A 72,089-nucleotide genomic window follows, 5' to 3' on the forward strand; every position below is an offset into this window, starting at 1 on the left:
TTGTAATGTACATCTTGTTAGGAGACTCTCCTTTGCTGGCTTTGAAGAAACCTGCTGCCATGTTCTTTATTTATTCAGTTTTTAATTTTATTGAAGTATAGTTGATTTACAATGTTGTGTTAATTTCTGCTGTACAGCAAAGCGATTCAGTTATACATATATATATTCTTTTTCATATTATTTTCCATTATGGTTTCTCACAGGATATTGAGTATAGTTCCCTGTGCTATACAGTAGGACCTTGTTGTTTATCCATCCTATATACTATACTAGTTTGCATCTGCATCCTATATACTATACTACTTTGCATCTACTAATCCTAAACTCTCAATCCTGCTGCCATGTTCTGAGCAGCCATAGGGAAGGAGCAATATAGTACAGAACTTATGGCAGCTCTGGCCAACAGCTATCAAGAAACTGAAACCCTTATGTTGAATTCTGCCCACAATCACATGAGCTGGGAATCAGACCCCTCGCCAGGGGAGCTTCTGATGAGAACTCAGCCCTTACTGACGCCTTGATGACAGACTTGCCGAGGATCCAGCTAAGCTATGCGTGGACACTTACTTCACAGAAAGTTTGAGGTGATAAATGTGTGTCATTTTAAGCAGCTGAATTTATGATAGTAATGCTACACAGTAATAGATAACTAATCCAGTTTTAATAACTGGAACATGGTGTTTTAGCTGGGTCTGTAGAAACAAGGTACAACAAATTGAATGGCTTAAACAATAGAAATTTTTCCTCTCACAGTTCTGAAAGTTAGAAGTTCAAGATCTTAACTTGCTTATTTGCAAAAACTTTATTGCCAGATAAAGTCACATTCACAAGTACTGGGGGGAGGGTAAAACTATAGTGTCTTTTGAAGAGACATGATTCAACCCGTAACAGTGAATACTGCTGTAACAATGTCTAAAAATATGGTAATGACTTTGGATTCAGTCAGTGGGAAGACTGAAAGGATTTTGAGGACTATGATAAAAAAGCCTAAATTGCCTTGAGCACTTAGTAGAAATCTGGAATTTGAGGGCACTTCCAGTGAGGGCTTCAAAGAAAGTAAGGAACATGTTATTAGAAACTTGTGATGGGGGAATCCACATTATGTAAAAGCTTAATGAAATTCACTTGTAATTATGTGGAAAAACATATATAAGTAATGAACTTGGTTATCTAAATAAGGAGATATCCAAGCAAAGTGTTGAAAGTACTGACTGTTCTTGCTGCTTATAGTAAAATGTGAGAAGAGAGATCCTTTGAAGGAAGACTTGCTAAGCAAAAAGGAACCAGGACTAGATGATTTAAAAATGTTTTAGCCTCTCAAGATGGCAAGAGATTTTACAGTTAATTAATAACTTCTGAGCAGTCAGCAACCATCAGGAAAGAGATACTCTTGCCTTAACTGCAAGGAATGTATAAGCTTGAAATGACTGGGACCTGCCACGTGGAGAGAGCCTATCCAAAAAGCATGACAACACAGTCAAAGCAGAATTGCGGGATAAAGAGGTGATCAATGGTAAAACAGTTAAATCCCTGAATTTGGCCACAATTGTTTTATCTTTGCATTTGCGAATCAACGAATAGTGTGAGCTGGGCTTTTGTCATGTAAATATTGAGTAGAATGACTAAAATCAAACAGAAGTAAATAAAAGGCCAGTGAAAATCATAAGAATAAAGCTGTGTGTGTGTGTGTGTGTGTGTGTGTGTGTGTAGGTTGATAAAAATAAAAATATAAAGTACAGAATACTAATTGCACTTCATAATCTGAAATTTCTGCCCAGCAAAATACAGTTGGGAATAGAGTAATTATAACTAGAGCTAACATACAACTCCTTTTTCTGAGAGTAAAGAGAAGACTTAAGTAATTGGAGAAAGTTATGGCAATATTCTCAATATCCTCAAATTTTGTACAACGAAAGCCCAAGACATGTGTGGACCAGGTACACAATTGGGACTGCAACACCTAGTAGGTAAGTAAGTCTTTCCCTACCAATATTCTAATACTATTGTAGCACTGCTGAAAGACACAAGTCATTTCTCATCTTCTCTTAACACAATTTTTGTCGTTCTTAGTGTTGAATATTGGCATTAATCATGTTCTAATATAAATGAATGACTCCAGACTTGGGAGTCAGGGGGAAGATTAAGAGTAGACCCTAGGAGAGACAATGACTTTTCCATAATATGACTAAGAAAGAGAGACAACATAGAACTGGATGTGCCAAAGAAGAGACAGTAACTTGGGGCTTACAAAGGACAATGAATGTTTTAGAATTCTCTAGTCAATCTGAATTAAGTTCCTTGTTAATTTCTCTTTCTTAAAGCCAAAATTAACTTTCAAGAATAACTTTTTCCCCCCAGAAATTATTCACATGACAGCTGGTAATACCCCCAGTGATAGAACAATTGTACATGGTCATCAGAAACTGACCCAACCATGAGGTGGGTTGGCCGTTCCCAAGTGCAGCAAATAATGCAAACACCTGGCCCAGCCTTTGCATGCAAAGTTTTAGTTCTGAGCTCTTAGTTCTGTATTTGGGTTATTAGTTCTATGTGTGCATACAGGTAGGTATCACCAGTTACTTGATTTCATATGGGAAAGTTTTAATGAAAAGCATTCCTTTCTAAAACCATAACAGAAAGTCTTAAGGTATTCAGTATACGGTACTTCCTTCTCCCCTCCATTCCCAACCCCTAGGAATAGTCTATTAGATTGTCCCTCTTCAGAGAAATAGGAATTGGCTATGAAAATAGACGTGTTACACAAACTAACAAATTATCATATAAGATTCAACAAATGTTTATAATTTTAATGTTAGTTTTATTTAAAATGTTAGACTTGCTGTTCAGTAAGAAATTAAAAAAAAATCTATTCTAACCTATTTTAGTCTAGTGTCTTTAACAAAACCCTGATTTTCTGTCATGTTATTTCCAAGAAATACTGTTCAGCTTGTTATTCTGTGAAAGATTTGCAATATCTTTTGTATTTAATATCTTGCTGCTTTTTTATTCTAAAGTGGTGGCTTCTTTTTTAACTTAATAAAGAAAATTGAAGAAAAAAACCACAAGGAAAGTCATTATCCTAGGTTGGAGTCAATACTATCATTGCTATTCAAAGGCAAGAATTAATCAGATATTAGCTTGCAGCCAAGGAAACCATTTTATTTATAATGGAAGGAAACAAAAGCCAAAGGCAGGTAATGCATTAGGACCTGAAAGAAGCACAAGGGGAAAAGAATAGGATCACTCTTACTAGTTACTTTTTACTTTCACTTGACACATTTGAACTATTGTACTTCCAAATTATAGCAGATAGATATATTGCAGGCCATCAATCAATCAATATATTGTTAAAGCATGTGAATCTTGATAAAGTGTCATCTTATTTATTCCATACTAAATATTGGATTTTATTTTATCCATATTGGAGTATGAATATTTCCAGCTTCTAAAAATAACTTGGTCTTGTTACCTTTTTCATTAATTTGTGTTCATTCAATAAATATTCGTTGAGTGCATAGTATATGCAATCATTTGGGTCGTCTTCTACATGCTGAATATACAGTAGTGAATAAAATAGAAAACCCTGCAGTGCTAATGGAGCCTGGATTCTAATGTTCCCAGATATAACCAATTTTCTAGATAGCTTAAATTCAATGAAAAATGTTTACATCACTTTGTCTCTCTGTCTCTGACTCAAAATCAATTATTCTTGCAGGTGCTCCAAATTGTTAAACAGATTGGGGTCCAGATTTTGACCACTTATTGTCCCTGAACCTTTGAACTGTGGATTTCTTTTACTTAAATCTTTTGCTATGTTTTTATATTACTGTTTCTTCTACTCTCTACTCCTTTCCTCCTGGACTCAACCACTTCACCATTTGAATATATATATATATAGAGCACATCTTTTTAAAAAAACATTCCATTTGTTTGCTTATTTATTTATTTATGGCTGCACTGCACAGCTTGAGGGATTATAGTTCCCCAAACAGGGATCAAACCTGGGCCCTCAGCAGCGAAAGCCTGGAGTTCTAACCACTGGACCACCAGGGAATTCCCATATAGCACATCTTTATCTGTTCATCTGTGGACAGACACTTGGGTTGTTTTCATATCTTGGCTATTGTGACTAATGATACAATAAACATGGGAATATAGGTACTTAGTCTGTATCCGGTTTTCATTTCCTTTAGATATATATCCAGAAGTGGGATTACTGGATCGTATTGTAGTTCTATTTTTAATTTTTCGAAGAAACTTCATACTGTTTTCCATAGTGGCTGTACAATTTACATTCCCACCAACAGAAGTGAAACATTTCTTGTCAAGTGAGATAAAATTTTTGTGAAAGTTGGAGGCAGTTAACTAGTGACAAAAATTGTGACCTTCAATGGAAATGTGCCTCAGAGAGCCAATAGCCTTTCAAACAATTTCTGAGAACGAATCGATAGTGAAGACGCTAGTATAATTATACTTTACTACATTTTGTGGTCTGAATGATTTATTAGTGTATATATTAGTGTAAATACAGTGCAGTTGAAAAGACAAGGTCCCTCCAGAGAGCTTTGCTGAATGCCAAAGATCCAATGAACTTGACCTCATTAGTCCTCAAAATCACCATGTATCACAAGGATTGTTCTTTTCCCTTCAGAGATAAGAAAACCCCGACACAGAGAGTTTGAATGAATTGCTCAAGGTCACACAATAAGCAAGCAGTGGAATCAGAGTTTGAGCCCAGTTCCATACGATTCCAGTTATCCCAAGTTTACTAAGTTATAGAAGATCCACAAATTGAAGAATATTAGCATCGAAGGGGCAGTCATAATACAAATATAATGCGATGCTTTTCACAAGTTACACAAGAAATATCTAAGGGAGTGATTATCACACTGCTCTATAGATCCTATGGTTTCAGTGATAAATCTTCCAAAAAACAAAGAATTCAATTTCTTGAGGAAACAGTTCACCTTTTCCTATACGATGTGCTGTGTGCTTTTGAACAATTGTGTTTGAAAAAAGAATGAATTCCACTCCACATAATTTGAAAACCACTGGTCTAGCCTGGGGGAGAAAAATTGACATTCCAAAGTAGGAAACACTGGATTAAGCAGGGGAAGAAGTTTTCCTGAAAGAAGTTATGTAATTTTCAAAGTTCACTTTGAACACAATGTCAAATGAAATCCTTGAGATAGAGCAGAACTGAGAACAAGGAAGGAACACTGTTAAGTTACATGGAGGCTCTAACTCTGGGCATTATTGCTTGTGCTGCAGACCATGTTTTCCATTATTGTAAGATAATAGCTGCTAGAGATAGAGGTAGTGATGTATTTGGAAAACGTTATAAGAGTGAGTACGTCAAAGTGATTTAAGAGGGAATATTATGTCCAGGTGAAGTGCCGCGTACCAAGAGAAGTGGAATCAAAGAGAAGCATATGATTAAACCTGGCTGAAGTACTTTGACAGAGCTAATCAAAAAAGACAATCTAACAGAGCCAGCTAAGTACTTCTTGCTCATCCTTTCTCTGGGATTTTGGGATGTTTTGAATTTTCATCTATGTGACATGTGAGCTCATGTTGGTCATAAGCATTCCAGATAAAATATCACTTACAGATTTTAGCTTATAGATGAATTAACTGCTGATCGAATAGTTTCTGGGAAAGTATTGATGAAGGTAACATGGCCACACTCTGCAGTATGTGTATTTGTTGAAGCCATCGTCTTTTAGAGGTGACAGAATAATTGCGTTCATGTTGTATACCTATCAAAGAATGAGAAAAATTGTCAGGCTGATGATTTTTCAAATCACATTTCATTGTGTATTTTGTGACAAATTATTATAATCATTATTTACATTTCCAAATAGACTTTTTGAAAAATAACAACAGGGTGTTCCAGCAAATGACAAAATATGATTCAACTTATTTCTGCTAAATTATGAGCCTCTCAGGTCTTTGATCATGTTTTATTTATCTTTGCCTTGACCCCAGCACACAGAAGTCATTCAATAATTTTTGCTGAAATGTATCAGCAATAGGTAGACATATATATCAACCTTTCATAAATTTAGTGATAGTGGAAATGAAGCCCATCAAAATGGTGTCAGTTAATTAGGATGATGACCTTGTAAGAGTGGAGGATGTGGGAGGAGAAAATTAAAGGAAGAACAGGCCTTGGAGTTAGTTCTTTGGTTAAAATTCTTGCTCTGCTATTTATTGGCTATGAAATATTGGGCTAATTACCTCATCTTGAAGCTTTAGTTTTCTCATCCATAAAGCAGGATAAAATAAGACCAGCTTCATAGGGTTGTGGAAAATATATTACAATAATGTACATAAATCAGAATAGTACCTTTCCTTTGGTTAATTCTAGTTTAAGAATAGTTAAGAATAGTTTAAGAAAAAATGCATCAAAACCCTCAAAGGGCTGGTATAGGAGATTCTTTGACTTAAATATTTGCATATGTATCTTATATAACTGGTGTGACTTAATTCCTTTGCTCCACGCCCACCTTTGCTGCACCTGGAATGCTGCACTCAGTGCAACACAAACCCTGCCTCACTGTAATGGTATGCAAATGAAAAAACATATATGCAAATAAAAGTCCCAGTAATTAGAAGTTGGGCCTCAATGGCTCTAGTATTTCTGCCTTTGAGGAAAGTCTGGGGAAAAGTTTGAGAGGGTTTTGTGCCACAAACGAAGCCCTGAGGTCAAGGAAGGGAAGCATTTGATTTATGTATGTAAGATTCTAATCTCAAGCTTACTTCTGGATCCTGCAGACTGGCCAAGTCAGGGAAGGTAAAAACCAATGTAGCAATCCCCTCTTCTCTTGTGTTTCCCACTTAGAGAAGTTCCTTTAACATTTTTAAGTCTTTTGTCATTTACAGACAGTTCTGGGTGTACTCTGATGCTTTTGCAAATATGTTCCTATAAAAGGGTTTCATCTTCAAGAAATTCATGGAAAAGACTCTGACAAGTACAGGTTTCTGGTAACTGACTGTACTGCTGAACTGAATGAATAAGCATTTTCAGAACTCTAATGAAAAACTGATGAACTCATAAAAGTGCTAACAAAAGATCAAGATGAAAAAAAAAATTAATTACATGGGACTGAGTGAAATGATGATGATGAGTATAATTTTTGTGACTTTCTGTCTGAATTAAAAAAAAAAAATCCCACAAGGACTCAGAGGCAAAGAACATACAAATCAATTTTCACTGCAAAGTAAAGGAGCTGTTACAGTGGAGGATTACTGGACTGAATGTCAATATTATGACATAGTATGAGTGTGTTTCATGTTTGGTAATTGCAATCATTGTTGCTTTTGTTGTGGTCATCCATGTACAATGCTTGGTGTCAGTCTATTTATCTCTTGTAAAAATAAAATACAGTGTGTGTGTGTTTAAAAAAAAAAAAAGAACAAATTACTAGTTTCGATAATAAATAAAAATGCCTTTGAGTGCTTTACTAAAAGAAAAAAAAAAACAAAAAACCAATGTAGCTTTACTAGTTTGACTTTTCAGTATTGCTGCTTAGAAGAAAAACCTAGGAACCAGAAAGCGAGGGCTGAGCAAAAGCAGAGGTTTCTCACGTCCTGTGAAGCTTGGCCTGTGTTCAAGGCAAAGTAGGCTCACCCTCTGTGATCACACTCCCTGGGTTCCTACCGCCTCTAAAGGGTGGGTTGATGAGGGTAGAGGTGGGTGGGCAGGGGGAGGACCATAGCGAGTCGACAAATGGAGCGTCGCACGGGGTTACCCCCTGTGTATGAGCAAGTCACAACACAACCACAGAAGTACATGTCCCGAAGGCTCCTGACTTCCCTCTGATGAGTCAGGGTAACACCGCATGCTGAAACAGACACACTCCAGTATGTCAGTAGATTATCACAAGAGAAGTTGACTTTGCATTCGTGTGAAGTCCAATTGGAGGTAGGGGGGATGAAGCAGGGTGGTTATGGGCTTGGCAATCAGATTGCCTGGGTTCAACTCCTGCCTCACCATAGACTAAATCTGTGACCTTGATTAATCTCTCTAGGCTTTGATTTTCTAACCTATAAAAGTAATAATTTTATATTATGATGCCAGGATAATGTAGCTTAAATAGGAGTGAAATAATGGTAGGACCTAGTTTATAGAAATGTGAATACTAAACAAGATAATTCACGAAAAGGACTTAAACTGTAATTAACACATAATAAACATTCAGCGCATGTTAGCTATTATAGTTTTTATTAGAATAGACAATTGCATTTTTAACCTTTTTCTATGATGCCAATATTTCTGTACGTTTGTTATTACTTAGCTCCGTTTGTAGGTAGGAATTGCTCTATCTTAAACTAAAATAATGTCCAGGAATAGATTTTTAGCAGCTTGTACATTGTCTACCGCAATGACTGTCTTTTATTGCCCTTCCTACTTCCCTCATCAGTGACACACAGTGTAAAGACTCTCTTAGGGAAGATGGAGCAGGGAACACTAATTAGCAACACAATTATTTAACACCTCACCTCCTCTTTCTAAAGGGCAGGCATCCGCCTCCTCATTCCTCACGCTGGAAGCTCTAACTTCCTTTTCCTTTTTTTTTTTCCTAATAAATTTATTTATTTATTTATTTATTTTTAGCTGTGTTGGGTCTTCGTTTCTGTGCAAGGGCTTTCTCTAGTTGCGGCGAGCGGGGGCCACTCTTCGTTGCGGTGAGCGGGCCTCTCACTATCGCGGCCTCTCTTGTTGCGGAGCACAGGCTCCGGACGCGCAGGCTCAGTAGTTGTGGTTCACGGGCCCAGTTGCTCCGCGGCATGTGGGATCTTCCCAGACCAGGGCTCGAACCCGTGTCTCCTGTACTGGCAGGCAGATTCTCAACCACTGCGCCACCAGGGAAACCCCTCCTTTTCTTTTGATGTTGATCTTAATCATAGTTCACTAGTGGGTGTATGTTCAAGGGTAAGGATTAACTTTTATTCAATTTAATGTGACAAATATTTATTGAGACCTACTATGTGTCAGCTAATATTCTAGGAACACATCAGTAAACAAAACAAAGATTCCTGTCATCGTGGAGTTTATATTCTAGGAGGAGGAGGTGCCCGATAATAAGCAAGATAATGTAAAAAATAAACAATGTAATATGCTAGGAGATGATATATGCAAAGGAATGAAGCAAATGTAGAATAAGGGAAAGAGGATGTGGAGCAAAGGATGTGATTTGGTTGTGATTTCACATACATTGTTCCGGTTGAGAAGGTGATGGTTGAGCTAAGACTTGAAGAAGGTAAAAGAGTTACTCAGGTCACTGAGGGAAGAGGGTTCCTGATAGAGGTAATAGCTTGTGCAAAGGCCTTGAGAACACATGCATGACTACCCTATAAGTTCATTGTGAGGGTTAAAAAAAAACCCCAAGGTCATGGAGGTTCCTTAGAAAACTAAAAATAGAACTACCATACGACCCAGCAATCCCACTACTGGGCATATACCCTGAGAAAACCATAATTCAAAAAGAGTCATGTACCAAAATGTTCATTGCAGCTCTATTTACAATAGCCAGGACATGGAAGCAACCTAAATGTCCATCGACAGATGAATGGATAAAGAAGATGTGGCACATATATACAATGGAATATTTCTCAGCCATAAAAAGAAATGAAATGGAGTTATTTGTAGTGAGGTGGATGGAGTTAGAGTCTGTCATACAGAGTGAAGTAAGTCAGAAAGAGAAAAACAAATACAGTATGCTAACACATATATATGGAATCTAAGGGAAAAAAAAAAAAGGTCATGAAGAACCTAGTGGTAAGATGGGAATAAAGACACAGACCTACTAGAGAATGGACTTGAGGATATGGGGAGGGGGAAGGGTAAGATGTGACAAAGTGAGAGAATGGCATGGACATATATACACTACCAAACGTAAAATAGATAGCTAGTGGGAAGCAACCGCATAGCACAGGGAGATCAGCTCTGTGCTTTGTGACCACCTAGAGGGGTGGGATAGGGAGGGTGGGAGAGAGGGAGATGCAAGAGGGAAGAGATATGGGAACATATGTTAAAAAAAAAAAAAAAGAATAAAATCCAGATTCCCCCCCCCCAAAAAAAAAAAAAAAAAGCCCAAGGTCATCGAACTCCTTGTGGTAGAACTAGAGATGCGCTGCCCAGTTCCTTTTTCAAGGAAGGACTTGCTGCCCATGGTGGAGAGTGGTTGGCAGGCAGACTCCAGCTGTGCACTCTTTTCAGCTACAGAGAGTCACCTACTCAACATCCCATCCTTCAAGACAGCCTGCATCTGGAGCTGAGTGGTATAAAGGCTCACCCACTTTGGCTCAGTGAGGGACCCAGTGATGGGCTCCCTGCCAGGCTGGCTGAGGTCTTATTGGGAGAAGGACCTCTCTTCCCCCAGTCCCATCCTGCTTCCTTCCTTTCCTTTCACAGGGTTTGATCTTCCAGGGAACCCAATCTGCGACAGCATCAAATTAAACTTATTATGAATTATTACAACATGGATTAGCTCTAAAAATCCATAACTTTTAGGAGGAAGAATTACATGGTAGGAAGATCATAGACTGAATTACAGCTCTCGTCATTAACTAACTGTGCTCTTTGACAAGTTTCTTAAACTCTTTAATCCTTAATTGCCTCACTGGGAAAATTGGACTAATAATTCCAACTCCCTTGATTTTTGTGTGAATTAAATTATATGATAAATATATAAAGTTCTATGAGTGTCTTGCACACAATTATTTGCCACAGTATAATCATTCGTGTACTCTTCCCATGATACTAGCCTATGTATATGCTGTGCTTAATTTTTTGAACTTTTTATTATGTATAACATACATGACGAAAAAACACAAATCCATAAAGGAATTTTACAAGGTGAACAGATCCATTTCATCAGAATCCAGACCAGTATCCAGACCAAGAGAACATTACTCAGGCTTCGGAAGCCAACCTCAGGGCTCCTCCTAGTCACCGGCTCAGCAAAGGTAATACCAGGGCTTAATGCCCCCATTTTTGACTTATATAAAAATGGAATCAAACAATATGCGTTCTTTTGTGTCTGCCTTCTTTTGCTTAGGCTACGTTTGTTAGATTCACCCACATTATTATATATAGTTGTAGTACACTTATTTTGTGGTTCAAAACCTGAGAAGCTTCCTGGGTGAAATCTGAAATTGACCCCCATACACAGAGGGCAAGGAGAACTAAAAAAGAAGCAGGTCACCCCATATTGGTAGGTGTCAGCTTTAATAAGCAAGGGAACTTATATACGAGGCTTGTCGTGGTGGCTACAAAGTAAGTATATATCTGCATCCACCTGCCAGAGTCTTAACTGGGTTCAGATACATATTCAATTCAGATGGTCTCAACAACACCTTACTTTCTCAAGACTATGTCCTAGAAATAGCTCCTAGTGTGGGAATGGTGGGTAGAAAGTACATTCCAAGGATGGGGAGTGGGTGAGGAGTCTCTGATTGCCTGGATCCAGCTCACAGGTCAACCAGTCATGTCCTCTTGATGACATCCTCCAACCTTTTCATTACTGTGTAATATTCCACCTTGGGAATGTCCTACCGTTTATTTGTGCCTGTTTTGCTGATAAGCATTTGGGGCTATTGCAAGCATTGCTGTAATGAATATTCTTATGCTCATCCTTTTTGGAGAGTGAATGTATGCATTTCTCCAGGGTATTTTCTAGAAGTGAAATTGCTGAATTCTAAAGTAGCTATATGCTTAGTAGATATGACCAAACAGTTTTCTAAACTCAGTATGTCAATTTGCCCTCCTGTGTGAGTGTATGCAATTTCTGGTTTCTCTGAATTCTTGCCAACCCTGGACAGTATTAAAAAATTTTTAGTTATTCTGATGGGGTGTACTGGTGTCATATTGTGGTTTTAATTTGCATTTCCTGAAGACTAATGAAGTTAACCAACTATCTATCTATGTATTTATATTTTTAAAATTTTATTTATTGTTTTCATTGAAATATATTTGACATACATTATGTTATTTTTCAAATGTGCTACATAGTGATTTGACATTTGTGTTTATTATGAAATGATCACCACGATAAGGCTAGTAACCACCTGTCCCTATACAAAGTTATTACAATATTATTGACCATATTCCTTGTGCTGTATATTACCTCTCTGTGGCTTATTTTATAACTGGAGGTTTGCATTTCTTAATCTCCTTTGCCTATTTTGCCCACCCCTCCCCACCCCATGGCAAACCCCTGTTTATCCTCTGTATCTATGAGTCTGTTTTTGTTTTGTTTTGTTCATTCTGTTTTCTTAGGTTCTACATATAAGTGAGATCATATGGTATTTGTCTTTCTCCGTCTGATTTATTTCACTTAGCATAATACCTTCTACATCTATCCATGTTGTCACAAATGACAAGATTTCATTTTTTAATGGCTGAATAATACTCCATTTTATTTACATACCACATCTTCTTTATCTGTTCATATATTGATGAACACATAGGTTGCTTCCATTATCTTGGCTACTGTAAATAATACTGCAATAAACATTGGAGTGAATATATATTTTAAAAATAATTAATTAATTAATTAATTAATTTTTGGCTGCGTTGGGTCTTTGTTGCTGTGCTTGGGCTTTCTCTAGTTGCGGAGAGCAGGGGCTACTCTCCGTTGCGGTGTGCAGGCTTCTCATTGTGGTGGCTTCTCTTGTTGTGGAGCACAGGCTCTAGGTATGCAGGCTTCAGTAGTTGTGGCATGCAGGCTCAGTAGTTGTGACTCGCGAGCTCTAGCGCTCAGGATCAGTAGCTGTGGCACATGGGCTTAGTTGCTCCAGGGCATGTGGGATCTTCCCAGACCAGGGCTCAAACCCATGTCCCCTGCATTGGCAGGCAGATTCTTAACCCCTGTGCCACCAGGGAAGTCCCATGAATATATCTTTTTGAATTAGTATTTTTGTTTTCTTCAGGTATACCTAAAAGTGAAATTTCTGGATCATATATGAATATGGATCTCCACATCCTTGCCAACACGTGCTATTTGTTGTCCTTTTTTAAAAAATTTATTTTATTTGTTTATTTTTGGCTGCATTGGGTCTTCGTTGCTGCATGCGGGCTTTCTCTATTGCGGTGAGTGGGGGCTACTCTTCGTTGCAGTGCACGGGCTTCTCATTGTGGTGGCTTCTCTTGTTGCGGAGCATGGGCTCTAGGCACGTGGGCTTCAGTAGTTGTGGCTCGCGGGCTCTAGAGTGCAGGCTCAGTAGTTGTGGTGCACAGGCTTAGTTGCTCCGCGGCATGTGGGATCTTCCTGGACCAGGGCTCAAACCTGTGTCGCCTACATTGGCAGGCGGATTCTTAACCACCACACCACCAGGGAAGCCCTATTTGTTGTCTTTTGATTATATTACAAAGCTACAGTAATCAAAACAGTATGATACTGGCACAAAAACAGACATATAGAGAGCCCAGAAATAAATTCAGACTTATATGGTCAATTAAACTATGTCAAAGGAAGCAAGAATATTCAATGGGGAAAAGATTGCCTCTTTAATAAATGGTGTTGGAAAAACTGGACAGCTACATAAAATAGAATCAAACTGGACTACTTTCTCTCACCAAATACAAAAACAAATTCAAAATGTAAGACTTGAATGTAAGACCTGAAACCATAACACTTTTAGAAGATACATAGGCAGTATGCTCTTTGAAATCAGTCTTTTTATTTTGTTTCCCTTGCCTGAGGAGACAGGCAATATGTATTGCCTATTATTGGTGAGACAATATATATTGCCTGTCTTCTCAGGCAAAGGAAACAAAATAAAAAAATAAACAAATTGGACTACATCGAACTTAAAAGATTTTAATCTGATAGGAAACTATCAATGAAATGAAAGGACAGGCTTCTGAATGAGAGAAGATATTTGCAAAGGATATATCTGATAAAGGGTTAATATCCAAAATATACAAAGAACTCATAAAACACAATATCAAAAAAACAACCCAATTAAAAAATGGGCAGAGGTCCTGAATAGATATTTTTTCAAAGAAACCATACAGATAGCCGATAGGCACATGAAAAGATGCTCAACATCACAAATTTACAGGGAAATGCAAATCAAAACCACAATTAGATACCACCTCACACCTGTCAGAATGGCTATCATGAAGTTAGACAACTTTAATATACATACTGACCATTTATATCCTCTTTTATAAAGTTTTCATTTAATTCCTTTGTCCATTTCTTACCCCTGTCATATATGTTGTCTTTTTCTTAATGTTTTTAGGAGTTCATATTCTGGATATAAGTCCTCTATTTAATATATGGGTTAGAATCATCTTCTTCTCCTTTACGGTTTGCCTCCTTTTTTCCTTAAATGTGTCTTTTGTTAAATACAAGTTCTGAATCTTAATTTAATACATTTTAGCATCTTTGTTAAGTGACTTTTATGTCTTTATGTCTTATTTAAGAATTCTTTCCTTATGCTAATGTCATGAACTGTTTTTCTATATTTCCTTCTTAAAACATTTTACTTTTCACATTAAGATCTTTAATCCATCTGAAATTGCTGTAATGTTAATTAGGGGTCAAAGCACTTAAAATATGCATATCCAACTGACCCACTTAATGAAAAACCTTTCCTTCTCCCACTGCACTGCAATACCACCTTTGTCATACATAAATCAATCATTCATATACATGTAGGCTATGTTTTTTGATTGATCTCTTCCAATTTTCCATTTGTCTATCTTTGTACCAATAACACGTTATATTGTGTAATATATTTGGCATTGTAAATCTTTCAGTTTTTATTTTGTTTCGTTTTGAAAATTTGCCTTGGCTATTCCTGGCCTGCTGCATTTCCATACAAATTAAATGACAACAATAAGAACCAAAACAAAAGCTGCTGGGATTTTGATTGAGATTGCATGAAATCTATAGAGTATTTGGAGAATACTTACATTTCTGAAATATTGAGTATTTTATTACATAAATATGCTCTATCTCTCTAGATATTTAGGCCTTTAGTCTCATTAATAATGTTTTCTAGTTTTCTGTGTAGCAGTCTTGCACATTTTAAAAATTTGATTTATACTTGAGTATTTGATATTTTTGGTGCAATGATAAACAATATCAGTTTTTAAAATGCAATTTCCTATTTCTTCATTGTTGGTTCATAGAAACACAACTAATGTATATATTGATTTTATGTTCAGTGAATTGGAATAATCAGTTATTAATTCTAATAGACTGCCTGTGTATTTTTTTAGATTTCTAGCTACATAATCATATCTTCCGCAAACAATAAAAGTTCTCTTTCTTCTTTTCCAGTTCAAATCCCTTTTAATGAGTTTTTTCTTATTTCATTTCACTGGCAAGTACTTTCAGCACGTTGTTGAATTTAAATAGTATCCTTAAATTAAGTGAACATCCTTCATTCACTCCCAGTCTCATGGAGGAAGAATTATTTCACTGCTAAATGTGATGTTTCTATAGGAGTTTTGGTAGCTACTTACCAGATTAAGGAAGGTCTCCTCTATTTCTATTTTGCTCAGTTTTGATCATGAAGGGGGTGTTGAATTCAATTAAATGCATAATATATTTTGTTCTTTAATCTGTTGATGTTCAAAAAATTATTCATTTCATCCAAATTACAATCTTTATTGGTATAAAATTACTTACAATATAACTTGTAGACTCCAGAATTTATAATGATTTCTCTTTTTTAATTCCTGATATTGGTAATTTGTGTTTTCTCTACCCTTAATTTGACATGACTTGCTATGACTCCATCAATTTTATTAGTATTTTCAAAAAACCAACTTTTGGCTTTGTTGATTTTTTATATTGCATGCTTTTAAAAATTTTCATTAATTCGTGTTTGCATTTTTGATATTTCTAAAATTTACTTTCTTAATTTACTTTTTTTGTTTTATTTTCTTAAAATAAAAGCTTCAATCATTTATTTTTAGACTCTTTTCTTTTCTAATGCATAAATTTCTCTTTGGACATGGCTTTAGCTGCATCTCACAAGTTTTGATATGATGTGTCTTCATTATCATTCTGTTCAAAATATTTTCTAATTTCTTTTCTGATTTCTGCTTTGACTTGTGGATTAATTAGAGGTGTGCACTTTAATTTTTAGAAATTAGAGATTTTATAATTGTTTTTGTTATTGAATTCCTAGCTCACTTCTACTGTGGTCAGAAAGTATACTCAGGATGATTTGACTCCTTTGATATTTGTTGATGCTTTTTTTATGTCAGCATGTGGTTAGTTTTCATAAATATTCCACATACCCGTGAAGAGATAGGAGTGCTACTGTTGAGTGCACTATTTTATATGTGCTAGTTAGATCAACTTTGTTAAATTTGTTGTTTAGATTGGTTATATTCTTCTAATCTTTTAAATTTTTTCCTACTAGTTATGGAGAAAATTATGTTAATGTCTTTTGCGGATTAACCCATTTCTCCTTTTAATTCTATGATGCCTGCTTTGCTTATTTTGAAGATACTTTATTGGGAACATATAATTTAATATTCTGATATCTTCTTGTTGGACTGACTTTTAATCATTTTGAAATATCCTTTTAACCTTAATCTCTAACAATGTTTCTTACCTTCAGGCCTACCTACTTTGTCTGATATTAGTTTATCTAAACCAGCTAAAACAATTTTTTTGTTCACTTTTGTGAGGTGTTGTATATTTTCTTCAATTCTTTTACTTTAGTCTTTCTACGTTGTTATATTTAAAGTGCACCTTGCAAACTACCATATAGTTCATTTCTATTCAGCCTAACACTTAATCTCTGATTATTAAGCTTAACATTATTTAGCTCATATGCATTTAATGTAATAAAGACCGTCTATCATCTTATTATTTCTTTACTCTTTAGCTCATCTCTTTTATGATCCTGTTCCTCTTCTTTCTTGACCTCATTTTGTGTGATCAAAACATTCAAAATGTTTTTATTATTTTACTTTTTTTCCTTCTAATAACTTGTTAAATGGATATTTAAAAACTTTTATTTGTACTTTTTTTCTGGCTACTCTGGAGATTTCAATACGCATCCTTGTAATATTATAAACTAATTCCAATTTTTATTTTGAACATTCCCCACTAGTTCTAAAACATTGGTGCTCTTTAATTCTATTTAAACTCCTCACAGCATTTGCATTACTTTGACACATAATGTCCCATAAAAATATAATTAATTCTGTAAGTCATTACAGATATTGTTTTTTATAGTCCATATTTCTTTTAATTTAGTCACATACTTACCCTTTCTGGTCTGCTTCATTCTTTCCTGGTTTTGTTTTGTTTGGTCTAGGGAACTCTTTCTTTTGAAGAACCCCCTGCCACCACGTTTAGCTGTCTGTTGGCAATAAATACTCTCATTAAACAGAAAGATGTAAACCATATTTCTTAAATGTTTAAAGAATATTTTGGTGTGTTCAGAGTTATAGGTTAGCATTTATTTTCATTCAACACTTAGATGTCATTCCATTGTCTTCTCTTTGGAGACATTTTTATTGTTGAGAAGTTGATTACTGTTGAAAGTAATCTGTCAGTCTTATTGCTGTTCTTTGAAGATTATTGTCTGCTTTAAAGATTTTACTCTTTTAATTAAGTGCTTAGCAGTTTTACCAAGATGAGCCTACATGTGTTTTCTTTGTATTTATCCTACTAGGAGCTTGCTGAGCTTTGTGATTTTGTATGTTTCTTTTATATGATTTTTAAAAATGCTTGGTTATTATTTCTACAGTAATTGTTTTACCCTTTTCCTTTCTCAATTCTTTCTTATACTCTAATTTTATAAATATTATATTTTCTACCCTGCCCACATGTCCTGTAGGCTCTCTTCCATTATCATTAATTTCTCTCTGTGCTTCAGTTTTGATTTTTTTAATTTGTTTTGAGTTTACTCAAAATGTATCCTGCTGTGTTCAAAGTGCTATTGAACCTATATTTTGAGTTCTTAATTTTAGATATTTTTTAAGTTATGGAATTCCCATTGTTACTTTTTTTTATAACTTCTGATTCTTCCTCATAATCCTTCATCTTTCATCATTTTTTCCATCATTTCCTCTACGTTCTTGAACTCTGAAGTTATTCTTTTCAGCTTGTTCCAACACTGGCCAATGTGTGGGTCTGCTTCTACAGTATGACTTTCCTCAAAATTGTCCCTTAGCATATCAGTGCTCTGGGTCACTTATAAATAAGACTAAATGATCTCTGTGAAGCTATAATGGCTCTTAAATGTTTTATTCTTCACAACTCAGTAAGTGCTGTCTGGTTCAAGTTATTGCACACCTATCCTTCAAGTCATTGCCAGGGACTGAGGCACCTACAGAAACACATCTTGGCTTTTGTAGAGATTATAATCAAATTAACAAGAGAAAACAACATACATAAAATATTTTCGAATGATTAAGTGTTAAATTGTGTGATAGTAACCATAAGAGTAATAGTTCAGCAAAAAGAGGCATTTGTTTGGACTGCAGTAACAGCAGCGATTGCAGTAGTAGTCTGGAGAGAGAACTCAATTCTTACATAATATCTGGCAATATAACTTACACAGAACTGTACTGAGAGTAAATTGTCCCTTTTCAAAATCCAGAATAGATCTCTTATTACCACAAGAGAACAGTTGCTGATGACATTAGGTTCTTAAACATTCTAATAAATATTTCTGACTTTTAGACTTCTAATCTAAAATTTGATGTTAATATTGATGTTAAGTTTGAATCCATATTGGGGTTCCAGCCGCCTCTGGTTCTATCTCTTTTTCCATGCCTGTCACTAGCTCTTTGTCTTCATGTGTCTGCTTTTTTAGAACTAGAATGTGATTAAATTAATTGGTTTAAAAATACACTGTGTGTCATGCTGTGAATATTGGGTTTAAATACAATTGCAGTAGGTTGCACTAATTAATTGGTTTTTATTTTACAAGATTAGAGTTAAGGATGCTTGAACATAATATGTAAATCTATGCAGAATGTGTAAATCAGTATTTTGATTCAAGCATCCTGTCACAAAGGAAACAAAATGAATGTAAAAAATATGATGTAAGCTGCATTTATTTATCCTATGGGTTGAGTGATTACCTAAGCAGCACTAAATGGGTGGGGCTGATGTGTAGGGAAGATGAACTTAGAAACCTAGAACTGAGAAAATTCAAAGTTAACTTATTTCAGTATTCATATAGTTCAAATGATTAAAGGTAGGGGAAAAGTTATTCATCAATGAAAGCTTTTCTGAGTTGGCTTTGAAGAACCTGTATTTATACCTAAACTGATAGTTCCTCTTTCTATTGCTTTGTATCCCTTTGCTCAGCCAGCATTTAGTATAGTATACCTTGTACTTGTGATAAGAGATAGGTAAACTAACAGAACACAATCTTTCTTCTTGAGGTTCTCCCAACTTGAGAGGTATACATGTGCACATAATTATTTTGTATTGTGATAATAAAGCTAATTAATCCCAGGGTTGCTGACAGTTCTGGTTTGAAGTGGTACTTTATCTGTTCCTAGAAATAATGCTAATAATCAAGAGGGATCTCTACTTGATTAGCTAAGAATACATTCAGTGGTAAGTAACAGAAAACCCACTACAGTGGTTTAAACAAATAGGAGTTTTCTCACACTGCAGAAACATTCTAAAGCAGTGGTCAATGGCATTAGGTCAGTGGCTCAATAACTAGTATCAATGGTTAATAATAAGTCAGTGCTTAAGTCCCTAAGGTTTTTGATTTTCTTGGTTTTTATCTTCATGGTCCAAGATGGCTGCTCCAGCCTCAGCCACCAATTCTGCTTCAAGGCAGAAGGAATGAAAGAAGGAGAAAAGGGAAAAAAGATTTATCTTTAATAATTTTGCTTTTGTATTCAGGAGTAGAGGCCCTTCTCTCTTGGTCAGACTTCCCATTACATCTATTTGTCAGGCCCAGGACACATTATCAAGTTTAAAGCAATCACAGGCCAAGAACAATGCTCGTGCAGAGCCTGGTGATCAGGTCATGATTTGTGCCTTGGGGACTGGTGTAGATACTCTTTCAGATAAAGATCACCCTTAACCTGCTATCTAAACTTTTTTTTTTTAAATCAGGAAAAAGAGGGATAGTAATGACTTTTATATAAGAAAATGTTATGGTTACCAGGAGATAAGGGTGGGGAGGGATAAACTGGGAGATTGGGATTGACATATACACACTACTATGTATAAAATAGATAACTAATTGGAACCTGCTATATAACACAGGGAACTCTACTCAATACTCTGTAATGGCCTGTATGGGAAAAGAACCTAAAAAAGAGTGGATATATGTATATGTATAACTGATTCACTTTGCTGTACACCAGAAACTAAAACAACATTGTAAATCAACTCTAGTCCAATAAAAAATTTTAAAAATAATAATAATAAAAAAGAAAATGATTGTGTTTTCCACAACTTTCACGCTTTAAAGAATATTAATAGAAGTAGCTTTATAACCCACAGCAACATTTCTTAAGACTCCCTTTCATCATTTTTCCTGTTCTTCGGCCTCCTCAGAATCCAAAGCCTTTCTCTTTGTCCCTCGCTCTCAGAATCCCATCAAAACCCAACTCTCTCTTTGCTGACACCCAGCGCTGCTCTCCTTGGCAAGTCCCCAAATTCCCTTCCTCTCTCTCACCTACTCAGCCATACTGATATCTTCTATTCACATCATCTTTTCTTCCACTAGATAATTCTACTACTGTTTCCTTCTCAGAAGCCTTATTTGATGTTCCCAACTGAGCAAGGACCACAAAGAAATATAATCAGCTCCTAAACTCTTGACAGCCTCCCTCAAGAAATTCAATCTGTCACTTAAATTCTGCACTATAAAAGGATAATCGAACAACTAATCAGAAGGTTATCTTTTTTTCTTTAGAAAGGGAGAAGAACAAGAGGGAAAGGGAGAGGAAAAGCAAGGAATACTTGTATATAAATAATTTTGTTCTGTTTACATGATAAATTCTGTAACAGATGTTTGAATGAATATTAATTAGTCAGTTAGCACAGAGAATAAAATGATACATTGAGAGAATGGATGACAGACTCTTTTGGAGTTAAGAAATGAAATGGGTTCCAGGGAATATGGCAAAGGAAGAGGTAAGGTTTAGTCAAGTCTGGAACAAAATTATGGGATAAAATATGGAAAGATAATTTGCATACTACTTTCCTCTCCAAATTTATTTCCCCTTCCTTTTTTATTTTATCTTTTATTTCAACCACTCAGTATTTCCACCTTTGTTTTCTGATTAATCTTACTCAGTCTATACACTTTTTTTCTCACACACACAAAAATAGACTTAATAAAGCTTCCTCTGCTCATTTCACCTCTCCCTATACCAGTTCTTAATGAGATCTTTTTACATCAAAGGGCTTTGTAGTAAAAGGCAGAATAATTGCATAATTTGCCTATGTTTCCTGTATTCCACACTTTGAAATATACCCCCTCTTAATCAGTGAAGTATATGCATTTAATTTTGGCTTTGTGAAGGCATGATGTCTTCATGGCTACCTGGTTTATAACCCTTCCAGTGAAGGTGTCTATTTTGTAGGAATTTCTGACTGAGTTTTATTAGAATCTGACTTCAATGACAGTACAAGAAGTCTTCAACGAGGACTTAATTAATTTATTCATGCATGCAGTCATCTAACGAGTATTGAAGAGTTCTAACAAATATATTGAATTTGTTGGACTTAATATAGAGACAGCAGAAGACATTTTCCCCATGGCCCAATCCAACCCCATCTGTAGACTAGAGATTTCCTGCTCCATGAATGAAATGTCAGGGAGGTCACACAGATCTTCTCATCATGCTGAGATTAAAACAACAACAACAACAAAAAAGCCTCTGATTATCTTTTGAACCAAGAACAACATCCTAGAGATCAATGTGCTTGGTTCAATGTCATAATTAAAACTCTGAAAGCTAATATGATTTTCTCTCTTGCCTCAGTTTAATACTATTTCGGCCTGGAAACCTGTAATGTTAATGTTTGCTTGCCTTAGTTCCTGGTGGCCCCCAAAGGAGAGTTGTGGGTAGAGGATAGCAGAGGAATCACATACTCATGCCTTGGGCTTCTTTTGCCTTTGTGTGTTTCCCAAGATTTCTTTGATGAGTAGCTTTAATTGAAAGTCTCCAAAACGTGGCTTATACTTGTCTTCTGGTTTGCCATTTATCACACCCTACCTTCATCTACCTCCTTTCCTTTCCGGGGTGTCAAAGTCCCTCTAAAATGCTATTGGCTCTTGGGAAAAAAACTTAATGAACCGCCTTGTCTTGCCATCTGCGAAAGTGCAGTTTGCTCCTAGTTTAGCGCTCTAATTCTCTCCTCTTTGGCAGGTGACTGTGGCAATGCATCATCTGTTTGGTAATTATCAGGCATGTGTCAGATGCCACACCTCAGGACCTTCCAAACTCTAGAGGACACATACACATAACACACTCTTTAGGTGGTTTCCTTAAAGTTCCTCTCTTTCTCTTGAGGTGAAGGCGAAGCACCTCCTCCACGGTCCCCACAACTCACTCCAAAGAATGGATGCCCTCCTGGCAGAGGCTGGAGGTCTTTGACCTGGTGGGGAGTGCTGCGTAGATGAGGACCATGGTCAAATGCCTCAAGCATGGTTTGCCCGAGAAGCCTGGCACTGTGCACTGGAACACGGCAGCTCTTGTCACTTACTGGTTTGGTCTAAGCATGCAGGGTCTCAGACTAATCTGAATTGCGCTTTGACACCCTCTTTGTTTATGTCTATATGTTAGGAACTATGTCTGACATTGGAGTCTTCCTTTTAAGGGGTTCAATCAGACATCTCAAGAGATAATAAAAATACAAGTCAGAAAGGACTGAATTGTGGGGGACTGGACACTTCTCAGGGGCAGTCCTTGACCATGGGGGATGGGAGCCAACAGATACATGTTACACTTCTCCTCCTGTGGGAGACAGTCCACGGCCCCCCTCCCCCGCCCGGGAGGGCCCATGGGATGAGCATTCTGCTCCTGTGCTGTAGGGAACTTGATTATACATCCATATATGGGTCTACTGTCCTTCCCAGCTTCATTCCCCAGACCCTCAAAGAAAACACATGCACTTAAACCTTTGTGGCAGGCTCTGATATCAGAGAGACCTAGGCTGAGACAAGTACAGAGAAGAGAGAGTAGAGGAAGAACAACTAGCTTTAGAAACTAAGGTATTACTTGGAAATAATTAAATGGCATCATGAGTACTCTTTGTATACAGATTCACTAATAAGTTAACTTGTAAATAATTCTGGAAATAATGTACGCAGGACTGGCTACCTAATCTGTGAGGTCAGTGAAAAATGAAAATGGGGGGCCCCTTTTATGAGAATTATTAAAAATTCATTCCAAGTTGGTGACAACAGAGCCTTAAACCAAGTATGGGCTCTTTAACTGCCAAGCCCTGTGCAATCACACTGGTCACACGCTCTTGAAACTGGCCCTGAATGCCTACATGGGTTTTCATTATAACTCCTAATCCAACTCACTAGGAACTAGTAAAACATGTATAATTACCTCTTTCTTATTGTTCTACTGGACCTGACTGTATTGTACTTGTAGTAAACTCCATTCTGTCTTACCTGGATGGGCTGCAATATACTTTTGTGCAGGCTGCAGCAGTGCGTTGTTTAGAGAAACTCAGACTCCCTGCCCTACTCAGTGGCCAGAAACTTCCGCTGCTGTTTTCCTTTCCAAGATCACTACCTTTACAACTGTCTTTGGAGTGTCTGCTAAATCCAAGTCCCTAGGCTAGGCACAGGGATAAAAAGACTCCTGCACTCAAGAACTTACAGAGGAGTAAAGAAAACGGCTAAATAATCAGAGAATTATAAGACGTACTTAGACAGAAGCACACGGGAGCAACCTAACCTATCTTTCTGGGTTAATTTTCTGTTTTCCACTTCACCAAAACTATGATTCATAAGGAATAAATCCAAGATTGTGCTCCAGGATCTCAATCACTTTTCACCCTTTGCCTTTTTCTTGTACATTGTACAGCAGCATCTAATTTCAATAATAAAGTTATACTTAGGGTCTACATTTTTCTACAAACACATCCTCGGTTTCACCCTTTGTGAGAAGTTCACGCATCTAGCCCCCCAGTGCTCAAATAATTTCATAGAGCCCTCTTTTAAAGAAATTCTAATTTTTGTAAATTAAGGCAAGAAAGATATCTTGTTAGAATACTTAGTAACATGCTGTATCTTACCTGTGATTCCTTAGGAAATACTGATTTATCACAGAGTATGTGGCTATCTCTGAGCTAAACTTGAGTAAAAAATTCTTTTTTTAATAAAATCTCTATAATTTCCTTGGAAATTATAAAACTATAAAAATATATAATTGAAATATTTAAATATAAAAATAATATAGAACAAGTCATCATCAAATTAGTAGTACATATGAAAACTGTAGTTAGAATTCAAACTATGAGTAAATGCTTGCAGGCTTCTAGAGTGGGGGAAATACCCATTATTAGTTAGACATGAGGGCTATAACTTTACTTATGTTTTACAAAGAAACTCCACATGGCCTTTTCTTAGACAGTCAATTCATTTCAGATGAGGGCGTTAGTTGGCTGTGACAAATAAAACAAACCCAAGGTTAATAATGTTTAGTATTGAGGTTTTAGTTAGGTTTCAATATTTTAAATTCAATCTCTGTCTTGTCATTTTCCAGTCCATTTGGTAACAGCATGTAGGAAACAAGGAAGCTTTTTTTTTTTAAACCAAGACTAGTGACCCAAGGTGTTATTGTGATGAGTAAACTCTGGCTCTGTATGGGGAAAATGCATTTCACAGCCCACAAATCCATTTTCTTAGGATACTTTCTTCTGGTAGAATTCTACAGTTTCAAATCACTGATATGTAGGTGCTTCTACTGTCCAGTGGGGTATCAGCAGCTAAATGATAACTTATCTTGTTGAAATTGTCTTTGTACCCATTCACTAAAACTTGTAGTGAATAAGTACTTCACTAGTTCACTTGCTACAGCTCTTTTGGAAAAGTTAATTGGTTATTTGATGCCTGAAGAACTTTTGGAAAGACGTAAAAGACCCAAAAAGATTCAGAAGAAAAGGCTATTTTATGTTTGTTGGTTGAGTTTGGGTGGGATCAAACCCTTTTTTGCTTCCATTTTTGTGCATCTAGTTTGTTAGTGTGAGAGATACATAACACTTCTAAAAGCACTGTCCAATTACCACCTGATTGGAAATGTAAAATTAATAGATATGAAAGAGTAGCAAACAATAAAAGATCATCTGTTTAAGTAATAAAACTGATTTTTGTTAATCTTCCTCTCCTCAAAAGAAGTAGTCCCCACATTGATAGCCAAGTTTTGTATATAAGTTCACCAGAATTCATTGATCAGTTGAGTCTGCAGTGGGAAGGGGCAATTTCCTGAAGGAAGGTATCTGAGAAGATGACCACAAGTAGATAGAAAGGATGCTAGAGGATGAGGACTGGGAAGAACTTCCAAGCTAAGGAAGTCACAGGAGCAAAGACTTGATCTGAAAGTGAGCAACTATGCGCTTACAATGGGGAGGAATGGCATGTGACTAGAGCAGAGACTGCTTATTTTAGATTCCCAGGAAGGAGGTCAAGGTGAAGGACAGATTAAGAAAGGCCAAGGGTCACAGTTAGATTGATTCATGGGTCTATGTGTTTATATCTTATGCATTGGAGGAGCATTGGGAATTATTGAGCGCTAGAGTGGCCTGGTGATATCTTATTTTAAAAGAACTGTTTGGGCCACCTGATCTGATGGGAAAGATGTAGGTTGGGTAGCAGTCTTCAAAATGGGATATTAGTATCCTTGAGGTTCCATGGACACCTTTCAAGGGCATGGTTCTAAGGAAATTAATTTCTAAATTCTCAACTTTCATTTTTATTTTTCTGAAAATTGATCTGTGGTTGAGATGCCATGCAGGTTTTCACCATGACCCTTCTCCTACTTTTCAAACAAAACAGGTTTCCTCTTACCAGTCCAGAATCTCATTCTGGTGTACTGCTCTGGGGCGAAAAAACATCCTGCATGTCAAACAAGGAGACAATCTGAAATATTGTTGTTGATGTTAAGAAAGTGAGAGCCACTAATGAAGGACCTGGTAAGAAATCCTTTACAGGACAAGTGATTTCCAATGCATTTCTTCAACAAAATGTAAAGAACCTACCCAGGTTGACACTTGATTGATTATTAATTTTGATTTTGATTAGGTGTGTTTTTTACATAAAACTTGGAGGAAGTTTAAATAATTGAGTGATGTTACTACAGGAAAAAAGAAGGATTTTTATTCCCAACTACTAATTTATTTGAACAAGGCTGCCTAATACTTACTTCCACAAATGAGTAAAAAGAATAGAATTGATATAGAACTGTGTCTTATTCTAACAATAATTAATAAGTATTCACAGATACTGAAATAATTTTTAAAAAGTTTCATCTCTTTCATTTCTGGTAATATTTTACATTGTATGCTTACTAATTATTGATCAAAATATCAGATGTATTTATGTTGGTTTGATAAATTATATACTAATTATCAAAATATTAATTTAATTAAAATATTTAGAATCTTAGTTGTCCTGGAAAATAGAAATATATGGATGGGTTACCAGCATTAAACTTCATGAATAAAAATATGTCACATAAAGTTAAATTTTTACAGTGAAATGGAATAGAAATCTGAATTCAAGGAGAAAAAATGGTGTAAAAAACAGTTGGGTCATGTACTTTTAAAATGGATATTGAAGGGTATCAAACTGATATGGTAATTTTCCACTGGATATATTTAAATGAGCTAGATAACAGTTTTTTTAAAACAAGTCAACACTTACAATTTGCTGGAAATTATATCCTTTGCTTGAAGATATGTAGAAAAGTTTTAGATGGCAACTTAAAAACATGAGAGAGCTGTATGCCTGTTAAAAATTATTTTTTGAAGTATGTGAGCAAGATATTTGGAAGGGCTTGTCCTAAAAATTCATTTGCATATTACACACATTGTTTTCACTCAGCTTGTATGTTTTCCATTATTAAAAATAATGTTATCTGAAAATGCCCATATTCACTTTTTGCACAATATTTAGAAAACATCAATTATTGTACTGGGTGGCAACAGGTGAAGGAGGCTGATGGAGCTGTAGGTTACTAAGTAGGAGGGCAGGACAAGGAGAGGAGCTAGAGTGAGGGACACAAGGGGATTGTAATGACTATTTCTGTGCTTATTATTCAACACTTTCCATTTATTGTCCTTTTCAGTTATTTGTCACTCCATGTTTTTATATTTTATCTCCCAAACTAAATGCTTTGCTTTTTGAGAACCTGCTCTTTGTCTTATATATATATATATATATTTTTTCTAAACAATAGTCCCTGGCACACAATTGTATACAACATTTCTTTATTTATTTAAATCCCACATCATTTCAGGAAGAGCGCCAAAATTGGTGATTGATGGAGGGCTTAAAGAAGATGGTAGAGTCAAAACTAATACCCTGATCTTGAACAAACAAGCTGAGGATGATGATTGTATTATTAAAAAGAGAGAGGCACAGGATGGACAGCTTATTTGAATGTATTGAATTTGAAGTGAGCTTGAGGTCAGGGCTGCAGTTGACCTAACGAGACCTCTCAGTAAATTGAAAAGGTGCTTCCTTTGGGTCAGCTCCTTCTGGGTCCATTAATTACACTTTTATTTGAATTTAAAAAGCACCTTTTCTTCAGGTACATGTAGGCCCACATCAAGGCTCAAGTTTAGCAAGAAAAGTCATCTCTGCACCCCTGTGGATCAAGGGTCTTTGTACGGTGCACTGACTGCACAACTGTGCTTGCCCCTCTGCCTGAGACAGGTAATTAATAGTTAACTCCCATTTATCAATATATATTTGCTTTGTTCAAAACAAGAAAACTTTATTCTGGCCCCAAAGTATGTTAGGTTGTACAGTAATTTTAGATGGGATCGTGTGTAGGGATTTCCTGCTGAATTCATGTTAACATCTGTGTTCAACTCAAGTAAATTCTAGTTGACAAGTTAGGGAACTTCATAGATATGCCTGCCTCCAAATAGATACAGTATATATTTTATCACCGTGCCACAAACTCCGTTTTTCCTTTCCTCTTGCTATGCCTAAAATTCACACTATCAAATCAAAACTGTTTTGATTTGACAAATGCTAAGGTATTACTTATGAAATGCCACGATTAAGCAACACGTATTTTCTCAGGAAAAGAAGGGTGATATCATAAATTAGTTTATTTATCTGTGAAAGGATTGTTCTTTAAGGAGTTTGATCCTGAGCAATGGAGAAAAGACATTTATTCATTTATCTGTTCATTCAGCCATCATTCCATATTTTATATTTTAGGCATTGTCATTGGTGTCAGAAAAAAAAATTTTTTTCTTTCTTCTTAAGGCACTCAAGCCAGTGAAAGAGAAAGACATTTGCAGTAAAAATAGAATACAATATTTGTATGTCTTTCACAGAGGAATATGTACAAAGCATTGTAGCATGGAGTAAAATCTAGGAAAAGCCAATTCTGCTGGATGAGGAAGATTTCATTAAAGAAATCACTATTTGTGTTTGTTATGGACTGAATGTTTGTGTCCCTCTCCCTGTTCTGAAAATTCATACATTGAAATCCTAATTCCCAATGCGATGGTATTTGGAGGTGGCTCTTTGGGGAGGTGATTAGGGTTAGATTATGCCATGAGAGTGAGGCCCTCACGATGGGGTCAGTGGCCTTACAGGAAGAGGAAGAGAGACCTCTCTCTCCATGTGCACTTACTGAGGAAAGGCCATGAGAAGACACACTGAGGAGGTGGCCGTCTGCAAGCCAGGTAGAGAGCCCTCACCAGAACCCGACCATGCTGGCACCCTGATCTCAGACTTCCAGCCTCTAGAGCTGAGAGAAAATAAATGTCTTTTGTCAGGAATAAAGACATAGATGCAGAGAATGGACTTGAGGACATGGGGAGGGGGAAGGGTAATCTGGGATGAAGTGAGAGGGTGGCATGGACATATATACACTACCAAATGTAAAATAGATAGCTAGTGGGAATCAGCTGCATAGCACAGGGAGATCAGCTCGGTGCTTTGTGACCACCTAGAGGGGTGGGATAGGGAGGGTGGGAGGGAGATGCAAGAGTGAGGGGATATGGGGATATATGTATACGTATAGCTGATTCACTTTGTTATACAGCAGAAACTAACACAACATTGTAAAGCAATTATACTCCAATAAAGACGTTAAAAAAATAAAATAAATGTCTTTTGTTTAAGCCACCCAATCTCTTGTATTTTCTTATAGCAGCCAGAGCTAAGACAGAGTTGAACTTAAAGAATACAGAGGAGTTTTCTCATGGACCGTGTGCTGGTTTCTTCCATCTGCCCTCCTCTCTTCCCCATCTTGCTCTCTGCTCCACAAACCCTTGATGGCCTACTTCTACAGGTGTCCCTTGTTTGTGCTCTAATGTTCCATTCGTGAGCCCTGGAAGGAGATGTGAGGGAGGGCAGGGAATAAGGTTGTGGTATTTATTCCAAGGGCTTCCGCCTGACAGAATTGCCACTGGCTGCCTGCCTCTTATTTAAAGGTAGCTACTTCCCTTAAGGTGATAGATCTCCAGGATCTTCTCCTTCTGGATTCAGGATACTGCTCCCTGTCTTTGTTTCTTTGGGTGTAGGGATGGTAACCTTCCCCACCCCATTGCTAGCCCCAGAGAACTGCATTACCTCTTCTGGTTTGTCTACACTCTGCCCAAATATTTGCAAATAGTCCTTTTATTAAGCCCAACTCCAAGCATCCTAATGTGAGTGCACTGTCTGTGGCCTGCTGGGACCCTGATACAGACTGTAAATTGTGTGAGGATGTATCTAACTTACCCAGTAACTGTTAGCTACTGTTAATATTGCATTGCTATAATATCTTGAAATGTAAGAAATATTTTTTTCTTCCAATATTGCCTATTATCGCTTTTCCAGTCTCAATGGGAGCAGTTAAGCTGGTGATTTCATTGCTTCATGGAAAGGTTTGTTACAGCCATAGGCAGAGAAAAAAACTTTGGGGTAGAAAATGAATAGACTCCAAAGGACTCAAGGCCTAGAAAAAACTCTGATTAGTCGGACTAGATAAAGTTGAGAGGAAGGATTCATGGGGTCTCAGCTGGTGGGTCCCTCAGAAGGGACATTGCACCTTCCCCCAGTTCCCACCACCAGAAGGGTTAAGTCTTGGTAGGAGAGGGTGGGCAGAGCCTCTGCAGAGTACCTTGTGCATCCACATGCAGACACAGTTATACTCAGGGACGTGACAAGACCCCAGAGAAGAAATCACTATCTGGGGGATGTAGTTAGAAATACCAGACGGTCTCATAGTGTCAAGAGTGAGGCAGAAGTAGCAGAATAAATACTTGAGTGACCAAGAAGAGCATGGAACTAGCATGGAGTTCCCAGGACTGCCCGATTGATGACCAAGGGCTAGATGAAGACAGTATAATTATCAGGGATGCAAGGACAGCCGATAAACATCACTGAACAACAGCCCCTTCCCAGCACTTTGGTGCAATGTGAGTGTTTCAGAACTGACACAGCCCCAAGAGGATGGTAAAAGGGAGATGGATTCATGCATTGATTGATAGTAAGTTTTCACTCCCCAGAAAAATGGAGGTCAAAAAAGAAAAATAATTTTAGTTATACTAAAATGTTTTATTTCTTGCTTGCCCAAGATTGTGGGCACTGAGTCATAGGTACTTTGCATTATTAATATTATTATTACTGTTATTAATGAGGTGAGCAGGGGCGGAGAATCCTCTAGGCAGAGGTAGTGTGTTCGAAGGTGAAGAGGTCTGAGAACGTGTAACCCTGTCAGGGAACCGCCGGTGTGTGGAGTTGGACGGGGGAGAAATAGACAATGAGGGTAGACTGAAAGTAGGGCATCATGTTAAGAATAGCAATAACCACTTGCCAAGTGATTTCTATGTGGGAGGGAGGCCCTCTTCTAGTCACTATAAATTAATTATTGCATTTAATGCTCCAGGTAATCCTCATTTTACAGAGAGAAACCAAAGCTGGAGAAGTTGGATCAGTGTAAAAGACACACAGCTAGTAAGTGCAGAAACCGGCCTGTAAGCCCAGGAGAGGGCAACTCTAAAAGCCAAGCTCTGAGCCCCTGCCCAAACCCACCTTCTCAGGAGACAACAGGCAGTCGTGCCCCAGACTTGGAATTTTCATGAAGTAGACAAAAGAAAAAAGATTTACAAAGTTGGTGCTATTTGTTGCTTTTAAAAGAACATTCTGTTAACAGTGGGGAGAAAAATTGCAGAGGTGCAGGACTAGAGGCAGGAAGGATTTGAAGTCTTTATGATGGGTCAAGTGAGGAGTGCCAGGACATGGAAGGTCACGAATTAAGGAAGTGACAGAGGTAACAGACAGTGCATGGCAGCCCAAGGTGACCTTGGGATGAGTTGCTGCCACAGATAAAGAAGATGAAAGCAATTCCCAGGTTTCTGGCGTGCGTTATTACAGAAGGAACAACTTTGTACTTGCTTGTGAATAATAATCACAGTAAAAAATATGCCACCATATTACTGTGATAGTTATAAAGGAGACAGGAATTGCCTTTCAAGGAAGAGGTAACTTTTGCAAATGGAGAGAATTGGGACTTCCAGTGATAAGAGAGGGACAAAGAAGGAGACAGAAGAAATCATGGGAAATGGGGAGACAGATTTGTCAGAGATTTATTTCCTAGTATGTTTCAAGTAGTTTTCTTTAAACAACTTTGAACTACATGGACAATTTATCGGTGCTTCTTGAAATATAAATTATGATAAGATTTGTCAAAGGAACGCTGCATGCAAGAAAATGTATTGGAGAAAGTGGAAAAGGGCATAAGCTGCTTTGCTGGTTCATGTGACAGTAGTTAGTTAGTTTCCAATTATTTTAGAATTGTGACTATCAAGTTCCAATTCATACCTAAACCCATAGTGAAGCCGGGCTTTTTCTTGGAGGGAGAATAAAGATAGCTAACAATGACATATCATACCTGAGATGCTCTTGGATATACACAGATTCAGGGAGGTACTGCTGAATAAATCTGAGGGCAGGCATGTGAATTCTATTTGTTCCTAGAATATCAGCAGTGTAATAGTTCTCACACTGACCATCTATTATGGGTCAAAGACTGTGTTATCGACTTATGTACACTATCTCTGACCCTCCCAACATCCTTGAAAACTAGGTATTATTCCCATTTTAGAGAGGAGAAAATTGAAACTCAGGGAGATCTTTACTTAGTAGGCATTGAAATTAGAATTCAACCCCAATTCTCCCAAATCAAAACTCTGGTCTTTCTCTTTTATGTTACATTGTTACTATATCAGTAAGCTGCAGCATACATTCACTGTGCTAAAAGAGGGATGGATTTGTCATAAAAAATGTAAATCTCGAATTATTTTATGATTCTGAATATTTTCTGGTTTCAAAAGAGAAGAACATTCTGTGAAAGAATGAAGCACATGTACTCTTTTTATTTTTCCCTTTCCCAAGGCAGGAGACTCTGCATCTGGTAATACAGAAAAAAAAAAAAAAAAAAAAAAATCCAAAAAATGGAAAGGAATAGGATGACAGAGGCAATGCAGATGATTTGCCTAGATCTGCTCTGTTGTTGTTCCATCTAATGGATTTAGCTCCAGACTTTCCTATTGAACTTGATACTGTGCTACAAGTTCAAAAAAGCTGTGTTTCTTATTTATTTAGGTCTCCAAAAGTAGAATATTTGGTTGTTTTAGGAACTGACAGAAATTCCATAGCATCCATGATAAACATTCTCCAAGGAGCCAAGAGACCAAAAATATATGCTTTTAGCAGATTTTGAGCCAAAATGATTTTAAGGCAAAATGATGCCTCAGCCTACAAATTTCATAAACCAATGGAACAGTTCTGAATTCTAGGCTCTATTTTTGAGTTTTGACTCTCATCTGGAAACCATTTGTTCTAAACTATATAAAGGAACCTATTTCAAACATAATTTAGGTTCAATGTATAAGTTCAAGTATAGCTTGCAAAAGTTTTTTGAACGATAGAGTATTGAATTTTGCTCTCTAAAAAAACAGCTGTGGTCGAATACTTTTTTTTAATCATAAAAAGGCTGGTGTGAAAGCCTTTGTATGGCAGTGATACAAGGGAGGTTATTAGTTATATTTTTGTTGACTTTTTTTTCATGATCCTAGTGACGTTACTTGTGTGACAGAGACTGCTTGAAGCATATTATTGGGTTGCAACATTCAATTTCTTGGATCAGAGGGGACAGAGGGGCAGGGGAAAGTGGGAAAGAGCTGCTCTCAGGAGTCAGAGTGTGTAGGAAGGCAAGCTGAGGTCTTAACCAGGGAACTGAAGGAGTGAGAAGCTTTTCTTCTCAATTCCTTCTTCACTCACGTTTAAGTAACTCATACATATCAAATGTTGTTCTATGTACATATATATATGTACACCTCTATCCTATCTATCTATCCATCCTTCTCTCTATCTATCACGTGGTATTAATTCATTTGGGGTCAGTTTGCCTAAAATGTTAAGGCTTTTTACAAAGATAAAATACAACACAATAATAAGCCTCCACACCACCCACCAAATTTATATCACAAAATTCCCATAGCATTCTTGCTGCACATTTTAAAGTTTGATGGTCCCCAAATTTTTGACTGATACTCTCCTGCACCAGTTTTCATAAATGGGATTCTTGTCTTTATGTGAGCAGCAAGCATAAAAAAGATGAGCAGACATGCACACACACTTGCTGTGAAACGTGCTTGATGATGAAACTCAATCTAAGAAGAGACTGATACAAAGAGGCGGGATGCAAAAAGTAAGGGACCCTCAGAATACGTGGCTTTAATGGAAAGGGCTAGCAAAGCCAGAAGAGAATTATGAATGTGTCTTCAAAACACTACTGCGATAGTTTAATTAAGTTGGCAAATTCCTGATATTCAGGGGCAAGTCCTCCTTTAGAATTAAAAAATCCACATGTTAAAACACTCGAGCATGTAGTACGTTTAAGCTCGACGGAGAAAGTTTTGCAATGCTGGTAAATCTGTGTTGTTTTGGAAAATAATGAAGCTGAAAAAACTTCTCTCTGTGCTACTTCAAACATCTTGTTAAATCATCTTTTCAGAATAATCATGCAAATTTGTGTAATCTGCCTGATATTAAGAGTGTGTGATTTTTTCGTATGGTACCCGAGAAATGAAGCACGTATCTCTGAGTAACCATCGATAGAAATTGTCTGTTTCATTTCTTATGCAATGATGAGAAAGGATCTTAAACTGTCTAAAATATGTCTTTCCAATACAATCTGATATGAGAGAGATCAATAGAAAGGAATTTTAAAGATCAGGGAACAGTTTTGGTGTTAAAAAAACCGGCAATAGCAACTATTCCCTGGTAATGGACCCAATTTATCTTTCTTGAAAAATGACAACCAGACACTATTACAGGGCAAAGGGACTCAACAAATCTTTGAAATTTGCTGTTTGTGACAGAGTAGTTCTTCCATGCAGAAAAAAACAAGAATATTGCTCAGGTGGAATTAATGTCATGGACTGTGTGATATACATATTAATTAGGGTTACAATTAGCGTGTGGTCATAATAATGGATTGATTTGAATTAGAAGCTTTAATTTGACAAGTAAATATCTGGGGCTGATTGGCAACAAGTATGTATTTAACTTTAACCTTGAATTGAGCTTGATGGCAAATAAAAAAAAAAAAAAAAAAAAAAACAGAACAAGAGAAAGGAAAGTGGAGGCAAAAGCCTTGGATGAAGGTTTGGAGAATGGAGAATGACAGATAACAGTAGAGAATCCACAGAGTAGACTTGTGGAACAAAAGGTGGATAGAAAAAGGTGGCTAGAAGGAAAAAAGAAAAAAAAAGGCCAGAAAGAAGGGTCTATGTTTTTACTGCTATATTTTTACTCCCTTTGGTCTCCCTTTCTTCTTTCTACTTTTCCATTTTTTGAATCAGTTACTATTCTTTTCATTAGCTCTGCTGCGGTGGCCTGAGAGGCTGGTAGGATTTGCCCGGCTAAAACTATTGATGCATAATACATTATATGGAATAATATTCTTACTGTCCTTTGAGCCTTGAGTTTATTATCACTGGAGTACTTCGATAGCATTAAGCTACATGATAGACACTGAGAAACTCTACAAGCATTGCATATGGTTGTATAGGTCTGTTTGTGTACTTACAGAGGTAGCTGAGCTCCCAACTCTTAATAAGGGCAAAGTCCTATAAAATCAAGCTGTATTTCTTTCTGTTTAAATGCTGTGTCTAGCTACATGTACTCTCCATCTATTAGTAAACGTAAAGATATGCAATTATATAGCACAAATGAAGATTTTGTATTATATAAACGAAACCACAAACATCTGTCTCCCTTTATTCTATTCATATAAGTGAGGGTATGTACTCATCAAAGATTAATACTAGCTGTGACTTTTTTTCTGCCAAATGTATGTAGCATTTCCATACTAATGGTCCTACCATTAATATGGAAGTGCTACATACATTTGATGTAGCCCAAGTGATGCCCAAGCCCTGTCCTTGAGAAGCTGATTGCCTACAGTATTGTAATTGATTAGGAAATATCAAAATGTTTGAAAAGAGATTGTTGAAATGGATGAAACTGTGTAAAAATGCTAAGAGAAAAAAATCAGAGATTGTCATGAATTAAAGTGATACAAAGTTAGCAATAAGAAATCAGTAAATCAAAGTAAATTAAAAATAAAATAATTTAAATGAGCAAAAATTAGGTCATCAAAATTGTATAGTGTTTTATTATGGTGAATAAAAAGAAGCTTTTTCATTGCATACATCAGGAATTCATTAAAGGAATGTTGAATCGTTTGATTATGTTGATGGCTTTGTGTTCATCTACCTACTCTTTTGCAACTTGCTTTTAAAAATTATGCATATATTTTCATGCTGATTGGCTTGGGTATGGGACGCAGTTACAGTTAAGGAGTAAAGTGAGGGAAATAGTCCTCAAAGGACAGAAACTCTGTCCTTGATCCAGGGTAAAATAATTACTTTACTTAACACAGCGGGTGATAGGATTAAGTCACCAGAAAAACAAACCTTAGTTTCCGGATCTGGAGCCTACTTTCTAGGAGCTAATGAATGACCAAGCAAAATAAATAGTTTAAACTAAAAAGACAAATTTTAAAATGTCACTTACGAATGAACCCTTTTATCCATTTCTTCTTTTCTTTCCTCCATTTTATTGTGTGCTTTTTCACAATTTTGTTGATGTCTTTTATTGAGGATTTAAGATGTTTGAGGTGGAGAGTCATGAAGGAAGGCATTAAATTTTGTTTCTGAATTTCATAACCCAAGAAATGTAGAGGGCTTTATGGATGCTCAAGGTAACAGTTTTCTCTTCTGCATTTTGACTGAAAGTGGCCAACCATAGTCTAACTAGGGTAAATGGATAAGGGTGGAAAAGGCATTTATTTTACAGTATTATGTGTTTTTGAACATGTATTTAAAAAATCCTAGTTAGTAGGATTCTTGGTCCTACTCTCTATTGAAAGAGACTCTGCCATTATCTCTATCCATTGGTCAGTTACCAAATTGAGGACCTTAGCCTTATTTTATAGAATCCTTAATAGGAATTAAAATGTCAACAGTATAATTTTTTGATAGAAACATGCATTCATAAAAATGAATTTATTTCTGAAAATCAATTCTGAAGTCATAATCTCTGAATATTTCAGACCCAGACTCAAGATAATCAATATCACCAACACAGGAGAGTATTGATAGTATACAGGCTCTGAGTTCCCTCAGAGGTTAAGTCCTGCTATGAAATAAAACAGTGCTTCTCAAATGTTGATGTGCATACAAGTCACTAGAAAGCTTGTTGAAATGTAGATTTGAATTCAGTTGATCTGAGGTAAGGCCTGTAATTCTTCATTCCTAACAAGCTCCCAGGTGATGTTGCAAGTCTGAGTTCCACACTTCATATAACAAAGGAATAAAGACATTACAGTTTGACTGTCCTAATGGAGAGAAGCAGATGAATAGTCCAAAATTCATTCATAAATGGCTTTAGAATATTCTTTTGTACTTATCTGGTTGTGAATTTATATTACATTTTAAAAATTTAGTGCACTTTAATTGAAACATTCTAAGGAACAACTATAAAGACTTTGGAAACCCTAGAATGTGGCAATAATCCCTTCATTCACTCCTAATAACTGCAATTTTTTTTTTTTTTTGAGAGGCAATATAATCAATTTACATGCTGGTTCTTGACAAGGTAGAGTTGCTTTATTTTTCTCTTGGCATTTTTTCCGCCTGATTTCCTTTTTAGTATGCATTTAAGTTCCTACCTTTGGGAAGGGGTGTGTTGGATTGTTTGTACTTTACAAATTTTCTTATTGAAGTCATGTTAAAATTATTGACAGATTCCCAAGGCAATACAGAAAAAAATATTTTGCCTATATGATATAAGACTATGTAAAATAGATTATAGGCTGTGAGAATAGGGAGTTTTGTAGAAGTGGAGCAGGAGAAGGAAGAGGAGGGAGAAAATGGGAGGTTGCTGCTCTCCAAGGTGCAAAGCCAAACTTTAATGAAATTTTGAAATGGCTCTGAGTCATTTTCAAATATTCATCTATCTTTCCATTTTAGCCCTTTCCTCATGATCCCCTATGCTTCATGCATTCCAATTACCTAAACCCTTATCAAAATGGGAGACGCACAGGGCCCCATGTAGGGTGCACAGAATGTGCTGTGCACGCCTCCAGGGCATAACATTTCCTGCAACTGAGCAACATGCATCAGAATCACCTAGAGATACTTGTTTGAATGCAAATTCCTGTACCTACCTCAAACCTACTGATTTAGAATCTCTGGGGTGGGACTAAAAACGTCTCATTTCTCCAAATTCTAGAATTTGATGTTACATGTTCGAAAGTATGAGGACCACTAGTCTACATTTTGTGTGGCTATCCAGGCCTGTTCTACTGCATACTCTGCAGTTATTCTGCAGCTCCCACAAATTAAAAATCAAATTTCTCTAACAAAGCTTGCTGAGGTGTTGGTGAATGGACAGACCTACAATATTCTCAAAGATATTTGGATTTTTTTTTTTTTTTTTTTAGAAATTCACGTTCTTTTATTTATTTATTTATTTATTTATGGCTGTGTTGGGCCTTCGTTTCTGTGCCAGGGCTTTCTCTAGTTGCGGCAAGTGGGGACCACTCTTCATCGCGGTGCACGGGCCTCTCACCATCGCGGCCCCTCTTGTTGCGGAGCACAGGCTCCAGACGCGCAGGCTCAGCAATTGTGGCTCACGGGCCCAGTTGCTCCGCGGCATGTGGGATCCTCCCAGACCAGGGCTCGAACCCGTGTCCCCTGCATTGCCAGGCAGATTCTCAACCACTGCGCCACCAGGGAAGCCCCAGATATTTGGATTTTATAAAAGAATTATTGTTAACTAAAATGCAATTCTATTTGGCAAAATTTTAGGCATCGGGATAGGTGAAATCAAGTGGACAGGATATTTATAACTGAGATTTTCCTCTGGAGTAAAATCTTCAAAGATGTTTCTCAAAAGAGAAACAACTTCCTCACTTTCTTATGAACCTAAAGATTCCCTAAATAGTTACAAGCCCCCTACGCCCACCCATCCACATACCATTATGTATAGTTATACAGAGATTTGGGGGCAGAAGCAGCCAGTTTTGTGGACGATTTATAAATCCTGCGATGGTACATAAGGACTGAGCGGTTTCGTGATATTTTCCAGGTGGCTAAACCAGGGTGGAGGAAGGAAGTAGCAATATCCCTATTCCACACATATTTACTTCTGAGTCCTTCCCATGGAACAAGTCAACAAAACATTTGATGGAATTAACAGCACAATGTGTCTAGTCTTACTAGCTTCTTTCTTTCTTTTTTTCTTTCGGAAGGCTGTTTGTTGGAATGAGTTTAGGTTAACTATGTAAAATATACTCACAGTTAATTGAGAGTGAATTATAGTTATAACTTTATATAGAGCGAGGACAGGTCTGAGGTTGAGATGAAAAATCACAGACCTTAAAAATCTAGCTTTGGTTCCAGCTAGGGCTCCACACACAGATATTCTCCTTTTAGTCCTTATTCATTTCCTCTTCTCCCTCTTCATCTGCAAAATGGTAAAGTAATAACTACTGTGCAGCAGTGTTCTCGGGGGGTAATCAATGTTTTTCCCAAGATGAAAAATATTTTGTATGTAGAATGAACAGTATTACTTTAATTTTAACCACATGTTCTGCATAAAATAGGTCATTAGGCAAAAAGTTTTTTCCTTAAAAGTAGAATATGATAAGTAGCAGTGGAAATGCAGAATTTTACGGCCACAGTGATATTAGAAGTTGAATATCTGCTATAGTAAATCTCCTCACACACTTAACAAACAGCATGAGGTTGAGGTGTTTGTTTGGTTTTCTTAATTTTTATTTATTTATTTATTTTTGGCTGTGTTGGGTCTTCGTTTCTGTGCGAGGGTTTTCTCTAGTTGTGGCGAGCGGGGGCCACTCTTCATCGCGGTGCGCGGGCCTTTCACTATGGCGGCCTCTCGTTGCGGAGCACAGGCTCCAGACGCGCAGGCTCAGTAATTGTGGCTCACGGGCCCAGCCGCTCCGCGGCATGTGGGATCTTCCCAGCCCAGGGCTCGAACCCGTGTCCCCTGCATTGGCAGGCAGATTCTCAACCACTGCGCCACCAGGGAAGCCCTAGGTGTTTGTTTTTACAAGAACAGATTTTGCTAGTTTTGGGGAAGGGTGGATGAGGACTGCCGAGCTCACTGATGGCTGACTCTTCCATGAATGGAAGGGACTTAGCGGGGGGAAGAAAAGACAATGTGAAGATAAAAGAGTCCAGTTCCTTCCTAAAATCCTTGTCATACTTATAGGGCCCCCGAGTCTTCCAGCTAACTCATATTTGACCATAAGCTGTGTCGTAGCTGTGAGACAAGACTCAGAATTCCTGGAGGAAAGAGGTTGATACTTCCTTCAACCTTCCAGATATAACACACATGGTCCTTTAAAATCTAGAGTGATCTATCTAAAAACAAACAAACAAAAAACTAAGAAAGTTAATAATTTGCTTCAAAATCTCCTTGAAATAGGCTGGGGATAACTGGAGGATTGGATTGTACTGGAGGGAAGTTGATTAAAGACAAGTCAAGGATCTGACCAGGCGTTTTGTTTGGTCTTCAGTGCATGTGGCTATTTAAACTAAAATTGATCACAGTTGAATAAAATTAAAAGTACACTTTCTCAGTCATTCTGGCATATTCCAAGGGCTCAATAGCCACATGTGGCTAATGGCTACTGTATCAAATGTACAGATATAAAACGTGTCCATCATTGCCGAAAGTTCTATTGGCCAGCACTGGACTAGATTTTCACAGACCAAATAGCCCACCAGGAAAGGTCTTTCTGCCCTGAACAGACCTCACCTCTGACCTGGTGCCCATACTTACTTCTCTTTTTAAAGTCACGTTACCACTGTATCTACAGAGTCCTTACTGGTCACTTATCTTTTTATCACCTTAAAGGAGATAGAGTGAAATACAGCAGATCTTCCTGATCAGATAGAATAAAGCATTGGGATTTGTACTGAGATATGATTGCCATGTTTTTTCTTTTACTGGTGTATTGAAATATAATCACACAGGTTCCAAACTTTAGGAATCCCCCAAACCAGCAGTATGAATCTACATTTGAAATGGGGGGTCCCAAACACCAGACTGCTCGTGGTAATAGGAGCTTCTCTAATCAACCTATCAGCCATGCAGGCAAGTAAGCAAGCAAACACTGAACAAACAATTATTTGCCTAGCAATGTTGGGGCACAATGGAGACAGAAGACAAGATTTGGTCTCTATTCTAAAGGTATTCATTTGAGTCTGAGGAGCAGTTACCTGAGTAGAAAAAAAACATGGAATTAAGTTACATACAAACTTAAATGAGTGCTCTAGAGTTTTTACTTTCAATAGGAAAAGGCACCTGCCCAAAGCTTCAGGGCTCTTCTTTGGTGAGGTTGATGGCAACCAGGTGGAATTGAGTGTAGATATGCCAGAAGGCTTGAGCTTAGGTGGAGGGTAGAGGTAGAGGGTGAGCAACAGCAGATTTTTGACAGTTTTTTTTTTCTTTTTAAAAACACAGAAATTCTTTCTTGAGGCAGTTGGTAACAACACTAAGATGCTGGATCTGATGTGTAGCATAAGATATTTTTAACTTTTCTATTTACAGAAACACTGAAAGATAGCTTTCCCACTGGACAAAATTCTTTGTCTGTATTCCTCAGGCTTTTCGATAATTGAAAAAACAACCAATCAGCTAACTTTCCAACTTTAGATCAAATGCGAGGAAATCAATGGTGCTCAATTGGAGAATGAGAGGTCCCTAAATCATACAGTTCTCTGTTTTTTCAGAAAAATAGATGCCTGTATGGAATTATCACCACTGTGGCATATATGAAGGAAAAAGAAAAGAAAGTAAAGCCTATGAAGAGATTTCATAACAAAAAGAAAGGATAAATAATACATACATAATAAATAAGTAGATACATATTTCATTGTAGTTTAATTAGTATAAAATTTTGAAACCAATCAAGTTTTATAAAACATTATACATATGACAATACAGAAAAGAGATGACATAAGGTGATAGAGATGAAAAAAATGTGTGGGTCAAGAGATATAAAGTAATATAAAGGTTAAGTACAATAAATAAAAATGTTATAAAATTTATTAAAAAGTGGAAATAAAATTTTTGCCTGTTGTAGACAAAGTAAAGAATAGGACTGACATGGCAGAAGATCAAAAATTACATAAAAGATTAACTTAAGATGTTGCCTAAAATGCATAGGACAGCAAAAAGAGGTGCAAACAATTAATGGGAAGATGATAAACACAAAAGATAAACAACGAAATATGGAAACTTGTTGTTTTCCTAAAGAAGAATCATAACAAATGACCTAAAAGAAAATGCAAAAATATTATGAGAGAAAACACCCAGAATAAACTTACTCTGTAAACTCATATGGCCCATGAGTTGTCAACTTTAAACGAAAAGGAACTGAATGTAAACACATTCTGATAAAAGTCTGTACATTTAAAAATAAAAAAGAAACTACAAGCATCTAGGATGAAGGAAAAAAAAAATTAAATACAATGAAAGAAAAAATACCTGGGTTTCAAACTTTTCCAAAACTTATAAAGAAGAGAAAACAACAGAGCAAGATCTATCGCAGAATTTTCCAACACTTTTGCAACATGGCCCCAGAGGAGTGAAATGTGGCATGTTTAGTGCTCGGGGCTGTTTGCAGTCAGGTGACTAGTGTGGTAAACCTACTGCCAAGGCATTTGCTCAGCCAGACTCAGGCTGAGGGTGTTCCCATCCTGTTACCACTCTTAAACCCATTCTTGACATAAGGGATTTTAAGGGAAAAGGTTGTGATGTAAGAGATCTGGACCCAGTCAAGTTTCCATATTCACTGGGAAAAGTAAAGGGAAAGACTAAAAAGCTAGCATTCATTCTGCTCTGAAAACAAACAGCTATTAAGCAATTTAAAGTCACATTCAAGTTCAGTGAGGCACAATTAAATAAACATTTTAACAAAGAATTTGTAAACCGTGTTCAGAAAAAAAAGATGGAAAATTGCAAAATGACTATAACAAACTTGTAATGATAAAATCGTTTAAAAATGATAATCAAGGTTTAAGTACAGATTCTTAAAAAAAATGAAAGCACGGAAGGGTAGAAGTGGAATAAAGAAGTTTGGTAATTTTCTCATTCTACATAGAAGAGGTCAGGATAGGCCCTTAAAATACTAATATTCATAAATAAAGATATTTGAAGTTTAATATTTTAAAAATGCAAGCTTAACAGTTATAAAACAAAAACAGGATGTTTACCTTTAAAATGAAAAGGAAAAAATTAAATAAAGTATAATGTAAAGGAAGCACAATAAATCAAAGCATGAAACTAGATTAAAGAAGACCAGACATATTAATCATGAAAATACATTTAAATACTTTGAAAAATTTTCTGTTAATAGGCAAATCTCAGACTGTGTGCAAATATCAAAACACAGATGTCATTGGCAGCATAATTTTGCTATTAAAAAGCTCAAAATCGATTCAGAAGAGAGATAAAATTTTAAACACACCATATAAATCAAATACATACGTATATTTAAAAATAAAAACTGGAAAAAAAAGAACATATGAATTCAGATGCTAGGAAAATAATAAAATAAAACTAAAGAAAATAGAATGAAAGAATTAATAAAATTAAAGACAGGAATTAACGAAGCATTGCTGAATGTTTTTTTTTATTCCGTCTTCATTGTGTATCAGGGCTTAGAGGACAAACATGGGTCAACCGTCGCTAGCCACTCATCTGCTTTCCTTCTCTGTGTGAACCACCTCTGTAGGAGATTCTAAATTTAGCTCAAGAGATCAGGATCAAAAAGGGAAAAGAAAAATGCCACGGCCTCATCGGCACTCCCGCTATCTCTCTATCTTTTGAAAGCAACAAGTGACGTCACCCAGCACTCACCTGCGCATGACAGTTTCCAGCCGGGACCACTCACCTGCGCATGACAGTTGCGAGCAGGAGCCTGAAGGCGGAAACCGCTTGTTCTGCCAAAGCTTTTTTTCTTTCCCGCATGAAAGGCCAGCTGGCTCCTAGATACAGATGTGGAATTACAGCACGTGTCGAGGACTAAGCACAAGCCTTTCTAACAATGCTTTCTAACGATGTTACAGAGCCGTTCCTTGCTTCACTGCACTTTTTTTTTCAGACATTCAAAAGTGGTTCTAGACCTCCAGAAATGTGAGTCTCTCTATCCAGTCCTGAGCGCTCACACACCACCCGGGAGCCTCCTGCCTCAGACAAGGGCCTGGACAAACCTGTCTCTCCCTCGAAGTCTTCAGAAGGTTGCAGGTGTGTGCGGAGTTTGTCTCTGTAGTGGAGCTGGTGGGAGGAAAGCCCGGGGGTGTTGACCTCCGTCAAGGTCAAGTTATCCAGCTTGGCGCGTGTCACCCGTTGTCTCACTAGGCTGTCGGCAGACGCCCGGAGCTCGGCTAGCGAGTGTCCAGATCTCATCTGCTTTCGGGATGTTGTCCGAAACCTTATTTAGCAGGAGTTTGATAAGTTCCCCTGGAGTAAGGGCTAGGTCTGGGGGGAACGTTTCTTCCTTTCCTTCATGATCCTTTATCTTCTCCAACTTTTCTGCGTCCGTCCACTCGGGAGGAAGCAGCCGACCCTTCTTGGGTTCGGGTTGATCTCCCGCCACAGAGGCACCTGCACTGGGGAGCCAGGGCGGAAAGGCCCCAGGTCGCTCCCAGTGAGGTAGATCTTGTCCAGGCTGAAGTTCGGGATAATGGGGACCAGCTCCTTCTTAGCCGCAAACTCCAAGTCCTTGGCGGCGCCAGTGGTAGGCCCCGGACTCGCCCTCAGCTCCCAGGAAGATGCGCAACAGTGGCTGCTTTCCTGCCACTTTCCCGCCACCGTGCAGGACCCGCCCCCTGAACTATTTTTAGAGTTATTTTATCCCTAAAACTAAAAGCTGATGCTTTTAAAAAAATCAGTAAAATAGATTTAACCTTGGCAAGTCTGATTTAGTGAAATATGGAATACATCTATTTAAAATTAGAAATTGGAGTTGTTTTAGTTATCAATATTGAAGTGATTAAAACATTAAAAATAATGGGTAAATTGCGTGGCAAGAAATGGAAAAATCCAGAAGAGTGGATATTTTTCTAGAAACTATATGCGAGAAGTTGAAAAGATCATGTGTACATGAACAATAAAAAGAATAGGAGAAGATAATTCAATTATTATTATTTTTAAATAACAGGGGGTAAAATTTCTTCATTAAAGAATCACAAACCCCGAAAGCCTTAAAAAATGACTGGCAAATTTGATCTAATAAAAAATTTAAGACTTCTACTAAAATATTTCAAAAATAAAGAACAGGAGAAAATGTTGGCCACACATCAATAGATAATGGATAAATATGCATAAATATAAAGAGCAACTATGGATCTAAAGGAAAAAGATAAACAGTTAAATAGGAAAACGAATATGGATATGAACAGGCAATTCATTTTTTTTAAATTAATTAATTAATTAATTAATTTTTGGCTGCGTTGGGTCTTTGTTGCTGCTCGCAGGCTTTCTCTAGTTGTGGCGAGTGGGGGCTACTCTTCGTTGAGGGGCTCAGGCTTCTCCTTGCGGTGGCTTCTCTTGTTGCAGAGCACAGGCTCTAGGCACGCGGGCTTCAGTAGTTGTGGCACGCGGGCTTCAGTAGTTGTGCCATGCGGGCTCAGTAGTTGTGGCTCACGGACTCTAGAGTGCAGGCTCAGTAGTTGTGGTGCACGGGCTTAGTTGCCCCGTGGCATCTTCCAGGACTAGGGCTCGAACCTGTGTCCCCTGCATTGGCAGGCAGATTCTTAACCACTGCGCCACCAAGGAAGTCCCAATTTATTGTTGAAGATACACAAATGGTTGATAAACATATGAAAATTATTACACTTCTAAATGCAAATTAAAATATTAAAGACACTTTTCTTCCATAAGGTTGACAAATTTGAAGTAATTGATAAGAACTATTTTTGGCCAGAATGTGAGCAAACACTGTTGATGGGAAATAAATTGCTGAAGTCTTTGATAATGGACAGAAATTTTACGTAAAGACATCATTGGATTGGTATTTGCCTGTGTATGTGAGTGTGTGTGTGTGTGTATAGACATATACATATGTATATATAATTATATACATGTATATACATAGGTCTCATATATAACATTCTCATATATAACATATGAAAACATATACCTATGTATATGTATTTTGCATTTATATGAATTTGTGGAAAGTAGAATAGAAGGATTCACCCTGTGATTTCCTCTGAGAAAAGGAACAGGGGCTGGTGTGGTGGTAAATGAGGCTTTCACGTTATACTTCAAATACTAGGTGTTTGCCTGATTTGTTTTGTTGTGTTTTTTAACAAAGAGAAATATAATTTATTACTTATTTAAGTAAAAATGTAACTTCTTGCAAAAGAACGAGTGGAGGTGATTTGTATTCTAAGGGCATAGAGAAGTCATTTCAAGGATACCCCAGTGGATATTTTGGTTATGAAGTAGATAGCTGTGAAATATTCTATTGATTAAATTGGTTAGCAGAATAAAAATTTTAGGACTGTCTCACGATGATTTGAAAGAGCCTAGAGCTGTGGTGCATTTTCCCAAGTCATTAAAACTCTTTGTACATTTAATTTAAAATGACTACCTAACATTAGGTAATATTTCTCTGCCATTCAATTTTAAGTTTCTTACAATTTGCCTTTTAAAAACCTCCAGCCATGAAGGGTCATTTTTGTGTGTATGTTTGTTGCCGTGTCTATTTATTTTTCGGATTGAGACACTATAGCCTGTAAGCTCCCGCACCCCACGTTTCAATGCCGTGTATTTTCTTAGGCTATTAGGAAGATGTTCTTGTGGAGAGCTCCTTGGACTGAGAATGTCCTTTCTGTTTTTATGTGAAATACTCAAAAAAAGGCCTTTCTGTAGTTGCTTTTCTGTCGTTTATAGATATGTGTAGATCAGAAATATTTTCTGTCTTCAACTGCATTCTTCAACCCTGAGTCATGTAGGCCTGTCAGATTCAGACTTGTCATTTTGCCTTTATACGACTTTTCACGACTAGCATCCTTTGGGCGCCTCTACCCTCTCTCTGAAGCTTCACTCTCTTTTTTACACTCAGTGTTCCTGCTCCACTCACCTTAGCATGTATTTCCAATAGTGTTCCTTGAGAGTAAAGTTTTTCACTTCTGAAAATGAGTATTTGCTCTGAATGTATCCAGAGCCTACACTGACAAAGCTGTGTTTGATCTTCTCACATTCAGAAGCTCTGTTTGCTCGCTGTGAAACTTGTATCCTGTAAGGGCATTTAGGTTGTTCCCAGATCCTTTAGTCCCTGCTTCCATAGGGTTATCTCATTTTGGTTGTGATTATTTTGGAGTAAGATTTGGTTCCCATGGCTTGTGGTATAAGTGGGTGTCACTCTTTCACTCCTCAGTGCTCCAACCACATAGTTGTTATGCTATGCAGGGCACACAGCTCTTGGTGTTTGGGCCACACTCATGCCTGTCCTGAAGTTCGTGGGGATTCCTTGTTCCTAGTTTTGCAGAGGATATTGTCCATAGTGTTGTTTGTTTTGTCTTCTTTAACACTCCTGATTTATTATTTAGGAGGGTTTTGGGGAATATTTAAAAAACTATACTGCTGGCATCATCACACTGCACAGTTGCTGGTTTATTTGATATCAGGAGGCTTCAACTTCTGTTTATGTAGTGAAATCATTTCAGTATTTTCATCACCAGCTTATTTAGAAATGTGAAAATAAGGGTATTTTGATATTTTAATTTTAGCTCATGTCTTAGCTTTTTTGGAATGTAGCATTGATTGTTGATTTTCTTTCTCCCACTACTTAAAAGGCCATGTGAGGGCGGTGACACTGTCTTATTCATCTCTGTGTTCGCATCACCTGGCACCTACAAACAAATGCTTGTTGGAAAAAAATGAATAAAATTTTTATAATTCATTATTATTACTGTAATTCAGTAAAGTTTTCATTCTTGGTCCACCTATGTAAACTTCTAGTACTTACCTCTTCATACGTCTAAATTTCTACCCTCCCCTTTTCTGCTTTCTTTTTTCTCCTTAGCAGGTGTATTACTATCATGTTATATCTTTTTTTTTTTTTTTTCATTTGCGTCCTTAAAATCTTTTATTGTTTTCCTGCTGCTTATAGGATAAGGTCAAATCCCCCTTGCATGGCAACTCAGTCCTCCCTGATCTGGCCTGGCCTGCGCCTGCTCCTGCCTCTGGCCCATCCCACCTTCCCTGACCCTCCATCCGGTCTCGGTGCTTGCATCGTCTGGAAAGCAACGCATTCTTTCTGTATGTTCCTGCTTTAAATTTTTACTTGTTTATCTCCTGTTTACCTCCATTGTCTTCCTGGAGAAATAGCATAAATACCCCTCCCCTTCATACTCCTAAGTGAGTATTTCCCTTTCAGGTCAGAGAATATTGTCATTTTTTTTTTTTTGAGATTAAGTTTTTTATTTTATTTTTAATTAAAAAAATTTTTTAACATCTTTATTAGAATATAATTGCTTTACAATGGTGTGTCCATTTCTGCTTTATAACAAAGTGAATCAGTTATACGTATACATATGTCCCCATATCTCCTCCCTCTTGCATCTCCCTCCCACCCTCCCTATCCCACCCATCTGGGTGGTCACAAAGCACCGAGCTGATCTCCCTGTGCTATGCGGCTGCTTCCCACTAGCTATCTATTTTATGTTTGGTAGTGTATATATGTCCATATCATGTTGTATCTTACTTATCTTGTTTATTTTGTCTCTCCATCCTCACCGCTGACAGGAATGTGAGCTTCCTGAAGGCAGGAACTTTACCTGTTTTCTTCACTGCTATATCCCTAACATCTAGAGAAGTATCTGGCAGAGAATAGATATCCAATAAATAATTCTTGGGGTGATTTTCTTCCTTAAGAATGAACTTTCATAATCCTCACTCTTACATGTGTGAGGTGTTATCGGTTGAACTCATGGAATTTCTAGCTTTTCAGAAACACCGCTGAAATTAATGAAAAAAATGAAAAGTGAGATCATATATTTTTATAAGCATATCTAATTAAAAGAAAATAACTCATTAATTATAAAAAGAAATTTTGTATCATTTGCAAAATGTTAAATTATTTTAACAGAAATGCTCTAAGTTTAAAAATGAAGATGTTAATTTTTCCTTATAGTACCACTTGGTTTACTGCCTGCTTTTGGAAAATGGCTGACCATAACAGTTTTCTTTTTTTTTGTACTCAAGTGTTTCATTAAATGTTTCATTGGGTGAACATATCATAAGCATGTTAAAAGATTCCCATGTTATGATAAAATATATCTTATTTGGTTTTAGCAAGCAGTGCACAACTATTGCCTGTGTTTTCTTCTGTCGTGTACAACTGTACGTGCAAGTTCCTTGAGGCTGGTATTGTGTTGTAATAGCTTTTCTGTCCATGGCAGCTGGCTTAGAAACAGTTTATAGTATGTGCTTATTAAAAGTTTATGAAAGAAATTAATCTCCATTATAAGTCCTTGATATTACCCATGTTTTAAATGGATTGAAGTCAGTGATTTAGCCAATCTCTTTATTTGAGCTAAAATGAAATGTTGCAGAGTTACACTAATGATGGTGGCCATGAAAATACAACTATCAGATCTCCAGCTGGTGGAGCATAATTGACTGACAGCAATAGCAGCTGCCCCTCTGGCCCCCCCCCCCATCATGTTTGCCTTGAGACCATACTTCCTGGTGGGCTGCTCCCAGCCAATGACTGACATAGTGGGGGTACTAAGGCAGCCCCTTCCTATGAGATATAGAACTCCTTTTATGGGTTGACTTGAGGAGTCCCCATCAACCTTGCTGAAACTTTTGAAAGTGTGTTGCAGTTGGAAACTCCTTCTACCCAATCATCTTCCCTTGTCTTCCTTTTCACAGGTGTCAGACCTGCATCTTGCTCCCCCCCCCAATAAATCTTTTGCACATATAACCCCATCTTGTCAGCACATCTGAATTCATACAGAATGCTCACTAACAGTTTCTCTTCTCTTCCTAGATAGGTCACACGAACGTACAACACAGTGCACATTTGATACACAAACTGATATTTAACTTAGATCCATTGTTATCTGGTTTACAGCTCATACCAAATAATCATAGAGGCATAACAGTGTAGAAAGATAACATCTGTGTCTAAATCATCCCTGACACCAGTATACTATCTTTGATGGAAAAATTGGTACAAAAACAGGAAATGTCAATCCACCCATCTAGTCAAATACTATTGCTGTGGTTCAATGATAAGAGATTTCTCAGGCTACTTGAAGGTGAAATTGAAAGGGCTTAAGCTTTAGAATAAGAAAGATGAATTCATAGGAAATTATGTACATGGCAGAAATCCTGAGGCTTCATGGAGTGACCAGTAAATTAATTAATTAATCAAAATGTATTTTTCCAAATATCATGTTATGAAACCATCTGATCTAGTCTGAAGTATAATGACCCCATTTCATAGACTTTCTTATAAATTCTTAAATTAGTTGACGGTAAAGAGAGTAATGAGATTAACAACAACTAAGACCTACAGTAGGATTTCTTTTATATAGATTGTGACTTTTCTGATATGTCAAATAGGAAAAAGAATCTCTGAATTCATACTAAATATTCTTTTCTTTCACATTTATTTCACTTGGCATTATTTATATAAAAAGGAAACAAACACATAATATTTTAAAAACCCTATAAAACAAATAAGCAAAATGACTCCTTTGGATCCTTTAATTTTATAAATTCAACCTTTGAAAGTGTAAAAATAAGCCACAGTGAATATGAATTTCCTTAAAATTTTCTCCTTTTTTGAACCTCAGTCTCAAATGGCTTCTCATTTTGGAGTGGAGGTGAACATTGGATGTGTTGAAGCTAATTATAAGTGCTAGGTGAGATTTATCAACCTATGGAACGACCATATCCTTAGGGTGCAATTGTGTGGTAGGCCTGTGTGGTTTGAAATCTATCTTCAGTGATTTGGATACGGCCCCACCTCGGCACTGGGACACATCACCTGCCCACCGTAGGGAGTGACCAGAGTTGCATTGCCAGGTAGTGTCAGGCCCAGGCTGATGGGCGTCCTCCTGCTCTAGGGGTAGTGTTGAGAGGCAGTTCCATCTCAGTAAATAATTGAAGCAAATGGTTAATAAAAGGAGAAAATCTGGTTTACTTTACCACTCACAGTGGACTTCTCTACACCCAGGTTTCATCTGCTCATCTTGCAGAAATGAGACATGCCACTCTTTGTAGAGGAAGCACCTACAGAAAGTGGGAGTGGGTGGGATATTGACATGTAAGAGAGAAAAAGGAGGTGTGACAAAGTGTTTTGTTAAGCCTGGAGCATTTGACAGGCTCAGAGGTTATGGCAATCAACAGACTCTCCTTCCACAATCAGTAGACAGCCATCTTCTTTCTCCTCTGCCAGATACTTATAACCTTCTTAACCAAATTGGAATTTATTGGTCATACATTCTCTTGTCTAGTCTCATTCAATAACAGATCTTTATCTGCTAGTTGTTCCAAGTTCCATCCAGTTTCCCATTGCTTTCCAATATATGTTGTCCCCACTATCCACTTCTGTTTGATTACAGCCATTTCTGCTCTGATTGTAATTTTTCTGCTGATGAAATTAACCTTTTACTCCAAACAATGTGTCCTAGTGACAACGCATCAGCTCTCTTTATTTCTTCACCACTTGTTTTTATATTTTTTCCTCCTACCTTGTGAAGCTGACAAGAATTTCTATTTATAAATGAAACCTACTTGGTTGCATGACTTGAACTACTGTCAGGTTCTGACTCTAATTTGGACATCATGCATGAGGGAAATGTATGTTATATTTTGTACAAATCTGAGTTGTGCTGCAATGCAATGGTAGAGAATGAGAACTAATTGGGGAGAGGTTAAGATAGTGAAGCAAAGCTATGAAATGCTACTGTTGCTGATGAAAACAGGTATTTCATTCCTTTATTAAAATGATGCTCTTCTTACTTTTAAAACAGGTAATAGAAATGGAATCGCCTCTAGCAACCTCCTTTTCCTCTCACTCCTTTAACATTTAAACATCCTGTGCTTCTGTAATGGAAGACAAAGCCTGTTACTTGGCACAAAACAGGAAAGGCAGGACTTCAAATTATGAATAGGTTTATTTTCTCCTAAAAACCTGCCTCTTCAACATTTTAGAAATATGCCTACTCATTCTTCATGGTGCTCATATCTGGCATTGATCTTTAAAACACAAATCCTCTTGCTAGAGTTTTCTTAAAGGAAAGTAGAAAGAATGACACATGAGATAATGCCCTAGATCGCTTTTCTACGTAGCAGGAGCCAGCATGCTGTTACGAGTTTTGGCTGCAGTATGGTAAAGTCTGCTTGCTTTCAATTATTCAAACCCATTTGTGTTTTTCATGCCAAGTTGGATAGGTTTGTATTTTTATTTTTCCCATTCAGAATGAGGCTCTTCGGATGAACTGTATCATCCCTAGGCTACTGCATGGGAAGGTAGCTTCTAACACCTTTTAAAGAGTTCATCTACTTCAAAGCAAGGAGTCTCTTCTTGTTGCTTACTAGATAACCCTACCCTTTTTGCCTCTTGACTTGCAGCAACCCGTGCGAGGGGCTCTCACCCAATGATGCCATAGTCAGTAGATTTTCTTTTAGAAAGAAGAGTATTACCTACAGCAAGCTCCTTTTCACAGAAGTAATTTCATGGGGCACAATCTATTAGCTGACAAAGTATAAACAAAAAAAGAAAAAGAAAAGAAAAATCAAGAATTGATTAGTTGATTTAGACCCCAGCAGGCTGTACTGCTGTTCTGTGTGTATTCCCAGCGCCAGCCAGAACCTCTGCTAGCCCACATTTGTTATTTATTTATTTTCACCCCGAAGCACTAGCACTGATTGCAACAATTGAGTGACTTGGATGGCAAGGTGAACTGTGAAATAACAAAGTCTCTGTCTGGCTGGTCATGTGGATAATACCGAATAGCGCCAGCCAGCTCCTGCCTGTGGCTATGTCAGCTGAGCTATCCAGAAACATTTTTTTCTCTCATTGATTTTTAAAAAAAATTTCTATAAAACCAGGATTGGGACCCAGCAGGTTTGGAATGATGCCAGCATCCCGTGGAGTCAGAAGAAAAGGCTGAGAATAGGAAGTATATTGACACAATTTATTGGACAAAGTGCAATAGAGGTGACAGAACAAGCTACTAAGGTGTTTGCTCTGTGAAGGCTTTTTAGGACAAGAGATTTGGGACAATGAACTACAAATGGAACTGGTGGTCAGGGTCAAAAGAAGTCTCTTTCAGCTCCTTTTGATAGAACAACTACTTTTGATTGCTGGGTAGAATAAAATCTTTGCATTCTCTGTTAATTTTTTAATACTGTTAATTGTTAAAAACTATTCAAAATAGCAGAATTTCCAGCTGTTGTCTTTGAATGAAATGACCTTAGGAAACACAATTAACTGTCGTATTCTTCCTTTGCATCCATGATAGTTCCACATAAAAATTAAAGACCTCAGAATATGTTCTCTTCTTTGCAAAATACCTTAAAATATGCCTTACGAATAGTATAACATGTAATACCTAAGCTACTCAGGCTGCCTTATAAAGGGTTTTGTAAATAAACATATCTCATGTTATACTAAATAGATGTAGCTAAAAATCTTGCACTGTCTCCTGATCCAACTCCATGCTGCCTACCCACACAGCAATGTGTAAATTTAAGAATCCATACTGACTTCCCTGGAAAAGCTCCCATAAGGACATTTGGCCAGATCTTTCCTGGTGAGCAAACCTTCTTCTGTGTGTACATTGGGAACTTTGAGAAAAGCACAGATATAAAACAAATATTTGGGGGGTGTTTAGTTAAGAAAACAGTGATCATGGAAACCCAGCACATGTTAACAAAGAACAAGTCACAGAAACAACATCTAGTTTACCTTTTTATTATAGATAATGGGGCAGATAAATTACATCCTAGTTGGGCAGAGTATATGATCCAAAGTGTCAAGATAGCCTTTTGAGCAAAAAGAATGTACAAATATTAAGAAAAGTGTAGCTGGTTGAATGATCATAGCCTAATAGTAGTGATTAATGGATTAATAAACCAGAGGGGACCTATAAAGCTATTTAATTCAGAACTGTTTTGTTCTAACCCAGTTAGATATCTTTAGTGATAAGTTCAATGCTTATCAAATTTTCAGGTGATTTATAGTTAAATGCTAGATAAAATTAGTATGTTTAGAAAGATTTCTATAAGGAAAAGTTTGATTGAAATTAATAAAATTAAATTAACAGAGATGGTGTAAAGTTCTACATTTAGGAAAAAAAAAATAATTGCATGAGGTCAGGATTCAGGAGGCCTTCCATGGCAGGTATAGTATTTGTGAAAACATCCTTTAGGTTTTATCTACATAGAAGATTCATATAAACTATCAGTGTGATGTGTCTGCCAGAAAGGCCAGTGCAATCACAGAAGTGGTAGAAGGACTGAAGGGACATAGGTATCCATATAAGCTCAACTGCACACTTGTAGAATCCCTTTGTCACAGTCGAAGGGACACAGATGAGTTCGAAATTATTCCAAGGCATGCAGAGTGAGTTATAAGAAATTTAAAAGTCTTTCACTATTTATTTACTCATTTAACACTAATAATGTTTCCTAGTACCTACTATCGCCAACCTCAATGTCAAGTATCCTTTTGTAATCATTGCTTTAATTGTCATCACAACCCCTTGACATGTAGTTCGTATATTCATTATCATTTCACAGATGAGGAAACTGAGACTTAGAGTGGTTAAATGATTTTCTCAAAGTCACTGAAATACTATGTGGTAAAGCTGGAAATTTATCTGACTCCGATGTCCCTTGCTTTAACCACTGTGCTATGTAACAAAAAGAATGCTCCTCCCTTCCATGGTTACTTCAGAGTGTAATGCAGGGCTGTACATTCAAGGTGCAATATACTCTGGTCCCAACCCACCTTTCCAGATGACTCCTTGCTATATCCTTCAATCCATCCACTGCTCCAGCCCAGCTAGATGAATGTTCTGCTTTGTCTCAGCCCCTGTCCTTTGATCTTGCTGTTTACTCAAGCTGGAATAGCATCATGCCTTGGCACTCCTGCTTAACTCCAACTTAAATGTGACTTTCTTTATGAGGCCTTCTGACTCCTTAAAATAAATGAAACAATCCCTCCTCTAAACCTCCACAGTCTTTAAATACATACCTTTTGCAACTAATAATACTTTTCTTCTAATACTCTTTTTTGTACATCCTATAACTCTAATAAATAGTAAGCAGATTGACAACAATGGCTATGCCTTTGCCTTGTTTCTCAAAGGCATCAGCTTAGGCTTGTGGCTTACACCTATTAGTGGTTCAATAAGTATTTATTGAATGAAAGAGTAACATGGATGATTGTGGTGGGTGGCCTGGGGAGAGAATACTCTCAAGAAAATCACGAAGGATTCTGTTAGGTGAGATACCTATTGAAATACAGGTTGCTGTCTATTAAGTTGATCTGAAATCTGAGAAATGTTGGGGGTGGGACGTTATTTAGTGCTTGTATTCCAATGGAATTGTCTTTCAATAGAATAAAATTTCATCTCATTTTGTCTATCATAACTGGGCCTATTTGGAAGCAGTTTGAGTCAGACTGGGGAAATCTAGAATTGGGAGTTTAGGTGTCAATTTTGGGGATCGTCCTTGTTTTAGAAAGCGTAAGTGGATTTCCCTGGTGGCGCAGTGGTTAAGAATCTGCCTGCCAATGCAGGGGACACGGGTTCGAGCCCTGGTCCGGTAAGATCCCACATGACGCGGAGCAACTAAGCCCGTGCGCCGCAGCTACTAAATCTGCGCTCTATAGACCGCGAGCCACAACTACTGAAGCCCGCGTGCCTAGAGCCCGTGCTCCACAACGAAGAGCAGCCCCCGCTCACTGCAACTAGAGAAAGCCCGCACACAGCAACAAAGACCCAACACAGCCAAAAATAAGATAAATAAAATAAATAAATTTATTTAAAAAAAAAGAAAGCATAAGTTGGCAGACGTGGTGGGGCTGGAGGAAGTGACAGATTTCCAAGTACAAGCATGATGAGATATGAGCACAGAAACCAAATCTCAAACTTGGCTACTAAACCAAATGGAAAAGATGCCTTTTGCACATGACAAATCAAGCTGGAAGAAGAATCCAAGATTTATGGTATCCAACCAGGCAAGGATTTTCATATATTCACTGTATAACATAGGGTAAGACCCTATGTTTTAAGTGTCCGGGTTTAATTCCCAGTTCTGCTACTTCCTAACCGTGTGACCTTGAACAACCGACATAATTTCTCTGAGGTTTATTTTCCTCACTTGTAAAATGAGAATAGGAATTTGTACTGACTTCATAAGGACTAAACACATTAATGTACGTAAATTGCTTAGCACAGTACCTTGCACATAGTCAGGGCTGCATAACTTTTAGCTATTGTATTATTATTTATCTATATGTATTTTGAGTGGCATATTTTTGGTAATAAGGCATTAATGATATGTCCAGGTTAAAAATATCTGCAGTCACTTTTTTGAGTGTATTGTGGCTTGGTTGTTACTAACATCATGACCTCAAACAAGTCAACAAAACACTATGGCACAGTTTTTTTCACCTATAAAATGAACATATTAACTTTCATATGTACCCTTAGTATTGTCTTAAGAATCAAAAAATACGATGCTTGGGACTCGTTTTGTAATCTAAACAATGCTACAGAGATGGAAAATGTTTAATCATTCAACAGATAGCTACTGAGCCCCTCGTATGGATTCAGACTGCAGAAGAGATAAAGGGAAAGCATCTGAGGACCCTGGGGGGGCTTGTCGGGTGCTGGGGGGACAGTTTCCCTGTGGTCTCCCAAGGCTGTCTGTGGTAGCATGATCCCGATTTGGCCTTCCACCTTCTGTATATTGTCAGCTCATACATGGGGAATCCATTTCTCTAGCCAAAGGTGCACATTATCAAAGCTCCTGAGACTAATTTATGAAATCAGAATGCCAACTTCTTACTCCACAATAAGAAAACACAACTGCCATGCAGGCTGGAAGCAGCACTCAGGCATGCCTGTCACATTTTATCCTCATCAGCAGAACTACAGAGGAAGCCAAGGTATAGCTAGAAGGGTTTGGGTGTAAATCTGGAACTTGAATCACAGGAAGTAGAAGCTTTGAAGGTTGACCTAATGCAGTGAATCTTCACAAATGTGTCAGCACTGCAAAGGGGCTACAACACCTGAAAACGCTCAGCTAAGGTTGCCTCTTCCTGGGTGTGTTTTGGAATTAGTGCTTCCAATGCTCACCTCAGTGATTCCTTGTTTTTGCTGACATGGCTGACTAGTGTTTTCCTCTGAAGGATGCTTAACAAGTGAGCTAATAGAAAATAAAAAGAAACTATCTGTTGTTAACATCTCCTTTCCCACTTACACCTCAGGAAAGAGAGGCCAGCGTTGTAGAACCAAAGGTAAATTATCCTTTTGCTACTTCTTCTCCCCCAGGGGAAAGTTCACATTGAGGAGAGATAAGGGAGAGCCAGGCTAAAGGGAAAAAGAGTGAGGTGAGGGACTTCCCTGGCGGTCCAGTGGTTAAGAATCCCTGCTTCCTCTGCAGGGGGCACGGGTTCGATCCCTGGTCAGGGGGAACTAAGATCCCGCATGCTGCGTGGTGCTGCCAAAACCAAACCAAAACAAACAAAAAGGAGTGAGGAAGGATGAGGGATTGGGTGGAGGAGTTCTGAGAGGCCCCTGCCCTGGACCCTGGGTGGACAATCGGGGGTGCATGTTGGGTACCTGGGATGGGGTCCTATGCAGCCTCCTAAGAGGATAAAGAGGCGGTGTGACACAGGGATGCCTACGGCCTGAACATTAACCGCTGAGACCTCGAGACTGATGGTGAAAGATTTCTGTGGCCAGGCTTAGCGTGGAAACAGAAGGCTACTCTGCAAGCTCAGATGGTTATCAACAGTGTCCTAAGTAGACTGGAGAGCAGGGCGTACCTGAATATTTTGGTCTATCTAAAACCCCTGGGGAAATTCCCTGGCAGTCCAGTGGTTAGAACGCCATGCTTTCACTGTGGAGGGCCCAAGTTCAATCCCCGGTCTGGGAACTAAGATCCCATAAGCTGCGCAGTGTAGCCAAAAAAGTAAAACCCCTGGGACTCTCTCATGATCTTAGAGAACTGGAGAGCTCCATTCCCCCACAACAAATTATTAATAGCTAATTTTCAGTCAACCAGATATGTGTGTGTACGAGAAGGCTCAGAGTTGATTGATCTGATTTTGAAATAAAAAGATATATTCATTTCTATCTTTTGTTGATTTTAAATCTCAGTCTAAGAGGGCAGCCTTTATTTTATTTCCCAATTCTTTGGAGAAACCTTCTTGTAGAATACACGTACTGAAAACACAGAGGGAAAATCCCCAGTCCTGCCATCCAGGAAAGCACTGTCTTCTGGGGATGACATACAAATAGATATGTCATTGGGTCATGAGGATACTACTGTTAAATGTCATTGCAAAAATTATGTGTAGGGTACATAGAAGTTCCTATTCCAGAGCTGGGTGGGAAGAAGGGGCAAGTCATCGAAGGCCCTCCCAAGAAGAAGATGCCCTAACCCTTGTTTTAGGCAGAGAGCAGTTCATGAGTATGTTCCTGGAGGAGGCCACATTTGACCTTTTTCAAAGAAAGAAGTGGAAATGACTTACTCGGAGAAGGAATTTGCATGTAGAAATTCCACTGGGTTTGAGGCAGTGCAAACATTTTGGAAGCGTCTAATTTGAATGAATAAAATCTCTGCAAATATGTATGAAAATGACATTTCCTCAGTGAGTTGTTTATCATAGTGATTTTATTTTTCTTTTGCGGGGATCCATCCATATTCTCTTATCCAGGCAACCAGGTGACCAAAGGTAGATAATCATGAGATGACTGGCCTGGATTATGCATGTTGTTTCTGATTAGGAAGCTGTCCATAGTCACTTGATCCCTTAGAAGTCTTGAACCTAAAATATTGTTTTCTTAGCAAAGCACTAAAGATCTGAGCCAATCAAAGCACTTTCAGGATATAATTTACTTACCTGTTAGAATGTAGTGAAATAATTCTTTGTAATCATTATTTATTGATCCACGGCTTTATCTCCCTTTATTGTTCTATCTGTTGGAAGAACTTATGAAAATATAAAACAGTGAAGTGATGCAGAAACTGAAAATTAACATTGAATCTTCTGAGTTCTGTTTTGAAACATTTTCCCTTCTTTTATAATGTCTTTTGAGTTGATGATGATATGATTTTATTTCTTCAGTACTACTTATTTGCTCACTTATTCAAATTTTATATTGCTGAAAAACCAAAGGTTTAAGAAAAATTTTGATACGTAAGCATTAAAAATTGCAGAAGTTAGTGAAGATGAAATGATCCATTTAGAAATAGTCAGGGGAGGGATGTAATTACAGAGGAGCTGATGAGATGGCAAAGATGCAGTATTTGATGAGGTCTTATGGCTGTTTAGTTTGCTCTCAGATGATCAGATATTTAAAAACTTTGTATTTGAAAGCTAGTAAGAAGAGCACAGTATGAAGACAGAAGTGTGGCATATACCCGTGATATACTCAGACTATTAGAAGGTCCAGACAGAGCTAGAAAATACTTTAGAAAAATGCTAAGAAAAATATAAAAGATGCACTTAAGGTCTGTTTGGAACAAGAAAAAATGCTCAACTTATATTTTTGTCTTCTTGGTCAAGAAGGCCATGGTTTTATGTCTCTGAGTGCATAAAAGCTAGTTCCTTTGCCAGGACAGCTCCTGCACTGTGCATCTTACCTAAAACAGCCTATGTTCTCTCTGATTCCTTTTTGTTCTCCTCTTATTGGTATTAAGTTAAATTAATGAAGATGTACCTCAGAGACAGACTGAATTCAGGGCAATTAGAGATTTCAAGTCAGAATTCTTTGCAATTAGCATATCAGGTATGATACACGGAAGTAGCTATGGTAGGGCATGGGGAGCAGTGTGGGCCAGAGATGTGAGGGGGAAAGTACAAGATGAGGAGGGTCACGTCCTCAAGCACCCTTGGCCGAGGGTTTCTCCAATTCTCCAGGGAGGAAGGAGTGTTACACAACCATTTGTGAATAAATGAGTGTTTTTTGTTTTTGTTTTTTTAGTACTTTTACATGCAATTCATTTCTATGAACAGTAGACTTGTCCACTTAAAGTTACGTCAATAGAAATGGTGTCTCCCTCAAGGTAGTCTATGGCATTTCTCTTAGAGTGGTCTATGGTAAAATAAATTTGGGGAATCTTGGATTATATGAAGTTATATAAATTGGTGCGTGAGAGTGCGTGTCTAAGGGATTTCAATATATTAATAAGAGCATTTTCCAAATGTATTTCTCATAAAAACCCTGCCAATTATTTCTTGTGATTAGAATTCAGTGGAGTTCACTTTGGGAAATATAGGTAAAGGTACAACATTTGAATTAAAATTTCTCATAAATTGTTAACATTGTAATGTAGTACATGTAATAAAGGAAAACTCAAAGTATACAAAATATTATTTAATTCTTTAACAAATTACATATATTTTATAGAAAAAAATGTAAAATGCCATTTCTTGGAACTATTGACTGTGAAATAACTTGGCTTCACTTTCAACCAGAAGTAGGAGAGAGCTGTTTATTGCATTAAGAAAAGTGTTTGAAGAAAATATGATTCCTTTTATTATATAGAAAAGGGTAAATTGCACAAAGAAACAAGTTTTCTTGTTTGATTTGAATATCACATTTTATTTCTGCTAAGTCATTCCAGTGACTGGTGTCTATTACAGATGAAGTGCCACAGTGCCTTTCTGGCCTGGAGAATTCTGAGAAAAACAGTCTGTAACACTCTTCCCACTGTGATGTTTTACAGAAATAGTGAGACAGACTCGGAGACAAACATACACACAATACGCAAACAAACAGCTATACACACATACAAGCCTACACTTATTTTGAAACACACATATTTTAAATATAAATAGTGTATTGTATAGAATGGGGACATTAAATTTCATTTAACTCCCTCCCCAACCTTTTTTTCTGAATTTATAAAATCCCAGTTAAAGAGCTCTCTCAGGCAACATTGTGCATTGTGTGAAGGACTTGAATGGGGCTGACTTCACTGATTTCTTGGTCTGTTTCGACTTCCGGAATGAATAGTCACCATATATACCCCCTTCACAGAGTTATGCCTGAAATAGGTGTTTATCCATGTCTGGACTTGCAATCCTTAGATAGACTCAGTCTGATTTCAAATATTACTTACGATTTCATGTGTTATTAACAATAATGGAATAGTAATGTACCTGATGTGTTATGATTTGATGTAGATTTCATCCTTTTCCCTCTTATTGGTAGTACTCTTTTAGGATCCTAAACAAACCTTTCTCTTTACCTTTTAGAAAATGCTTTGTTATTTGTTGAGCATTGATCACTGGTCCTGGCTCTCACGGAAAAAACGTCAACATTGCCCTGGTTTGCGGAATGTTTTCTGGAAGCACCTTTGATAATGTCAGAAATGAGGTCATACTGTTCTGGGAAGAAAGTATTTTTCATGAACTTACGTTTCTTCTTCCGTAAGGCACTGATAATGGCAGAAAACAAGTCCTTGTCAAAGGTAAGACTTTGTAAAACTAAAAATTTTATAATAGTTGAATATGTTTTTAAAAAGCAGAAATTTTGAGAGAGTCTCATTAAGGTAGTTTCAGCTTTGTTTCAAATCAATTGCTAAAGTAATTGGTGATGCCCTTTCAAAAAGAGAAACAAAGTATGCAATGTTTAACATGATTCATCACTTTCCAGAGAAGGCAAAGGCAAAGTATAGTTGTTTTTTGTTTTTTTGAGTGTCTCATAATTGTAATTTACACATACGAATCCCACAGGCATATGTCACCAACAGATGGTATTTATTAAAAATCCACATGTATTCTTGGATGGTTTAAGTGTCCTTCTGCTTGAAGGCAAAGAAATGGATTAGATGACCTGTCAAGGTCATTCTACTTAACTTTCAAGAGTATGATCTGGAACTGTCCCACTGCTTAAAATGGGTTTATTTTAAATATATGTCCAGGTTGAGTGTGTTTGCTGCAAGTGACCCTATATACAACTTGAATCAGACTACTAGAAAAAGCACAATGGGGCTTCCCTGGTGGCGCAGTGGTTGAGAGTCTGCCTGCCAATGCAGGGGACACGGGTTCGAGCCCTGGTCTGGGAAGATCCCACATGCCGTGGAGCAACTAGGCCCGTGAGCCACAACTACTGAGCCTGTGCGTCTGGAGCTTGTGCTCCGCAACAAGAGAGGTCGCGACAGTGAGAGGCCCGCGCACCGCGATGAAGAGTGGCCCCTGCTAGAGAAAGCTCTAGAGAAAGCTCTCGCACAGAAACAAAGACCCAACACAGCTAAAAATAATAAATAAATAAATAAATAAATAATAAAAGTAAAGGAATTCCTTAAAAAAAAAAAAAAAGAAAAAGCACAATGCATTGACTCGCTTATAAAAGGGTGTGGCTGGTGTTGGCATTAGCTACAACTGAATTCAGAGACTGGAATGTGTAAAGTCGGCTTTTCTTCTTTCTTCTCTGCTTCCCTCTGTGGAGTGCCCATTCTCTCATCAGCAGATAGACTTGGCAGGGAACATGGGTTCAGTAACGGATGCCTCAGTCACCAAAGAGAAAATACGTCTTTGCAGCCAGCTCTGATTAGGAATCTTGGGCAAGATTTTATTTGGTCCGGAGCAATCCATATAGCCAAATGATGAAGTTTTAAGATTGGCTTTCCTGGGTCATGGGTCTTTCACTGCCCATGATATTGTTCATACCAGGATTAAGAAAGACAAAAGGAGATTTCTAGGATCTTGAGACTGCCCCACCCAGCCTCCAAGCCAATGACTTCGCCATTACAAATGGTCCAGAGACAGTTTTAAGAAGATTGTAACTAAAACTGAATATTCACTTTTTCCTAAGAGTTTATCAGGATCAATGTCTTCATGCTGTACTTATTCTTGATCTCAGTCTTCACCAGAAGTCCAGACCCCTCAAGACATATGTGGTTACCTTTATACACCTCCATTTGGCTCTAGACAATCCGGTAATCTGATATAATCTACACACCTCGTTAGTTACCATCCTTCTTCCTCTCTCCTCTCTCCATACCCCCACTGCCTATACACGCACCGTGCTTTCTGGAACTCAGGTTCTTTTATCAGTAAAATTGTGTGTCATCTTTAACCTCTCTAAATACTCCTTTTCCCTTCTGGTTTTATTGAAACCTAACTTTCACTTGAGGATATTGGATTCCTCTGCAGCCTTACAGCCTGTTTTAAAAATTTTTTCTCTCTCTTTCTCACACCCCATATAACACAGTGCCTAGAGATGGTGTAAATGTTCTTTTTTCTTTTATCACCATTCAAGTTCATTTAGCCCTTCATTCCCCTAAAACCTGAGCTGTTTGAATTGCAGTGCCCCTCCTTGTTGCAGTATTTACCCAAGTGCCTGGTAACTCTGCCTTATTTATTAGCAGTTTAAACATGATTCTTACCTTTTTTTCCCCACCACCCTCCTACCTTTCTTCTGGTGACTTCAGCATCAGTTAGATAACCCAGTCCACAGTCTGGCTTTTCACATCCATGAGCTTCTCACTTCCAATGATCATTTCCTCAACACCGACTCAGGTATCCAACCCCTTGGAGGTACTCTACAGATTTTCATTTTGATAGGTGCACCCGATTCTCTCTTATAAGCAACCCACTGTAACCTCAGCATTTCCTGATTTTCTAGCTTACTAAGTCTAGTATCACCTGCTTCTGTAATTATTTAGCCTGCAAAGCTTTTCCAATCATTTGACTCTATTATCCTATCATATTTTTTTGTCATTGGTATCCTTCACATCCTCAGTATCTCTCCTTAGTTTAGATTCTACAATTCATATGAAATTTACTTCCTTCCCTATAACGTCAATTCCAGTATTCCTCTCTCCCACCACTGTACTCACAGGCAAAACCTCAACCTTGTTAAGCTCATCTCTCTGCCTACTCTATGCTTGTTCTTGAGAAGCTAAATGTTGCTGAGGAACAACACGCAAATATGCTAATTTGTTTCACCTAAATTTATGACAATATATCTCAAGTAAGTTTCAGGGGTTCCTGGCAATCTTATCATACTTTCCTGTCGATTTGCTGTCCCACCATTAAGAAGAATGATGTCATTTTTTTTTCTTCTCAAAGTCCCTTTACTCATCCTCAACTAATTATTTCATTTTGTTTTTCGTGGAGAGAGAAAATTAAAAAGAGTTACCTTATCTTGCCTCCATCAAATCAAGTAACCAACTTGCATCTGCACTGCCATCTTCTGCATTGCAGCTGCACGTTCCATCTTGTCTTCTGCTTGTAACGGATGCTATGTTGCACTGCTCAGATCTACCTCTCAGGATTAAGGTACTTTTTTCTCCAGTCTGGAGTAAAAACTCACCTCTCTCTTGCCCAAAGCAAGAGAGGTGGCACCTGGTGTGGTCTGAGGAGACAGAATCTCAAATGAGATTTTGGAACTGAATTGCCACCAGCCAACTGCAGCGAGGACCAATGAAGACCCCATCACTGGTGGTAGGAAGAACATGGGAAGCTCTTGGCACATTGCAGTGGTGCAACTGTTAACAATTTTCATTCATGATGAGCTAGAATGGGATGGAAGAAAAGGCATCAGTGGAGCAATATCTCAGGTGCTTTAGAAGGTTGGAAGAGGTAGTAATTATAAGGATTATAGAATTTGATTGTTGTTGCTGGGAGTAATTGATGCACTCAATAAAAAAAATTAATGGCTAAGTGTGGAAGCAAGGGGACCTTCTGAGAAGCATATGAAGAAACTCTAATCTCCTGCAGCCAGAGGGTAAAAGAGCTGAGGACCAGGCCCAGGACCTAACTATAAGAGCAACAGAACTCACAAGAAAGTTGATCTCTCAGTCCTGGCAAGTCTTATGCCAAAGTTACGGCCCTTGTTGGAACAACTGGAACCCTGATACTTTGGACAGAGACATCTGGACTGATGTACTGGAAAACATTATAACTCAAGATTTTCATGAACCATCTGTACTTGTAGTAGTGGTTCATGTCTCCTACTCCCACTTGCTTGAAGATGATGAAAACCTCTGCTTTGCAAAATGGGACATGTCCCCATCCCCACCTTTAGGATATGACCCTTCCCCTCTCCTTCAGGCAACCAGAACAGTAACGAGAGTGAAGTCACAGAATGAACTGGTCAGAGAGATGAAATGCTGAGCCTGTAAGGGGAGGAAAAGTGCTATTCCAATAAACAGCTGAAGGACCTAGCCAAAATACACTGTCAGGAATCTGAAGATATCTCTAGGACTGGATTATGAGAGTACTAGAACAAGAGGACCATTAAAGAAAGTTGGATAAAGAAGAGTTTGTTGATATGAAGCACTGTCTAACACTGGAATATTTAATTACCTGGCAAGGGCCCTGGAGCTAACGTGATGCTGCTTTGGCTCTTGAAATCTTGAAGAAAGCAATGGCCCATTCTAAGTGTGATAAAAGTGCCAGAACTGTTGCAGAAAATGGTAGAAGAAGGCTCAAAAAACTCAAATAAGTGAGGCTGAGAATCTCTCCAGATGGCCATGTTTAAAGGGAGAGGACACTGTCAGCCAGCATCGCCAGGAATGCATTAGTCTAAGGGGCACTTGCATCACTGAGAAGGTAGGTAGTAGCCGTCTTCTACAAGCCAGAACTGAGAGTAGGGGATGGTCTTACAGAATTGAACTCAGTGATAGCAAAAGGAGTCATCAGATTCTCAAAATAACAGAGGCCCAGTGACAGCACGTAACCATCAGAGGCAGGGTTTCCCTGGAGATAGATTTGGGGATGGAAAATTTAAGGTAGAAGGTTTATTTCTTTGCTAATTGTCTATCCACCACTGTGTTATAAGATACTTGGGGGCAGGGAATTGCCTGCCTCCTTCACTTGTATATCTTCAAGTACAGAAAATATTGCTGGACTCATAAAAGGCTTCCAACAAATACTTGGAAATGAGGTTATTCTAAAAGAGTGGGAGTGCGGGGTGGGGGGGGCAGATATAGGAGCCCTGATGCTGGAGTCCTTGTGAGATTTTTTTAAAAAATTAATTAATTAATTAATTAATTTTTGGCTGCGTTGGGTCTTTGTTGCTGTGCGCGGGCTTTCTCTAGTTGCGGCGAGTGGGGGCTACTTTTTGTTGCCATGTGCGGGCTTCTCCTTGTGGTGGCTTCTCTCGTTGTAGAGCACAGGCTCTGGGCGCGTGGGCTTCAGTAGTTGTGGCACACGGGCTCAGTAGTTGTGGCTCACGGGCTCTAGAGCGCAGGCTCAGTAGTTGTGGTGCATGGGCTTAGTTGCTCCGTGGCATGTGGGATCTTCCCTGACCAGGGTGCGAACCCGTGTCCCGTGCATTGGCAGGCGGATTCTTAACCACTGCACCACCAGGGTAGTCCTCCTTGTGAGACTGTTGGCAACTCAGATTTGTAATTTCCATGATATGTTTTGAACAGTTTAAAAAGTGACTGTGGACCTTTAAAAATTAAAAGTAGATTTTAAAATTATAGCCCTTAATAAAGTCATCTGTTTCAATGTTGAAGTGTAAAAACATTTACCTAAGTTTTACGTAAGCTCTTTATTGAGAGGTATAGTTCCTGAACAGACAGCCAGAAGTAAATCTTTTCCCGCGCTGCAAGCACAGCCATTGTGAGAAGGGAGGAGGGTGGTCATGATCATTTTTGTTCCAGTTAAGAAAATGGAGCCTTGAAAATTAGGGAAGAAAGTGTTGAGTTAGCTGGATGCATTTCCTGGTGAGAAAGTGTAGGGAAATTTAAACCAGTATTTTCCAAACTATGTTCCTGAGAACATGAATTTTGTGAGTGGCTAATGCATGTTCTATGTTCAAAAGGGTTTATAGCTGTATCTAAGATCAAGAAACACTGCCGTAGTATTTTGTGTGTTATGTACAAGATGAAAGTGCACATATTAACTATTTGACTTTCAAAAAAGATTATAACATTCAAAAAAGATTATATTTCCAATGAGTAGCATGACTTCCTGTGACTCATGATCTTATTAAAGAATTAGGGAAAAGAAAATCTAAGATTATGATAAGAACTAAGACTAAATGTAAAATAAAATAATTGAACCTAGACTTTTTAGATTTTTTAATATTTTGTTTTAAATAATTTTCAAGAGTTGAAATATTTAGTGTTTCTGACATTTCCCAGCTTCTGTTCTAGGCACTGTCAGAGATATAGAAATCGATTATGACGTGGTTTCCCCTTTGAAGGATATTGCACTTTAATAATTTAGCAGTGATTTTATATTTCTGTGATCCAAATGATCAAGAAAAGCATCGTTTATAATATTTACTAGAATATGTGCTAATGAAATCATAGTCATAATTATTGTGAGTCATCATACACAAAAATAGTCCTTCGGGCAATAGTGACCAGTAATTCAGACACTATTGTCACCTAGATATCAGTTTGCTGAAACTTTTGACATAGTATTTAAAACAAAAATAATCTTGTTCATAATCACCATTCATGTCTTTAAAATGTTCACAAATGTCATTTAAGCCCTTCCAGTAAGGTAAAAAATAAGGAAAAGTAATCAAGTGAAAGAATTTGCTTCTGGCAAACTCAGTCGCCCGGTTTGGTACTGTTTTACCAGCCACAGGTCTGGGAAATGTACATGGTCCCACCTCCTTTCACTCCTCCACAAACATGTTCAGATGGTTCATTTCCGTCAAGATATGAATTATAGAAAACAGTGTAATACACTGACTGTTCTTGGGGATTTTCATTCATAATGGATTAACTTTTTGAGAGAATGGTCGAATTTCTATATGAATCAATGGATGAGGAAGGTATTGGAGAGGGCCCACCTAAAATCACATCATGTAAGCACTTTCTTTGATGTGTAAGTCAATCCTACCCCTCATGGCATGCATTCTAAGTTCACATTGAATTGATTTTCATTAACCTGAGTCTTGGGATTGAGTGGATTTTGCTGTGGGCCCTGCCTTATAAAACACTGATTCACCTTAAACCTCTCAGAGTAGAAAATTTTATAGGGTAGCACTGCAGAGAACCGAGTAACTAGTAGCAAGGCAACCAGAAGCAACTGTAAGAAAAGAAAATTTGGAAATGGCCAAGCAAGTGTTATCTGTGTAATATTTGTATTAAGAGATTAAAAAGTATTATCCTGTATTTATTAGTAAAACTTGCTTGTGATACTCAGTGTCTTTCACATATACCTTTACATGAAATTTATTATATCAGTTTATGTTCTATCAGGGTTAGTTTTGATTGCCTGGGGGCTCTTTTTGGGAATTCACTTAGCTGCTTGGCTCAGTCTACCTTGATAAGAACTATAAATTAGTGTATTTTAAGCACTATCAACCTAAGAGTGAAGCACTGGACTTGATGGGACCATGAAGCATCTGCCTCTTGGTGGTCAGTGCAGTTAAGTTCCTGGGGATGACAGAGGCTAACAGCATATTCAGCACCCTGTTCGTTGAAGTCAGCTGCATCTCCTGAGTCAAGGAGAAGGAAGTCCAGTTGGTTAGAATCCAATACACTAGTGGGCACCATTTTCCTGAAAGCAAGACATCCATCCTACCTCTTCAGGTCACATGAGCTATACTCAAGTGTTTTATTTCGGGCTGTTTTGTTTGCTAGTAACATTAAACAACCAATTCAAACTAGTAGAGATAAGAACATCTGGGTGTCTCCAAACCTGGGGAGAGGAATAACACTAGATGTTTGAAACAATCAAACATTATTCTAATATCCTTGCCATACTATGCTGTTTGACTCATTTTTCCCTTTCATCACAAATCCCTTTTCTCTACTTCTTTACTCAATGGCACCAGCCTATGACAGCTCCCTTCCTCTTCATCATATAAACCAGATTTGAGTTCTTCAGTCCCAGTTGCAAAATTTCTGACCAAGGACTCATACAGGCCCATCTAGGGTCAAGGGTTCACTTCTGAATCAATGAACTATGACCAGAGCATGAGGTCACAAAACGTATGCAAGCTTCCACAGGAATCATAGTGTATGTGCATCTGTGTGAATGGAATCCCCACAGGCAAGTGTGAAAAAGAAAAAGCAATTGGCATCCACTGTACCTTGCTACCTCACAATATTCTTTAGATAAAGATGAGTCACCTCATTTTATTCTCTTTAAGAAAAGTAATAGCTGCCCCAGCCAGGGATATGTTATGCAGAGTATAACTGCCTTGCAAGGGAATTTGTTTTCATTTCCCCCATCAAGTTTAAAGTGACTCTTTCTATGGAAAGAAATATTTCCCTTTTCGTTGAAGACAGTGACTAACAATGGAAAATAATTGCAGCCAACAGAGCAACCAAAGAAACACATACAAAAGCAACAGAGAGCTGCAAGCCATACGTATCCATTCCTGCACTTACAAACAACTATCAAGCCTAAGCAAAGTTTGTATAAGCAAAGTTTGTATTGCAGAGAAGACTGGACCCTAAAGCAGAAGACCAGTATTTATGATCACAGAAGAACATCCCAGGTGGTTTAGAACTTAGCCACATGATGGAATATTTTACTTTCTACTTTTAGCAAGGAACTGAAAGTTGTTATAAAAACCTTCAGTGTATTCCTTATAGTTCCCTTTGTATAAGTAGGCATAAAAACGTATATGGTTCTCAAAAGAGCATGGGGTAAACTCTTCCTGAAACTTTATTTTGCAATACTCAAAACATCACAATTTAAAGACCCACTCTAGGTACAATTCATTATTGATACCTCAATTAATTTAATCAGATCAACTATGAAGTCCAAAATTCTGGTGCCTGTGTAAATTTAGGAAGAATTCTTCCTCCATAGCTATGGTTTAAAGAACTTTATTTTTACTTGGGAATGCTGCAATCTAGACTAAATTAGACAACTTTCCTTTTTGACTGTGGAGAGTGGGTAGAGAAAGTTTGCCCACAAAGAAGTGATTTGGGATAAGTTTTAGATGGAATGCCTCTCCACCATGGCCATGTGATCTCAATTATATAATTACAAGTGTAATCTCGGACAAAGATAATTATACATGTTAGAAGTTTCTTTGAAACTCTGTACTTTGGTTTTGCTAAAACTAGGTAGCATGTAAAGGCCACTCAAGTATATTGAGGTTATGGACAAATAATAACTTGCTCATGTTTTAACCTATATATTTCTTTAGAGTGTGGTCACTTGGTAAAACAGACATACAAGTGCACGTAATGACATAAACACAGCATTCCAACATCGAAGGTTAATCATTTGCCTAGAGTAAAGGGTAAAAGTTATGTTTGAAAAAAGCCAATTTCCCACATAAATCTGGGGTACAAATGTTTAGCTTCCATTCAAGTCACCAACATTCAAATAACGTTACTCCACCTCCCCTCTTTGGAGGGTCTGCCTAAAATACTTTCTCCGTGTTCACTTAGCTCTTCATCAAGACAAAGACGCATAATCCAACTGAACGCTAAAACATATGTTAACATTTATATAACAACAACAAAAATGACATATATATGTCAAGGAGGAATAAAATACATTAAAGTTTTGTTTCTTTTGTATTCAACTAGGGTAGGCATAGATTAACAAAATTAATCACATTGATTTTTAATTTTAATTTTATTTCATCCTTTTTCATCCTCCAACCTTTGTGTCAATTTATCCCACAATGGCTGCCTATGCTTTTATTATCAGATCAAAAGCTATTTTGGTTAAAGATTTTGTAATGTATTTTGACCCCTATGACTCGGAGTCAAATCTACTTTCAGAGAATGTGGCTAAAAGCATGCCAACTCTCAATTACTTTGGTTCCTAAAGATGGGGCATCCTTTGTGTCTCAAACTATTTACTCCCTCAAATGTTGGATGCAAACTTTTCCTCAAAGGCATTTGAAGTCCAATTATGGGTCTACTCTGATTTCTTATAGCCACATGTTTTCCCTTTCTTCAGCCATTCCTTAGGAGGAATGTCTTGGAGAGGTTATTCTATCTTGTCCTTTATCCATCTTCCTTGCCTCTCATGCCCTAAATATTCCAGAAATCCAGAAAGCATCCTCTGTTGCCTTCTCTCCTCTATCTTCCCAGTGGCATTATTTGATATTCTGCATTGCCTATCAGGTCAACAAAACTCAGAACTTGTTTCTCAAATGTATTTCACTGTCCTTTTAAAACAAAAGAACGTATATTTTCAATACCCAGTCTCAATCTACATTGTTAGTACGATGAGTTTTCCCCACAAAAGCACAGACTTTCAATGTGAGAGCTGCCTGTTTCATTACCAAGAAGATTGTATTGAACATTTTAGATATTTAAGTGATAATGATCTTTGTGTAAAGGACTACTTAGGTTAAAATAATTTAGAGCAGGGAGTATGATTGCCTTCAATATACAAAGATTCTGCTTATTGCCAAGGGAAACGATAACACTTCAAAAGCACACTCTCTAGTTACTTTATGAATCAAACTGTAAAATGCTTGGATTGTAGCTTGCCATTCTTTGAACTCTAGGCTTTTCCATTTAAAATACGCTTGGTTTGCTTTTTCTTAGGTTGGCACTCTGGCAGAATCCTGCATTAGAAACAGCCATCTCCTTGGAGATATAGATTATAGTTCATGTTAAAATATGTTTGCTGTTGACATCCTTTTGGCTTAAATTGGTGGCACATTTAGTGGAAGTTTAGTGTTTCAGAAGTTTCTTAAAATGATTTTGACAGGAGAAGAATGGTGCCATAAGTATTATTAGAACGAAACATTTTTTCAAGCATTAATGTATTTCACTTCTTGACTACAGAGGTAAAAGAATGTGGAATTTTAGAATGATGGTTGTTAAGTTTTGCACAATGGTTGGACCACTGCAGATTTAAATCAAGATGGGACTCACACAGAGTTTGCAGAATTTTCCATCAAATCTAAGAATGGTTTCATTATGTGGAAGATCTCTGAAAGGAAAATATTAGTTTTAGAAAACTCCAGAGCATGTTGGCTCCTCTAAATAAATATTTTTAAAAATTTAAGTTTAATGTTAGCTTCCTGAATATTCCTCTTTCTACCAGAAATGGAGGAAAATTTCCCCTCTGGGGAGAAATTTCTACAGGTGTCTCATCTTAAGGATATCTGTGAACAAGAGCTATCCCATGACCAGCTAAGTATAGAGAGATCTCTTTCAAGAATGTTCTAACATTAATGTGCCCACACTAAATAAAT

The 72,089-nt window shown here is 37.6% G+C and overlaps 1 pseudogene; it reads right to left on the reverse strand.

Moving 5' to 3' along the window:
- Window positions 1-43,869: 43,869 nt before the first annotated feature.
- LOC118906717 lies at window positions 43,870-47,757 on the reverse strand (annotated as a pseudogene).
- Between the last annotated feature and the right edge of the window lie 24,332 nt (window positions 47,758-72,089).

The sequence above is a fragment of the Balaenoptera musculus genome, chromosome 14 (genome assembly GCF_009873245.2).
Source record: "Balaenoptera musculus isolate JJ_BM4_2016_0621 chromosome 14, mBalMus1.pri.v3, whole genome shotgun sequence".
Lineage (NCBI taxonomy): Eukaryota > Metazoa > Chordata > Mammalia > Artiodactyla > Balaenopteridae > Balaenoptera > Balaenoptera musculus.